Raw genomic sequence first — 72,089 nt, 5'->3', positions numbered from 1 at the left:
CGTATTACGCAACATCCAGTTAAGTCGTTCCAATTACTTATTTAGCTAACAGTGCTAACACGTGACATTTTTTTTACTTTATATTTTTAATTTCTAAATGTATATCATTTGTACTACTTACTAAATACACAATCTATATTATTGAATGTACCGTATAAAATAATCTCTATTTACTAAATTAAAGAAACTATTTATTTTAAATATACTATTGACTTCTATTGTTTATCACAAAGATATTATGGAATATATTTATTGATAGAATACATGTAGAGTACCAGAATAATATACTCATTTGACTTCTTTATACAGTAACGAACAAGATACTTAACAAAAGTTTATTAATAAATTAATTTATGAAATACGTATGCTCCATACTAGAATGTATGTTTATTTAGTTGCTCAAAAAGTATATTTTTTTTAATTTTTCTTAACGTAAAGTTATAACCAAAATAAATATACTAGAGTGTATGTTTGTTCCAAATGGATATGCATGCGTACTACGGGATACATACAGGGGCGTAGTAATTTTTTTTATGCTAATGAATAATTAGGAATTTAAATAATTCAAATTGTGCATTAAAAACCATGAAAACTAGAAATTGGAATATCATTATGGAACGGGTAGAGTATAATATAAGAATTTCAACTAGGTGGGTATGACTATCGAAATAAAGGGTATACGAGAATAACTTTACGTTTGACACGGATGATGAAAGGGAATGGAAATAATTTATCTACGTACCCTTTTTTTGTTTTTTTATTCTTTCAATAAAATAAGATATGGAATGGGGCAATAACGAATTAAATCCATCATTAATTTTAAAGAACGGACAATTTTAAGTTGTTTAAATGTCTTCTAAAGTCCTAACTTTGTATAGGGCTTGTGATTTTAGTGGGAATACATAATTTAATTAGAGGTAAAAATTGAAGGTTGAAAAATACATATAAATTATATTAAATAGTGATTTAATATTGAGTGTTAAGGAGCCCAAGAGGGGGTGGAGTGAAAGATGTTGAATGAATATATGAATTAAATGGTAAATTGATTTTGAATGTGGAAGATGAAGTGGAACAGACGTTATCATGTGTTGTAAAATATAGCAAAAATTTGAAGGAACAATTGAAAAAAAAACAAATTGATGGAGGAAAAGAGAAGATGTCACGTGTCATATATTCATCTACGGTTTTGCTTTTTTAAATACTCGGTATAGATTAGAAGACTATCTAAAGGCTCTATTTTGGTTGATTGTCTACAAATATAGTTTAGAATTCATGAAAGTTTGATATTTATATTGTGAATCGTGTATCGCACGGGTATTACACTAGTAGACAACTAAAACAACGGAGTATCATTTGAATAACACTTCAAATATCAGCATTCTATTCCATCTCACATTAAAACTTATAATTTTATTCAAATTCTAGTGTAACTATTTCGTCCATTTCTTATTACATGATACAATTTGATTTTGACACCATTCCCACAAACTCCTTTGATTTCATTTTGTGATTTATACTTAAGAAAAAACATAGTTATGCGAGGTTTTATTAGATTCGTCTCAATAAATATTTTTAAATATCGACTACTTATAATTTTTTCTTATCCATAAATAAAGAAATTATTGTTTAAAATCATGCATTGACAATGTGGCTAAAGAATTGTGTCATCTAAAAACGATCGCAGGAAGAATACATTAAAAAAAAAAATGAGATTCTTAAGTTTGTGTAAAATATCACATCTTTCTCCATGTTCTGGTTAGCAAGGCAAGAAACTGAGACAATAATAGAGTGACCCTAAGGGTTGGTAACCCTTTCAAAATTAAATTATGATTGGTTACAAATGTATTGAAAATTACCTTACAACACTTTTCTCTCACAAATTAATTACACTTATATATTATTTTATGTTATATGTATATTAAGGGTTGCTAACCCTTAGGGTCACCCAAACATTCCCCACAAGACCACAATTACAAAAAAAAAACCGATAGAATAAAGAAATATCATATCGTTGCACTTGCTCCTCCCTAAAAGCTCATAGCATACACATGAGAAGGGTTGAATTCCATTTCCGTACACACTCCTAGTTCAATGAATCACCAAATAGTAACACAAAAGTATCGAATTTTCCAATTATACAAAACTTTACATATAGAACCAAATTAATAGAAAGAGCCAAAATGTTATAAATAGAACCCACCTAAAAATCTTAAATTTTCGATAGCATCAAAGAAAAAAAAACACATTTTGCTTGAAATATTGTAGATGGTGCAATTACAGATGTGCAAACAAAAAACTAAATCCATGTTTCCTGATCTGCAACTCTTTGAGGCACATCTTTTGTCGGTTTGTTCACCCTCAATGCTCATTTGGAAGTACATCCACATAGCCAAAGGCTCCTTTTGTAGTAATTAAGCAAGCATAATATCTGCTACAACCATTAATTTATCGTATTATTTACAAAGACTAATTTATGTTGTGGAGTGTTTTTGTGGATGAATATTCATTGTGGGTAATGGCTATTTTGAATCCAATACACAAACTCTACCAATTCAAAGTCATTGTCATCGTTTATTTATACATCAGTTACCGGTTCTAATAAATTAATTTGTTGTAAATGGACCAATCAAAGAAGTAATTAGTTTGGGAATTCAATTTATTGAACGAAAGTTACAGAAGGGGAGAAGATTGGGTTTATACAATGAATTTATATTGAATGTAATTAAGGTTGAAAAATAAATTATAGGGATGAAAAACGGGGAAGATGAAGTGAGGTTGGGTTGAAGACATGAAGTATCACATTATCTCTCTTTAAAAAAGAAAAATACACTTATCAGGTTTTGACACATGTCACTTATAGGCTTATGGTTAATTTTGACACATGTCACTAATAGACTTATCGTATTATTTACGATGACTAACTAGTTTTTGAGCCCGTTCTACGGACGGGCCAGGTTAGTCATATTGTGGTTTATTTTGTTCATTTCCTCTTTGATGATCGACAACAAAATACGTGATATTTTCATGTATCAATTGACGTTCGTATTCTTATCCCTATTTGAATAAGAAAATAAAGAAACATTACACTGAATTTGACGTTTGTACTATAGAAGTACATAGGGAAAATCTTTTCTTTGGAGCTTAAATTGTCAATATTTTTTTGTGGTGAAGGAGGGTCAAGCCCATAAAATGAAACTAAATAATAAGCCTCTTTTACTTAGTTTCTTGATCAAGCTTCTTTGTAATTACGTGACGGTTCGGTACTTTTATGCCTAATTATTAAAAAAATGTAAATTTTTTATGCACTCCTACATTTTTTTATTGTCATTGCCATTGCCATTGTCCTGAGCAATTGTATCATCAGGCTTAGGAAGTAAAAAAATCTATCAAGCCAAGTGCCCAGCGAACAACAGTAAACCAATAACGAAGAAGAGACTTAATAGTTGTTCTGAGTTTGAAATGCTCAATGGCAAAAGCAATGTAGATTTGAAATAGCAGTAGGTCAGCAAGTATCTCAGTAAATGGATCTGCTACATAAGTTGTATCATCAACAACCCTACTATATGCCAGAAACGTTGATAAAATATTGCGTGCATACCGTTTGCATCGGGTGCTTTACAAATTGCAAAGGTGCATTTGTTGTAGACTTGTAGGACTGAATATATCTCGCGCGCCTTTGAAAATGGACGTTGAATCTCAACATTAACTTCAGGGGAAATAACTTTTGTGACATGCTTTAGCACTTCCTACAAATCATCATAACACAATAGAGGTAAATAATTGCATATAAATTTTTGTTACAATATCCTCTAATTATCCTCCTCTGTTTGCCAATCACCATCACCATCAAACAACCCTTTAATAGTATACCATCAAACAACCCTTTAATAGTATTCCATGTTAGGTTATGATACATATGATATTACATAAATCATGCGGAAACAACCATTAACCCAGGAATACATATTATTTACACATAATCATATAGCATAATTTAGATGCATACTCTTTGTTGCGTGCCCTCCCTAGCTGCGCCCGAACCGAGCAAGAACAAGTCTTTAGGACTCCAAGTGTCGTCCCTCCGTAGATAGTCCACAGCACGTCCGGATCCGCCTTAAGATTGACCAACTAGAATCGCCCTTAAGGTACTAGAATTTTCGGCACTTTTGAGCAAGATGTGTGATTGAATTTTTCTCTCAAAAACTCACTTTGAATACTTTGAAACTCGTTATAAATTGTGAACCCAGGCCACATATTTATAGGGGTATGGAAAGGGAATTGGAATCCTATTCAGATACAAATTAATTATACCTAGAATCCTACAAGAACTCTAATTAATTAATTTATCAAATAGAATTAGGAATTTAATCATTAACCGAACTCTGCATGTTTTAGGAATCGTGCATGAACACAAACACTTACGCACACACACACGGCAGCCACGATGGGCCGCCCATGCGCGTGCGTGCGAGCAGCAGCCCACGCAGCGAGGCCTACGCGAGCTACAAGCCCACGTAGCTCCTGCGCGCGCTGCGCGCGCTGTGCGCGCTGCCACGGCCTGCTGGGCCTGGCCTTGCGCTGGGCCTGGCGTGGCCTTGGCTGTTCGTGTGGCGCGCTTGGCTTGCTGGGCGATGGCCTGGCTTCGTGCTGGGCCCTCGTCCGGCAGGCCTCGTCCGATGCTTATTCGTACGATACGCTTCCGATTAAATTTCCGATTCCGGAATTCATTTCCGATACGAACAATATTTAATATTTCCGATTCCGGAATTAATTTCCGTTTCGAACAAATATTTAATATTTCCGTTTCCGGAATTATTTTCCGATTCCGATAATATTTCCGATTCTGACAATATTTCCGTTTCCGGCAATATTTCCGATTCTGGCAATATTTCCATTTCCGATAATATTTTCCGATACGTACCATGTTTCCGTTTCCGGCAACATCTACGACTTGGATAATATTTATATTTCCGATACGATCCATATTTCCGTTTCCGGTAATATCATCGTTTCCGGAGTATTCATTTCTTGCCTGTGACGATCTCAGCTCCCACTGAAACCAAGATCCGTCGATTCCGAATATTCATAGATGGAGTATTTAATGCCATTAAATACTTGATCCGTTTACGTACTATTTGTGTGACCCTACGGGTTCAGTCAAGAGTAAACTGTGGATTAATATCATTAATTCCACTTGAACTGAAGCGGCCTCTAGCTAGGCATTCAGCTCACTTGATCTCACTGAATTATTAACTTGTTAATTAATACTGAACCACATTTATTAGACTTAACATAGAATGCATACTTGGACCAAGGGCATTATTTCCTTCAGTCTCCCACTTGTCCTTAGGGACAAGTGTGCATTTCCTAATTCCTTTGTCGCTCGATGCTTGCTCTTGAACATAAGGTAAGAGTTGTCATCCTTATTATGTCCAGAGGTGTTCCTCGGTTTCAGAGTTCAACTGATCAAATAAAAAGATAATCATAGCCTATGATTCATCCGAGCACGGCCATGCATTTCACAGTTTCTAGCTCTCCGAGTGGCCTTGTACAACTTTTAAGCATCTCATCCCGATTTATGGGAGGACAATCCCAATCTTGCGATCTTGAGATTAGACTTCGTTTGATAGGTGATTACCTGAGCGTTGCCTTTATAGCCTCCTTTTACGGTGCGACGGTTGGTCAACGTCAAAGCAACCAGTTCTCAAACAAGTAATCTCAAATCACTCAGGTATTGAGGATTTAGTGTCTAATAATTTAATGAAATTTACTTATGACAGATTTTCATCTCTTACAGTAAAGTTTCATAGGTCTTGTCCGATACTAGTCTTCCCAAAGTAAGTATCTATGCAAATGATTATGACATTGCCATGTCCACATAGTTCAAGAAACAGAACTACTAGTCATCTTGCATTCTAATCGTCTAACGTTTTCTATGCGTCCAATTTTATAGAAAACTCCGACTAGGGACCATTTTCAACCTTTGACATTCAAGTTCACTTGATAGACATTTCTTAGTCACAGGACTGGTCCTGACAGTCTATCTTGAATATATCGTCAAATTGAAGGGACTCATCATTTAATAAACCACAAATTAAATGGAAAAATGAATTTTTTTTCATTTATTGTGAATGATTAACCAATAATGTTTTACAAAGATTTAAACTCTAAAACTTTAAAACATTAAATAGAGACATTAAAGCCATTCTCCAATATGCTTGATTCCCATAGCTGCAGTGTGCGAGTTGTGCTTCGCTTGCGGCAGAGGTTTAGTCAATGGATCTGATATGTTGTCATCAGTTCCAATTTTGCTTATCTCGACTTCTTTTCTTTCAACGAACTCTCGTAGAAGGTGAAATCTACGAAGTACATGCTTGACTCTCTGGTGGTGTCTAGGCTCTTTTGCCTGTGCAATAGCTCCGTTATTGTCACAATACAGGGCTATTGGTCCTTTAATGGAGGGGACTACACCAAGTTCACCTATGAACTTCCTTAGCCATATATCTTCCTTTGCTGCTTCATGTGCAGCAATGTACTCCGCTTCAGTTGTAGAATCCGCAATGGTGCTTTGCTTAGCACTTTTCCAGCTTACTGCTCCTCCGTTGAGGCAGAAGACAAACCCAGACTGTGATCTGAAATCATCTTTGTCGGTTTGGAAACTTGCGTCCGTATAGCCTTTAACAATTAATTCATCATCTCCACCATAGACCAGGAAGTCATCTTTGCGCCTTTTCAGGTACTTCAGAATGTTCTTGGCAGCAGTCCAATGCGCCTCTCCTGGGTCTGACTGGTATCTGCTCGTAGCACTGAGTGCGTACGCAACATCCGGGCGTGTACATATCATAGCATACATTATTGAACCAATCAATGATGCATATGGAATCCCATTCATTCGTCTACGCTCATCAAGTGTTTTTGGGCACTGAGTCTTGCTCAGAGTCATTCCATGAGACATGGGTAGGTAGCCTCGCTTGGAGTCCGCCATCTTGAACCTATCAAGCACCTTATTGATATAAGTGCTTTGACTAAGTCCAATCATCCTTTTAGATCTATCTCTGTAAATCTTGATGCCCAATATGTACTGTGCTTCTCCTAGATCCTTCATCGAAAAACATTTCCCAAGCCAAATCTTGACAGAGTTCAACATAGGAATGTCATTTCCGATAAGTAATATGTCGTCGACATATAATACTAGGAAAGCAATTTTGCTCCCACTGACCTTCTTGTATACACAAGATTCGTCTGCGTTCTTGATGAAACCAAAGTCACTGACTGCTTCATCAAAACGTATATTCCAGCTCCTGGATGCCTGCTTCAATCCGTAGATTGACTTCTTTAGCTTGCATACCTTTTTAGCATTCTTTGGATCCTCAAAACCTTCAGGCTGTGTCATAAACACAGTTTCTGTTAAAACGCCGTTTAAGAAAGCAGTTTTGACATCCATCTGCCATATTTCGTAATATGCAGCGATTGCTAACATTATCCGAATAGACTTTAGCATTGCAACTGGTGAAAAAGTTTCATCGTAATCCACACCGTGGACTTGCCTGTAACCTTTTGCAACCAATCTAGCTTTGAAAACTTCAAGTTTCCCATCCTTGTCCTTTTTCAGTTTGAAAACCCATTTTCTTCCAATGGCTTGGTAGCCATCTGGCAAATCGACCAAATCCCATACTTGGTTTTCAGACATGGAGTCTAATTCAGATTGCATGGCTTCTTGCCACTGCTTGGAGCTAGGGCTCGTCATAGCTTGTTTGTAAGTCGCAGGTTCATCACTTTCAAGTAATAGAACGTCATAGCTCTCGTTCGTCAAAATACCCAAGTACCTTTCCGGTTGAGATCTATATCTTTGCGATCTACGCGGGGTAACATTTCTAGATTGACCATGATTCTCACCAGATTCTTCTAAAGATCTCTGAGTTTCATCCTGAATGTCATCTTGAGCATTCTCTAGAGTTTGTTGTTCGACTCTTCTTCGAGGTCTACTTTTCTCCCACTTGTCATTTTGGAAATGTGATCTTTCTCCAAAAAGACACCATCTCGAGCAACAAATACCTTGTTCTCAGATGTATTGTAGAAGTAATACCCCTTTGTTTCCTTTGGATAGCCCACAAGGATACATTTGTCAGATTTTGGATGAAGTTTGTCTGAAATTAATCGTTTGACGTATACTTCACATCCCCAAATCTTAAGAAAAGACACATTTGGAGGCTTTCCAAACCATAATTCGTATGGAGTCTTTTCGACAGCTTTAGACGGAGCTCTATTTATAGTGAGTGCAGCTCTATTTAGTGCATGTCCCCAAAATTCTAATGGAAGTTCGGCCTGACCCATCATTGACCTGGCCATGTCTAGCAAGGTTCTGTTCCTCCGTTCCGACACACCATTCCATTGTGGTGTTCCAGGAGGAGTCAATTCTGATAGAATTCCACATTCTTTCAGATGGTCATCAAATTCATAGCTCAGATATTCACCGCCTCTATCAGACCGCAGTGCCTTAATCTTCTTGCCTAATTGATTCTCTACTTCACTCTGAAATTCCTTGAATTTGTCAAAGGATTCAGACTTATGCTTCATTAGGTAGACATAACCATACCTACTGAAGTCATCAGTGAAAGTGATAAAGTAGCTGAAACCACCTCTAGCATTTGTACTCATTGGTCCACATACATCTGTATGGATTAAACCCAATAGTTCATTTGCTCTTTCTCCAACTTTAGAGAAAGGTTGCTTTGTCATTTTGCCAAGTAAACATGATTCGCATTTACCATAATCCTCTAAGTCAAATGGTTCTAGAATTCCTTCCTTTTGAAGTCTTTCTAAGCGTTTCAAGTTTATATGGCCTAATCGACAATGCCACAGATAGGTGAGATCTGAATCATCCTTTTTGGCCTTTTTGGTATTTATGTTATATACTTGTTTGTCGTGATCTAATAAATAAAGTCCATTGACTAATCTAGCAGATCCATAAAACATCTCTTTAAAATAAAACGAACAACTATTGTCTTTTATTAAAAAGGAAAATCCCTTAGCATCTAAGCAAGAAACTGAAATGATGTTTTTAGTAAGACTTGGAACATGGAAACATTCTTCCAGTTCCAAAACTAGCCCGGAGGGCAACGACAAATAGTAAGTTCCTACAGCTAATGCAGCAATCCGTGCTCCATTTCCCACTCGTAGGTCGACTTCACCCTTGCTTAACTTTCTACTTCTTCTTAGTCCCTGTGGATTGGAACATAAGTGTGAGCCACAACCTGTATCTAATACCCAAGAAGTTGAATTAGCAAGTATACAGTCTATAACGAAAATACCTGAAGATGGAACGACTGTTCCGTTCTTCTGATCTTCCTTTAGCTTTGGACATTCTCTTTTGTAATGGCCTATTCCATCACAATAAAGACAGCTTGATGTGGACTTGTCCTGCTTTGATCTAGCATTGCCCTTGGACTTTCCACCTTTCTTGAACGGTCTCTTTCTAGCCTTGAGTAAATCTTTGGCTTCACAGTCCAGTATTATTTCAGCCTTTCTGACAAGGTGAACAAATTCTGCAACTGTTTCTTCTCTTGGCTCACTTAGGTATAGTTGCTTGAAGCGACCAAACCCACTGTGTAGTGAATTGAGCAAGACAGAGACTGCCATCCTTTCGCTTATTGGTGTTCCTAGTAGACTTAGGCAATCAAAGTATGAACACATAAGATCCACATGGAACCTCAGTGGGACGCCTACCCTCTGTTTAGTGCGAAGGAGCTGAACATGTGTTTCTTGGACCTCCATCCTATAACACCTGTTGGGAGAACTAACCTTTAGACCAGACATTGATTCAATCAACTCATGGACGTTCAGGTCCCTGTCCTCCGTACTTCCACGACAGATATCCCTCAGATTCTTGATGAGCGTAAAAGGTTCATATGCTACAAACCTTTTAGCCCAATCATCAGGGATATTGTTCAGCATGAGACTCATAACCTTTTTGAGATCCGCATCCCAGGCGTAAAATCTCTCAGGGGTCATGTCTCTGGCATAGTAGCTTGGCATGGGATGTGACAGTACATACTCAAGTCCATTGAGTTTGACTATTTCAACTAGCTTAGCTTCCCATTCAAGAAAATTTGTCAGGTTCAGCTTGACCATAAGCTCAGAACCCATGATGATGTTTTGATTGTTGTTTGCCATATTAAAACTACAATTGAAAAGAATAAACAAATAAATAACCATTCACAGTTTCTCTTAATAAACTTAAATTCTAGCATACATGCATAATTCAATGTTTATTAAGCATTTTATTCAAGTTATGTGTTCCGGCAGGTGTGAATAAAATGATTCCAAGATCCTAAAATCATTGAAGAACTAAGCACAGTTTGTCGACTTAATCCTAGAACATCTTAGGTAAGCAAAAGCCTTTTGCTAATAGTCTAGAAACTATTCTTGGTTGATAGGTACGTCTAAGAACTTATTAGGTAAACCTATCGATTTTGCCACGACATAAAAGGACTCCTTACTTATATCGTTGAGTTTCACCAAAACTAACATGTACTCACAATTATTTGTGTACCTTGCCCCTTTAGGACCAATAAGTAACACCTCGCTGAGCGAAAACTATTACTAGATTGATGTAAAGGATATCCAAGCAAGTGTATATTTTGGCATGGCACCTTTTAACTCAATTTTTAAGTTTGGAACTTAAGGCTCTTACTATGTTGGTTAGATTTTAAGTGAACTAAAATCCTTAATCATGCAACATAATCAAGCTTTTGATCTCATGCATTTTAAGACATATTTAAAAGCAATAAATAACTTAAAACATGCATAAGATAAATGTGATCTAGTATGGCCCAACTTCATCTTGAAGCTTTGACTTCAAAGTCCGTCTTGAAAATCTCCGTGGGAGGCACCATTTTCTTCAAATAGGATAAGCTATAACTAATTACAACTATTTGATGGTTCGCAGACCATATTTGAATTGAAAAATAACTTTGGTACTTTAGACCAATTACATTCAAATTAATGGTACGCAGACCATATTTTCTATCCTATTTGGGCCATACTAGTCACTTCATAACCTGCAAAACAGTACATATACAATATATACTATTCACCCATTCATTATCATGAATGGCCCACATAGCTGGTTAGTAAAACACATTATGCATCACGTAAATATTTGCAGCAATTAATCAAGGGCACCAATAATCTACCAATTATTCAGTCCTTATTAATTCTAATCAAGTTGTTTTAACCTTAAGGATTTGTAGACCTAATCAAGAGTTTATGACTAAAAAGCGCTCCCACTTAAACCAATAAATTCATATGCTTTACTAATTTTAAACATAAAAATGTATTTCTAGTCTAACCGGAAACATACAAATTTAATTAAAATTTAAAGCTCATATAAATTTATAATTGAATCCAAAAAGTTTAATTTAATTTCAGTCCTTATTTAAATTAATTCATGATTTTAATTTTAGTAAAATAATTAGAATAAATAAAATTTATTATAATTACAATATTCAAAATTAAAATCCAAGAAAATAATTTAAATTATTAATTTTAAAATTAATTAAAATTACGTGAACTGAAATTTTCAAATTAAACATTCAAAACGATCTAATCGTAACGCAAACACCCTACGCATTGCACGCCCATGGGCCGCACGCATACAGCCATTGCTGGCCATATGCGCGCAGCCCATGCGCTCGTCGCATAGCTGCTGCTCTACCAATCGCAAGCCATCGCACGCTGTGGTGCTCGCTGCGCGCGCGCCAGCGCTCGTCGCACGCGAGCCATTGCTCGCAGTGCGCGCTCGCCAGCGCTCGCTGTGCGCGAGCCATCGCTCGCTGGGCGCGCGACATCGCTCGTTGGGCGCGCGACATCGCTCGCTGTGCGCGCGAGCAACGCTGGGCGCAGCGCTCGTGGCACGCGAGCTTGCGCTCGCTGCGCGCGAGGCTGCGCGCTCTTGCGCGAGGCAGTGCGCGTTGTGGCGCAGCTCGCTTGCTGCCCACACGCGACTGCCTTGGCTTGCCTTTCTCCCATGCCCATTTGTTCATAGCTCGTGGCCCACGACACAAGGCAGGGCTGCTGCCTTGTGCTCGTGCACTACGCCCTTGCTCATTGCATTCGTGCCGCACGGGCGACGAGCTCCCTTGCTCGTCGTCGCATGCCCGCACTATACAACACCCCTTAAGGGTAACACGAAGCGTCCATTGCTTTGTGCGTGCAAGTTTTATGAACGAATCGCATAAAAATTTAAATTTTATATTTAAAATTAATGACAAATTAATAAATAATATTAATTTCATAATTTTAGGGCGAAAAATCGAAAATTTATTATTCAATTGATTTCCGATTGTTATGGATTCAAGTCTAGGTCATAAAAATTTAAAATTTATCATAAATTTACAATTTTTATGGTGGTTTTTAATCATAGGTTTCTAATTAAATTATAATTAATTATGAAAATCAAATTAATTCTAAATTATTCTAATTTTCAACAAATTAATCATAATTACAAATTAGATTGCATAATTAACAAGACTAGGCATTCAAACTTGTTAAACATATACAGTAGGTCAATCAAAAATTCAAGATTTATCAACAAGAATCGCAAATATTTAATTTAACATCTTAAATTTACGAAATTTTGCATTCGAAAAACTAAAACCTTCGAAAAGTCATAGTTAGGCTTCGAATTTGAGAATTCTGGGTTCGGCAGAAAAATACTATTTTTGTCAAAATTTTAGAATGCCTTTTACATGCGGAATTGACACAAAAATCACTCGATTTGGATGAGTAACAAAGAAACTGCCGAAAAACTGCGTACGTATAATTAAATAAACGCAATTTGCAATTAATTAACAATTACGAAAATTAATCACCCCTTTTAATTCTTGCAAATTTGTAATATTTAACCATATTCATGCAATTTAGATTATGAAAATAATAAGGGGCTCGTGATACCACTGTTTGGTTATGATACATATGATATTACATAAATCATACGGAAACAACCATTAACCCAGGAATACATATTATTTACACATAATCATATAGCATAATTTAGATGCATACTTTTTGTTGCGTGCCCTCCCTAGCTGCGCCCGAACCGAGCAAGAACAAGTCTTTAGGACTCCAAGTGTCGTCCCTCCGTAGATAGTCCACAGCACGTCCGGATCCGCCTTAAGATTGACCAACTAGAATCGCCCTTAAAGTACTAGAATTTTCGGCACTTTTGAGCAAGATGTGTGATTGAATTTTTCTCTCAAAAACTCACTTTGAATACTTTGAAACTCGTTATAAATTGTGAACCCAGGCCACATATTTATAGGGGTATGGAAAGGGAATTGGAATCCTATTCAGATACAAATTAATTATACCTAGAATCCTACAAGAACTCTAATTAATTAATTTATCAAATAGAATTAGGAATTTAATCATTAACCGAACTCTGCATGTTTTAGGAATCGTGCATGAACACAAACACTTACGCACACACACACGGCAGCCACGATGGGCCGCCCATGCGCGTGCGTGTGAGCAGCAGCCCACGCAGCGAGGCCTACGCGAGCTACAAGCCCACGTAGCTCATGCGCGCGCTGCGCGCGCTGTGCGCGCTGCCACGGCCTGCTGGGCCTGGCCTTGCGCTGGGCCTGGCGTAGCTGTTCGTGTGACGCGCTTGGCTTGCTGGGCGATGGCCTGGCTTCGTGCTGGGCCCTCGTCCGGCAGGCCTCGTCCGATGCTTATTCGTACGATACGCTTCCGATTAAATTTCCGATTCCGGAATTCATTTCCGATACGAACAATATTTAATATTTCCGATTCCGGAATTAATTTCCGTTTCGAACAAATATTTAATATTTCCGTTTCCGGAATTATTTTCCGATTCCGATAATATTTCCGATTCTGACAATATTTCCGTTTCCGGCAATATTTCCGATTCTGGAAATATTTCCATTTCCGATAATATTTTCCGATACGTACCATGTTTCCGTTTCCGGCAACATCTACGACTTGGATAATATTTATATTTCCGATACGATCCATATTTCCGTTTCCGGTAATATCATCGTTTCCGGAGTATTCATTTCTTGCCTGTGACGATCTCAGCTCCCACTGAAACCAAGATCCGTCGATTCCGAATATTCATAGATGGAGTATTTAATGCTATTAAATACTTGATCCGTTTACGTACTATTTGTGTGACCCTACGGGTTCAGTCAAGAGTAAGTTGTGGATTAATATCATTAATTCCACTTGAACTGAAGCGGCCTCTAGCTAGGCATTCAGCTCACTTGATCTCACTGAATTATTAACTTGTTAATTAATACTGAACCGCATTTATTAGACTTAACATAGAATGCATACTTGGACCAAGGGCATTATTTCCTTCATTCCAAGCCTTCCTTTGCGAGGTCTTGTGATGAAATTAACTCGTGTCCAGATATCTATCTCGCACCTCAGAAACTCTAGAGCATAGGTACCAATACACCTCATATTTTATTTTGAGTTCAAGTTTTTTAAAATGTCGCTAATGGGACAACTATTCCCGAAATCGCACCAATATGCACTTTCAAATTTTCCTTCATGATTAGATGTAATAGCAAGAGTATACAATTTCTACAAACTCAATAAACAAAGAAGAGAAATGAGGTCATATTTTCCTAGGAGCTTCACAAATCCAACACACCCAAGGACCTATATCCCAAAATAAGTAATTTTAAAAAGTAAAAGTAAAAAAGCATAGAGTAAATTATCCGGAAAAAAGGTAAAAAAAATTCACTATTAGATTCATAAAGAAAAGATGAAGACAAAATGTATTAGCAAAGTTGCGGAAATAATATCACAATTAGACATGCATTTGAATTTATTCACCTTATCAAATACAGTAAGTGGTAGTAGAAATCTCCATTCTTCAACCAATTATTATTGCAGAGCTGCCAAAATTGCTTAAACTTCAACCAACATAAAAATCTCAAATTGCAGAAATCACTTTTGTAAGAAATCAAGAATCGACAATTGACAATATGAAGAAGAAACCCTGATAATTGGTTGATGGAAGAATGAGTAAATGATGAAATGATTAAAGAAGGTATTAAACTTTTTTTGAGGAATTTAATTTGCAAACTAAATAGAAGTTGAATGGAACATTTAATGTGACAATTTAATACAGTGCTTGAAAGTTAGAATGTTGAATTGAACTTTATTAAATTGGAGGAATTAAAGAAATTATGGAGTATGAATCAGTAATGGGAAGATGAAGCGATATTAGGGAAAACAAGGGAGATGAAAGTGTGCTAGGTTTTCATGTTTTTATTTTTTTTTTTAATTTTTTTTAATAATTAAAGGGGAGAGTGTTAAAGTAAGACATGTATCACTTGTGGAGTTGTGGTTATGTGTCAATTATGGAGTTGTGGTTATAGTTTTTAAATACTAGGTATAGATTTATGTTGTGGAGGATTTTTGTGGATGAATATATATTTTGGGTAATGGCTATTTTGAATCCAATACACAAACTCTACCGATTCAAAGTCATTGTCATCGTTTATTTATACATCAGTTACCGGTTCTAATAAATTAATTTGTTGTAAACGGACCAATCAAAGAAGTAATTAGTTTGGGAATTCAATTCATTGAACGAAGGTTACAGAAGGGGAGAAGATTGGGGTTATGCAATGAATTTAAATTGAATGTAATTAAGGTTGAAAAATAAATTATAGGGATGAAAAGCGGGAGAAGATGCATGAAGTGAGGTTGGGTTGAAGTATCACATTATCTCTCTTTAAAAAAGAAAAATACACTTATCAGGTTTTGACACGTGTCACCTATAGGCTTATGGTGGGTTTTGACACATGTCACTAATAGACTTATCGTATTATTTACGATGACTAATTTATGTTGTGGAGGGTTTTTATGGATGAATATATATTGTGTGTAATGGCTATTTTAAATCCAATACACAAACTCTACCGATTCAAAGTCATTGTCATCGTTTATTTATACATCAGTTACCGGTTCTAATTAATTAATTTGTTGTAAACGGACCAATCAAAGAAGTAATTAGTTTGGGAATTCAATTTATTGAACGAAGGTTACAGAAGGGGAGAAGATTGGGGTTATACAATGAATTTATATTGAATGTAATTAAGGTTGAAAAATAAATTATAGGGATGAAAAACGGGGAAGATGAAGTGAGGTTGGGTTGAAGACTAGAAGTATCACATTATCTCTCTTTAAAAAAGAAAAATACACTTATCAGGTTTTGACACATGTCACTTATAGGCTTATGGTTGGTTTTGACACATTTCACTAATAGACTTATGGTTTTTGTTTTTAATACTAGGTATAGATTGTTTTTACCACCTAAAAAAATTGACAAATTATTTTTTACCACCTAAAAAAATAAAAATTATTTTTTACCACCTAAAAATAAAATAAAAATTATCTTTTAACACCTCTTAACTACAAAATGGACGAAAACGTTCTAATGCCCAAACAAGTAGTCACATTATAGGTGAAGAGACTCCATAGTTGCCAAATTATGGGCATGAGGCTGAAGCAAACACGCTGAATCATGTGCTTAATTGTGGGTCTAATGAGGCAGCAATCATGCTCCATCATGTGCCTAATTTTGTGACCCATGTAGCAAGTACCATCCACCACCGGGCAGCATCAAACATGAATATGGCAGCAGCTAACGCAGCTCATCAGGTGCCAAACACAGCCAGACAAGGACCCCATCAAGTGCCCCAGACAACCCCCCTCCATAATGTTGATGCAGCCCACGATCGTGAAGCAATCACAGTCGTATCTGATGAGACAGGTAACCCTGAAAAGGTTGACTATGTGCTGCACCCTGACGGATTATGGTGAGTTGCTTTTTCGATCACTTTTACTTCGAAAAAAGCTTGTAAACTAAGTTGACGTAGCTAGTTGTGCAAATGTGATAATTTTAACATTTTTCAATGAACAGATTTCCTCATCGTGTTGTGGTTGACAAGGTTTCTTAAACATATTATAAGACATATTTTGAGGGACCCTATTGCAATTGGAAGATGACTCAACCGCAAGTTCAACAAATTAAGGTGGTGGAATGCTTTCAAGGTTTGTCTTTTTTTGAGGTTTATGTCTTAGGTGTCCACTTGTGAACATATTTGTATAGTTACGTTGTTTACTATCTCATTTCCAGATAACTTTATGCTGTTACACAACTCAGACAACACAACCGAGAGCCTGCATCAAACTGAGAATACTAAATCAGAGACGGTAAAAACTAGGAACTCAAATAAATATTACATAGTAAGAGCTTAATTATACTTGTGTTTGGGTTTGGTAAAACACCAATCAAGGTATTGTAGGTCTGGCCTAAAACCAGCAAAGAAACAAGCTTTACTAGGTAGATGGCCGAAAATCCGGTGCCCCCGGAGATCTTGAATCACCCATGCCAGTATGATTTGACATTTCAAGGCTTTCCCCCCCACGATAATGATGGGGGAGAAAACATTTAGGGATATGACAAAGAATTATGACCACTAGATGAGGTCGAACCGTCATCTGTGACAATAGTTTGTTGTGTGCTTTGGGTACTGTCAGTTATTTGTCCACTGGGAACTGGAGTTGGGATGAAAAAGTTGAGATTACTAGCAGCAGGTTTTATAGCTGGAATTAGCGTGATGGTGATTGGAATGAGTTTGCTGGAGTTCCTCCACCTTTGTTGAACGTATCCACATACCTAGACGATCGAAACATGTAATCAACATCCAATAAATTCATAAGAAAATAAGAAATCATAAACTTCATCCAGTATTACGCATTAGAGAAATATTTAGGAGTTTTAAAAAGAGGGGAAACTGTTGAAGCGAAATATGACAACGTTGGAAGTTCTAACCACTTGTTTAATCTTTCAAGAGGCTTAAAGGGAATGTAGAAAGAAGAAACAGAAGCTTGAATTAGTTTTGGGACGGAGGTAGTTGCAACTTGCAAGCAAGTGTTTTTCTTTTTCAATTTTTTATAACCATAAATGGCCACATTTTTTGGGTAGTACAAGAGCGGCAATAAATATTAAAAGAAAAACATGTTTGCTATTGGAGATGCTTACAGCTTACCTTGGAGATTCACATTAGACATTCTTGCCAATTTTTTCACAAAATTTGTTTACTATCCCCTTGATATATTGTCCCACACCAAATGAACTGTTAAAAGGGTAAATACATGTGAAGTTTTTAAGTCCAAAACCTACCAAGGGTCTTAGAATTTCCTTGTCCTAGATAGTTGGTCAGGGATGGATAAAAATAGATAGTTGGTCAGGGATGGATAAAAATAGATAGTTGGTCAGGGACGGATAACAGCAAATCTGATAAATTATTAAACAATGGATACGGCTGTGTATGAACGTTGGTTATTAACAATTTTGTAGTAGTGGATAGTTATGTTTGTCATTTAATAAATTAATGCTTCTTCATTATTTGATCCTTGCATATTCAACTTAAGCATGAGTTCTCATGGGATCCGTCAGTAGTTAAGTTGGTTAAGAAGGGATGGAAATCAAAGGGAAGTAGGCTCCTTAGTGGCATGGTGTCAGAGGTGTGTAATCAACATGGCTACAATGCTGAATGGGGTCCTCCTACCGCAAGGGATCGGAAGAAATGATTCAGATTAGGGCAGAAGAGGAGAACCAAAAAAAAAATCAAATCAATGTTCAAAAAATTGGAATGGAAACGGTGACCAAAAGATTCACCATCGACAAGGATCTATATCTACAGAAGAAGTGAGGGTAAAATTGGTAATGATTTCTTTCCAAGAATCATAGTGCATATTTCTTAGTCAAAGTTGTGTTTCTTTCTGGTCATGTTCAATTTCAGTTGTTATTTATGCCTTGCATTTTTCTGTGTTGATGTTTTTTGTACAAAATAAATAGGAAAAGAAGTTGGGACGTCCGGCAACTCCATCAGAGGTTTACTTTGAAACCCATGCGGATAGTTGTGGTCGATTTATTAATGCTAAGGCAGAAGCTGTGTGGGTAAGTATTGTGGAGTACAACTCTCCAAACTACTATATTTATTATCTATTGTAACTTCTAAGTTATGTAGTATGAATATACTATTATTTTAGCCATGGTTTACTATATTTGTTGTCAGAACACCCTGGTGATTATTGAGTATTGAACATTGAATATTGGATTGTTGAATATTGAATTCGTTTGGAAGGTTGGAAATTGAAACATGTTAAAGTTGACGCAATTACCTAAAAGGAATTTTAGGTTGTCCATATTTAAGGGAAATGCTGCCGAAATTTTCAGTCATCATCACCTACTAAAACAATAGAAATTGTAGCTCTTTATGTTGAAACTACTATCACCTAGAAGCCATGGTTTTCCCATCAATATAAAGGCATAAGCTAAAGGAATGAACTAAATCACAAGGTGCCTTTGTCACAAGCGAGTCAATTGTCATAGGAAGTTCCAATCGTAACATAAATATGAATCCAACAGCCTGAACTATAACATGTTAGATTAATATATATTTTTTTGTGTCAAGTATACATAGTATAAATAAAAAGAAGAGAAATTATGCATTATGGAGTCACCAGACACCTAATTACATGACATCATAATACCATACATATATATTTTCCTTGATAAGTAAGTTATGTTTCTTTGTGTTGAAAATATATTAAGTCACCAGACCCCTAATAATGTTCTTTGGTGTATTCTTTTTTGCGGCATGACTATAAAAACAGAAAAGATGCAAATCTACAATGTGAGGTTGAGAATCGAAGAACAGATGATGAGTTGTTCCTTGAGGCTACTGGTGGGTGGAGTGACAAGGGAAGAATATTTTGTTTGGGAGAAGCAACTGACTCTTTCTATGAGAGACCCGAAGATAGGAGGACAAAAAAATCACGATCAGATAATGCAATGGAACAAAAGAAAGAGCTTGCTGAAACCAAGGAGAACCTTGCTCAAACCCAAGAGAATCTTGCTGAAACTCAAAAACAATTGGAGGCTCTTCATGAACAAGTGCGACTTATTGTGCAAGCCAACTATCTTTCGATCACTCCTCCTACTTCTACATCCTCGCCTTGAGCCGCACTTATTTGGTAGATGGATGACTGCAAGCGTAATGGATTGGAGATTTCTTTTTGGATTGAAGATGGATTTTTTGCTCATACATATATGTGAAGTCTCAGGGTATTTCATTAAGCATGTATAGTTATATTTTTCTAAAACATGCCTCAAGTTAGTATATTTTGTAACTAATGGTACAAATATTAACGTAAGTTAGAGGAGCTGCTTTGCATAGTGGTATAAGCTCCTTCCTTGTTAGCCACTTTCTAAGCTTAGTTAGCTAGATGATCTAGTACTTTTGGGCATACTTGGAAAATTATATTACAACAGTTATTATTTTGTAAGTCCCTTTTATTTTACTTTTAATATTCAAAGTTCAGGTACGTTAAAAGCTAATGATTCTTTAAAATGTATTTATCATTAGAACGAAATATTTGTTATTAAAATAATTTGAAGCTCAGCAACATAATACAATAAATACGTAGATGAAATCTGGAAAACAAGATTCTGAAGTTAGAGAGGGAAATTGAAATCTGTAGCTTATACCAGAGACAGAAAAACAAAATCCGTAGCTCAAAACAGGGACGGAAAACCAAAATCCGTAGCAAGACTCAGAGACAGAAAACTAAATCCGTTCCTGAACCCAGCGTGGGATTTGAGCATACCATAAATGGATGCTACAACGATAGTTTCTTTTTCGTTTCTAAAAGCAGCAACGGAATAATATGTTTTGTTTCTAAGTTTTTGCAACGGAATTTTGGAACGGATTTTTTCTGTCGCTAGTTGAGCGACGGTTTTCTTACCATCCGTCAATATATCCAGTTAGCGACAAGGTTTTGCCAACGGAGGCTTTCCGTCTCAGGATCCGTTGCTAACCTTGTTTAGAGACAGATTTCATGATTCCAGAGACGGAATTTTTCTATAGCCATATTGATTTTTTTTTGTAGTGCTCCTTGTTTTATTATTGTCGTAGTTAAATACTCAAACCAAATCATATTCTTGTTTCCCAATAGCCTAGACTTTTATTTTAGTAGTGGAAAGAACATTGTTTCCATGTAGATTCCATCTTGACTTCCCTTGCTACCTGGTTAGTGGAATTAGGTTTATCTTTGATTAGGTGATATGACTTTAGCATGTTAGATCTGCATAAAAAGAGACCCCACATAACGTTTCCGTCCATATTACCATTAAAAGAAGGTAAAAAAATTTAATTCTGTTTTTAGGTGGTAAACTGATGCTACTGTTTTTTTAGGTTGTAAAAAATAAATTTTCAATTTTTATTAATGAATTGGTTCTTTTGGTTAACTTATCTTTACAAAAGAACAAAAAAAATTCAAGGGCTCAAAGCAAATAGAGATGGCAAAATCTTAAAGAGAAAAATTTTATCACTAAAAAAATAGATTACTTTTATATTATAGTGAGGTAACCTTTAAACATTTTGACTTAACTTTTACTACAATGGAAAATATTTATTGTAGATCACCTTTAAATAATAATTTGTATTTTGATAGCTTATGTGGACACCAAACTACTTACGATATGTTTGGTAACGGGTAATAAATGGTAGGGTGGAGAACAAATCCAAGTATTGTTTGGCAAGAAAAATAACATCATAATGTTCATGGTAATTAATGATACCTTATCTCAAACTTTATATTTTTCTTCATAAATTTGTATTCCACTTAGTACCACTCTCAAATGGTAATGGATGATAAATAAAATTAATAAATAAAAAATAGACAGTTTCGAGTGAACTAGCATAGCATAATTAACCATGCATGAGAATGAGTATTGATATTTCTTACAAATTTACATGCAAATTTATTCACATTGACACTATTTATGTCTGTCACCAAACAAACCGCTAAAAGTTGTCTTATATACGGAGTAATAGAGAAGTGATTAATATGTTATGAATACACAATAAGATCGTAACGTGTCACATATGTATGCACTACAAGTCTTCAATCATCGGGCGATAACGAGATTTTGTGAAGGGGAAAAAAATATACTCCGCGTTGGAAACAATGATACCATGATTTTTTTGTTTGGTACAAGAAGGGATAAAATGATCAGTTGATACAGACATACAGTAACATATGGGTCGAGAGCGATGCAAGCAATGTTGTTCAAGCAATAAATGGCATAAGCGATGGTTTTCTTATACATTTAACATACGTTGATATTTGGAATGATAGCCTTAATTTTGATATCCTATTCATGTAATACGGTAGCTCACTTAGTGACAATGTGAGATAATGTGAGAACTCTGAATATGTGTTTCTTCAAAATATTTATACTTACGAAAAGGAGTTAACCTGATAAGGTAATGTTCTATTTACCTGCATTCCACTTATATTATTTTTTTCTTATTAACCTAAATATATCTTATCTTATTGATTCTTATCAAAAATTACAAAAAATGTTTCCTTCCCTTATACTTACTAGCGCACGGTCCCCCAAAGGTATAGAAATTCGTCTTGTAAAAATGTTCAGTAAAACACATACACTTTCAATATTATGGTAAGTTTAAGGAAGATGGTAAATGCTAGAATTGTTATGCTAAAATTAGATTTACATGCATGGAAGTATACAACAAATCTATAAATACACTTATAATTTAGGTGCATTGATAGTTCGAAAGTACAATAACAAATCAGAAGTTGTACGTGTATTTCCTAGGGACATCCAATTGCAAACTCAAAATAATAAGAGTTAATATTACCAATAACAATTTATAACAATTTCTTGGAAGCAATACAACATAACAAAAGTTTGCTAGCAAAAGCCATACACATAGCACTTTACGCATGGAGCTTAGCAATGAACACGGTGGATGAAAGGAGGAAGAAAATGGGGATGTTATCCTCCATGACCACTTGTCTGAAGCACCATTGCAAGAGATTACACTTGGAGAAATATGCCATTGGTCCAACCTCCACCAGGGCATGTTTGGTGCGGACTGCGGAGAAGCTCATGCACGGGCTCGAATAGTTTTGCATCAGCCTGTAATAAAAGGTGATATGTATGTAGTACATAGAACAACATGAACACATTAAGTGAATATCGTTTGCAGCTTGCCACCACTTTGTTTAAGTTTTCAATCTCTATTAATTCTAGTCTGATTAGGATAGAATTTCCCATTTACAATACAACAGCAGAAGCATAGATTTCCATGTTGAAAAAAAACATCACAGGTTAAGCTCTTCTAGTTAATTTGGGACAGAAATCTAGCCTAAGGGGGGTTGTTTTGGTGTGGCCCTGTGACTGGAGAGAATTCTGAATACTGCATCCTTTTTTTCAAAAAATTGAAGCAGCTTCAATGAGACTGACAATTTCTTCCTATAATGGTTTTCTATTTCTCAAAGTAATAGAGGTCTGTGTAAGCACGGCTCTCTGTGGGCTCAGGGCCTTCTCTTTGATACTTTATGGGCAATAAGTAAACATACTCTGTACTTCTAAGGAATCTGATCTGAGGAAATATCATTGAACTTGGAGGTCTATAATACAAGGAAAACTAAGATTTATCAAACAAGAAAAGAAAGAGGAAACCTTGGAGGTTATCCATTTTCCGTGAATCAATCTTGGTGACATCTCAAACCCGTTTATCAACTGTAAAAGCAAATTGCACAATGTACTTCTTTTATTCAGAACTTTGGAGATTTCTATCCACCACCCACCCAACACACATCTATTTCCTCATGACACTTGTACATATTGACCAAGGTGTAGATTACCAGGAGGCAAAGTTCTAACATCAGTAGCATACACTTCTTCTCTTAAAGGATGGTTCTCATCATTAGTTGCAGAGATTCCTTACTCAATTTTTATATCTTTTCATTCTCAAAATTTTCAAGAGGATTGAACTATATGACAACAACAAACTCCTACCTTTGCAGGCGTCTCCTATTAGAAACAGGTAACAAAATCTCAACCAGCCTAAGAATACTTCTTTGGGAAGCAACATTCAGTCAATCACATGGAGAAACTCCTCAATCGACCTTTATCGCAATCAAGTACCCAAAAAAATCCGAGTAGTGATCAACTGATCAAGTACCCAAAAATGAACAAACTAAATGGTTTTGTAACCCAAAGAAATGACATAAACGAATTAATTCGGTCTAGGTGTTCCAAGAAGTTAGTATGCTAGTATGATCCATCTAAATCACCTATTTAAGAGAGTACCAAGAGATTATTTTATTCACCGGTTTACTTATACATATTAAACAAAACAAGAAAATTTGGAATTAAGCATAAAAAATTATCAAATAACAAGAAATAACAAGACATGTGTCTTCGTGGGAATTATTTCGCAAAGCTACAACAAATTCCAATTAAAATATTTTGAGAATGCAAGCACCAATTTTCAGTGACATGGATTAATAATCATAGACAGAGAAACTAAGCCTAATATATTCACCCTTAAATCCTTAATCCTTGTTCAAAAGGCTTAAACATCCAAACTAAAATAAAATTGAGGGAGTTGACTCCAAGAAGAGCACAAACCTTATAGACTGACTGCTTTAGAAAAGAACCTCCTACTCTCTCAAGGGAATGAATGACATCCGTACACCTAGGTTGGCAGAGAAAAGAAGGGGACAATTAATACAAAATGATGCATTATAGCATAACTGAATGTAAAACACCATGTTATGCTTTCTATTTGTTTTAGTTATGAATGAAATTCAATGAATCAAAATGTTATACTAATTTCCCCACCAAGCGAACTACAAAGCATTGTGAGAAGATTATGGCCTTGTTTGGCAAATGGCTTTTTGCTGGCTTTTTGGTTGGCTTTTGGCTGCTTTTTAATCTGGTCAAACAGCCAAAAAATATGTTTGGTAACTGGCTTTTTAGCTTGCTGAAAAGCCAGCTTTTCCGCCAAAAATGAAAAGCTAGTAACACTAGCTTTTTGGAGTTGGCTTTTGGCTTTTCACTATCTAAATTACTTTTTTGTCCTTGTTTTTTACTAATTAACTAATAATTAATAATTAATAATTAATAATCAATAATTAATAATTAATAATTAATAATCAATAATTAATAATCAATAATCAATAATCAATAATCAATAATCAATAATCAATAATCAATAATTAATAATTAATAATTAATAATTAATAATTAATAATCAATAATCAATAATTAATAATTAATAATTAATAATTAATAATTAATAATTAATAATTAATAGTTAATAATTAATAATTAAAAGTTAATAATTAATAATTAATAATTAATAATTAAAAGTTAATAATTACGGAGTATTAATTAATGAATATTAACTAAAAGTGAATAATTAATTAATAATTAATCATTTATTATTAATGATTAATTAATAATTAATAATTATTAATTATTAATAATTTAATTATTATTAATTATTAATTATTAATCATTAATCATTAATCATTGATTATTTATTATTAGTTATTAATTATTACTCCGTAATTATTAATTAAAATAATAATTTATTAATAATATTGCATAAAGTCATTTATGTTTAATTTATATTTTATTTATTTGTAATTACGTTTTATTCCGTACACAATACACAGTATGTATTGAAAAATGAATAAAAGACATTAAATGTCCTTAAATGTCATTTTACATAGCTACAGCCAACAGCCAACAACTGATTTTACCAAACATATTTGTAACCAATCCATAGTCAAACAGCCAACAAAAGCAGCCAACTTGAACAGCCAGTCAAACCAGCCAAGTAAAACAGCCGACAGCCAACAGCCAATTGCCAAACAGGGCCTATAGCTTAGAGAGCTTGTATAACCTCTCCTACTTTAGTGTTGGATGTTGGTTCATTTTCATGTTCATCAATTATTACTCTTTGGTCTGAAACTAAGTAAATGCCACATCTCAGGTAGGTAGATGTGAAAGTGTGAAACTAACTAAATTTTACAAAACAAATCTGATAAACAATTGATGACCTATACAATTGCAACTTGCAACTTCCTCAGTTATGTGACTATTTGAATCATGAGCTAGGCTACATCATAATCACCATGGTAGCGTCTAGTTCTGGTGTAATAGGAATAATAGCACATGTTTTATCTCTTTTAAGCATTCTTCATTGTTTTCTGTCCTTTCAGAGTTTTAGTGCATAAGTTTATTACAACCTCTTCATCACTTTTATTCCCTTTGCATATATGGAAAGAAAGTTCCCACCTTTGTCTACATCATTCATCCCATGTCTATTTCCTTTTGTTTCTAATTTCTATAGGAAACCTACTTTGTAGCATATGAGAGCCAACTATTATGTCCGTTGATTAATTGTCTCAGTTGGTGGCGTATATTTAATTCTATAGGTCATGTAGCATAGTATATGACTATATGTTGTTGGATGCCTTTTTCACCCTAACATGCGCAAGTGAAGTATGAACGAATTAAATTATCTGTAATAAGAACATCAGCTTTATGGATACTACATTTTCTGATGTAGGGCATAAACAGGGATGAATGCATTCTAATCCCAATTTTCATGGGTACGCCTCCCAGGCGCCGTTTCCCGTACCGGGTACGGGTACGGTACGGGTACGGGACGGATTCGCCTGGGATTCGTACCCAGAACGAATCCAAAGGGCGGGTACGTGGGATACTTTTGGGGACGGCTAAGGTAAAAGCGGGGACGGGCTGGGTACGTTTATTTTAGGAGGAAGACGTACCCAACATGTTTTTACTCGCCTGAGTGGTGCAAGAACACCGGTGAGTTCGCCGGAATAAATGGTGTTTGAATGACAAAATGTATCATGTATGTGTATGGTATAAGGAGGGGAGGAGGAGATAGGGAATGAAAACATGTATGAAAACACGAACATATCCCTAATTCTTGCCCTAGCAGTCTAGCACCATGGGCGGCCGATATTCTACTCTTTCTCCTCTCTTTCCATCTTTTCCTCTCTCTACGGCTGTGAGAAGAATTGAAATGGAGCTAGGGTTTTATTAATACTTTGTTTGAAATTTACTTTTTTGCTTCATTTAACCACGTTAGTTTTAACATTCTTTTTTTTTTTTTTTTACCTTTTTGTTTATATTATTTTTATTAAAATAAGTATGCATCATTTACTTTTACAACTGTCAACATAACTCCTCAAGGCCCATTATTCACCCTCCCCAGTCCCCCTCCTCTTTTTCTGGTTATCTTTTCCCACATTACTTTATTAAATATATTAAATAAAGTACAACTCCCAATTCACCCAGCCACTGTTTTTCTTTGTTAATTGTTTTTCTTTATTAATTATTTTTTAGCCGAATCCATGTCGTACCCGTTTTTTGCAATTTTAATTTTGCCGTTTTCCGTCCCCGTACCCGTCCCGGTATCCGTTTCCGTACCCGTTTCCGTGCAACCTAGCTTGGTACACTCCATTAACAATTCAACTCCCTAATTTTATGGCTATTCCAGCTGCCAAATTACTCTGACCATCACCACCTACAGTACGAAACTCTAATCACATAAACCAGGGGTCCTAGTGTATAAAACCAGATGAAAATTGATTTTAACAATAAATTATGAGATTTTTCAACAAATTTAAATAAATAAATCAGCAAAAACTGATTTAGAAAATAGCCCATTGAAAAACGACTCTTTTAGGAAACCCAGTTAAAAAAACAAAATTATGCATAAAAAGCAGGAACTTTTGGAGTAGAAGAAAATTCAAGATAAGGTTAATGTGGGACTAATATGTGTGACGGATGAATGAGCCATTATCCAATTCAGATATGTAAGAGAAAGAAATCAGAGAAAAGTAACAATTCAATTTTTGACACCAAAAACATGAAACGTAGCCTAGATTTATCAACTAACCAAATTTTATAAAATAAAACTCAAATTCATCACAAAATTCAAAATGATTAAAAACTGGTGAAGTTTAATGCGATTATAAAAATTAAACTGAAAAATGGCAATTGGCAAAAGTCAAAATTGTATAAGAAAGTAAATAAGTAATAAAGGGCTACAGATAAGAAATGGAGGTATACCCGGAACATAATGACGGAGATGAAACCACGGAAATCAATAGAGAGGTTAGGGGATCACGAGGAGTTGTTGACATGCTTCGCCACCTACGGTGATGACAGGACAACACCAAAGTATTGCCATTAGAAATATTAATGGCCCAGAAAAGGCAATACTTTAACAAAATATAGTATAGTTACCTGAAGCATGAACCCTATCGGCACTGCATTGCAACTCAGCCACTTCTCTAAGCTCACCTGTTAGAAGTACCCCACAAAATAATTCAATTGCAACCCACCAAAATCATAAAAATAAATTGAAGCTCGTAAAGAACTCTTGAACATATTATTTCCCAAATATATGTCAAATACAACCTTGTATTATTCAATTCCGTTTCAAAATCATTCTCTAAATAAAACAAATTCAGATTCAAAAAATATTGCAAAGCCCTTAGAATATATAAAGAGAAATCTATGTAATATTATATTGACAAATAAATTGATAAAGTATAGTGCAAACAGATACGCGGGATCTCTCTCCTTCTCCTTCCTTCCCAGTTCCCACAACCTTTTATCCAAACAAGAGAACTTGTTCTCCTCACTTTCCCTTCCCCCCTTCCTCTCCAATTCCTCATATACAAACAATATGTTACCTGATAAAACTGCTATCATAATTAACGGATTATCCACAACAAAACAAGCATAGACAGCTGCACAAAATGTCACCTATACACTGAAGTTCGTCTAAACTCATGCATCTAGTAGAGTTTATATAACAATCATAATAACAATCTCAAACCACAATCATCAAATTCAAGAAAAAGTACCCCAAAATGAAGAGATGAATTCGATGTCAATATATTACCATGAACAATTAAAAAAGAGAATCCACTACAGAGTTTAGAGTGGTTAGCAATCTGGTGGGCAAAGTCAGTCGATTACTTCATAAGAGCATGCTTTGGAGTGTTGTTGGCGTTCTTTTTTCATAGAGGATATAATTAAGTTTTGTATGCAGTTTACTATCACATTCATTAAATCAAGCTTCAAAGTGAGAATTTTATAACGATGTCAACAGATCGGTCGAAAAAGAGGATATTACCGATTGAGGCTTCCTTAAAGAAAAAACATATGTTAATAAAGATGACAGTACAGTTAGAAGCTTGGAGCTACCTTCTTCCAGATATGCCCCCTAAACCCATGTAGAACGACATATAATACTCCAAGTACAATGTTTAAATACGCTGCAAGAATTGGTATGAATTGAACAGCTGCAGATTGAAGTTAGTTAACATCTCTCATATTAATGATCAACCAATTTCCTCGAAGGCAGAAGGAATGTGCGCTAGTTATTCAGTATGAACCCACTTAACATTTCTCCGCAATAAAGTTCGTATACCATGTGCAATTCTCAACTTCTGAAAAATATTCAAGAAAAAGTCTTTATTCGCATGTGAGGTTGTAACAAACAAACCCATATATATACCTAGTAACCCAACAATGTAGGGACTTTGTTTAACTATATCAGAAACGCTGTTGGAGTTGTTAATCTTGGATGTTGTTTGTAAGATAAACAAAAATTAATCTAATACAATAATCTCATTACAATGGGGTAAAGAGTAAGTGTCAACTTAACTGATAAAAGCTTAACTAAGTTCTTACACACGAAATAGGCAATAGAAAAATCCATCAGCATAATATGACTACTAAGCTTAGAATACTCGGGGATAAAGCACTCAATAAAACCCCCTCATAGGCCTCCCTTAGACTCTCTCTACATCTTAAAACAACAACCAATCAAATCCATATAAATGAGTGATTATTAGCTTAATTCCTTACCAACCCATCAGCAATTTTGATCAACTCAATCTACCCAGATTTACCAAATTCAAATATAATCGAAATTCACAACTACAAATATTGATTCCAGAACTTAACGCTTTATTGAAAAATAATAAGAATCATTCAAGAATAACTTCGAATTTTTTTTTTTAAAAAAAAAAACCTGTTTTTCTCTTGGGAAGGAGCTTGTTTTCATTGATCTTGTAGCCACCTCTTTTGTTGGTGTTGCTTGCGCTAGCCTTTCACTTTTCTGGAGCTTAATTCTCCTCACCTGCCAATTCAAAAGCGCCACCAAATTATCTAAATGTTAATTCACAATTAAGAAATTCATTAGCAAAAAAATGTGATTTGAATAAGCATAACTAAATGCACATCAATCAAAGAAGTGAAAGTAAAAAATGACCCTAAATAATATTCCCAAATTTCCAAAGTTTACATTCTAGCAAAAAATTATTGAAATCATGAAAGATGTGGTAAGAAGATAATAATAATAATAATTAGAGAAAGGTACCTCTATTTTGCGGGAACGGTGGCAAATTACGAACCCTAAACCCTAGAAATAGGTGGATCGGCTCACCTTCGACAGCAATTGAGACGAATACTTCTTCGTTTGCTTGGTGAATTTTTCGTCTCCGTTGTGTTGCTACTCAAGGTATGCCCTAGCTGCAGTGGATTGAAGTCTCTCATGAAGAGCAGAGAGAAAGAGAGCGTGTGAGGAAGGGGAAAAAGCGCAGCACCCCCAGAGGAAAAGAAGCTCATGATGTAGATGCAGTGAGAGCAGAGTTGAGGGAAGGAGAAAGCATCGAGTAGGAGGAGAGAGAGAAAATCACGAAGAAACCTGGAAGTGAGGAGAGAGAAAGTAGCAAGTTGGACCCTTGGAGGAGACGAAGAAAGACTCGGCATTTCAGGGTTCGTTTCCAGTAAAGGGAGGAAGGGATACTGTTCTTAAGAGATTTTACTGTTCCTAAGGAAAAAAGGGGGTTTCTTGCTTTTTAAAGGGTTAAGATTAACAATTATTTTGTCTTATCTTATTATATACCCTCATGGAAAAGTAACATCCTCCCTAACTCGGCCCCTCCAATCCGTGACTCCATACAAAAGGTCGTGCATACACAAGGTGTACAATAAATAACATAACTTTTAGGCAGTTTTCTCTAACTTTTACCCAATTTTCTTTAACTTTTGATTATTAAAAAAAAGTTGATATATAAACATTTTAAAGGGTTAAATGATTAATTTTATACATTATTAGTGATTTGAAGAAACTTTTTCATTAAAATGAAAAAATTTATTACTAAAAAATAGATAACTTTTACGTATATAAGGTAAATTTTAAGCATTTTAGGTTACACAAATTCTTATTTACACGAGGTGTACGATAAATATTGTACACCGAAGATAAAGTTGACATAAAATGCTTAAATGTTACCCTTGTATATGTAAAAGTTATCTACTTTTTATTAATAAAAAATTTCATTTTAATAAAAAGTATTTCTTCAAAATCACTAATAATATATAAAATTAATCATTTAACACTTTAAAATATTTATCTATTAACTTTTTTTTTAATTAATATAAAAGTTAGAGAAAACTGAGTAAAGTTAGAGAAAATTGGATAAAGTTATATTGATGCACAATAAATTTATTATACACCTTGTACATGCAAGACTTTTTGTTTACGTTAAAGAAATTTTGTGTAACACTACCTTAAAGTTTGGACGTTTTGTGAATTACTACCTTATAAAAAAAGTTTTTATATTTTTCTACCTTATAAGTTTAGGATTAATTGACCAGAATAATCCCAACTTTAGGTGGTTTGCTTTTAATAATCCCAACTATAAGTTTTTTTTTAATAATCCGAACTTTTACACCTATTGACTTTTAACGGGCCTAGCAGGTAAGTTACTTACTGTAGCAGGTAATGTATGGCGTGGCGCTGACATGGCAATAGAGAGTTAGGTTTTTTTTTCTTTAAATGCATTTATTCCCCCTTATTTATTTTCCTTAATAAATCTCCTTATAACCCTTGTTTCTCATTTTGTCATTTTCTTTGATTCTCCACCCAAAATTTTAAATATTTTCAAACCTCATATTTTAATGTGACATTTAATAGCTGAACGAAGTAAACCTCATATGTTAGATCCACCGGGTCATTTTCGGGTTCAAGGGGGTGTATTCCTTTGGGGTTTTTTTTTAAAGGATATAGAGTTCAATTTATTTAAATGGGTTACTACCAGTAACTTACTAGTAGTAACAAGGTTGATGACCTTTGATTTCAGTTATTTGAAAGGGATACAACCATAGCAGAAATGGTGGTTACCAAATGAAGCACGATGAAGATGATGTAGTATGATTTAAGTTTATTTACCTGCCAAATTAAACAAATAACACAAAGTAAAAACAAAAATGTCAAAATGAACCTCCTTTTACAATCAAAAAATTGTCAAATTACAATCTAAGGTTAAACATACGAGCATGGAAGGTGTTTGATTTTTGTTTTTATTTTATTTTACAGCAGATGAAAAACAAAAAGGGTTTAATTTTGGGTGAATGGATATTGAATGAATGACGTGTACCAAATTTTTTAGAGAGAAACTAAAAGCCCAAGTCCAAGTTTGCAAGTGTTTACCATTTTAACAGGTTACCGGTTTTTGGGATTGTTAAAAGTCATTAGGGGTAAAAGTTTGGATTATTAAAAAAAAAACCATAGTTGGGATTAATAAAAGTGAAACGTTCAAAGTTGGGATTTTTCCAGTCAATTATTCCATAAGTTTATTTAGTTTGAGTAACACTACCTTGTAACAGTTTCCGTCAATTTCCTCCGTCTGTTGGCCCCACCTCCAACGATTCCCTCTATTTTTTGAGTTGAATTTACCCCCTTATCCCCCCTTTACTTTCCTCCAACCACTTTCTATCTTCTCCTTTCTATTTCCTCTGTCATTTTCTCAACCTCTGTCCCTCTCATTTATTCGTCTCTTTCATCTCCCTCACTCTCAACTACAAACGCAAGAAGCTTTTACTGATGCTGCTGTACTTCTGAGTTCATCATCAACACAAGATATTCTTCTCTCTCTTACACACAAAAGGGTATTTTGGAAAGATGGCAATGACAGGCAATGGTCCAAAAGTTAAAGGAAAGGGGATAATGACAGCGCAACAACAAGAGGAGTCCAAACCAGGTATTAAACTGTTATAGGTGTGCGCTTTAAGTAGTATAATATGAGATTAATGCTTAATTAGTTGTTTAATTAGAAATCCCTAATTTTTTTATTGTCACTGTGATTTTTTCGATTAAAAAACCTAATTTTTTATTGTCATCAAAATCCAGGAATTCATTGTTTAATGTGGTTGAAAATCCTTATATGACTGTTTAATTGATTGTTTAATGTGAAAATTTGATTAATTCATTGTTTAATTGGAAAACCCCTAAATTTTTAATTTCTAGGGTTTCTGGTTTAGTGTTGTGAAATTGAAGAACAAGAACGAAATTAATGCACTCACCTTTTGGTTACTCGATTCCTCCACTGCACCAAATTGCGAATCTTGATTTGACAAAAAAATTTACCCAGATTTCTTGATTTTTTTCGAATAAATGGTTGAATGTGGTTGATAAAGGTTTTACAAGAAGTTTAAATAAGGGGGAAAGAGAGTTAAAGCAGTTGAATATAGACGTTGGAGGTGGGGCCCACAAACGGAGGAAATTGACGGAAACTGTTATAAGGTAGTGTTACTCAAACTAAACAAACTTATAAGGTAGCACAATATAAAAACTTTTTTATAAAGTAGTAATTCACAAAACGTCCAAACTTTAAGATAGTGTTACACAAAATTTCCTTACGTTAACTTTAACATCGGAGTATAATATTTATCGTACACCCCGTGCAGATTAGAATTTGTGAACTCCGCCCCCCAATTTTACGGGTTATTTAACGGTCATAACAGACGAGAAACTCACCCACCCCCAAACTCTACGCCACCAACCCTTTCTCTCTCCAAACGTCATCTTCTGGTCTAAAATTTCTTGTTCTCCAATCAATCCAATTTTTATCCTATCCAATTTCAGTTCTTATAAATAAAAATACAAATCAAAATCTAAAACCCTAGAATTTCATTTAGGAATTAAGATCATCAAACATGGAGTCGAAGAGTGAGAACAGTCCCAAATCATCGGTAATTGAACCTCCAACAAATCCGATGGTTAATCCGCTTCTTACAGACCTTTATCAGTTAACTATGGCCTATGCTTACTGGAAAGCTGGCAAACACAATGAGCGTGCTGTGTTAGTCTCATTTTCTCTCTTTTTTTTTTGTTCTTTGTTTTAGATTATTCCGAATTAATACTATGATCAATTATCAATTTTGAATTGTTTTTATTGAATTTTTGGTGATTATTAGATAAATCTCTATGCTGTATTTGTTGATGCTGATTTAATTTCTTTAGTTTAAGCTGCATGGAATGGTTGATTAAATGTTGACAACTTTTTTCCTGCATTTTGTTGATGCTGATTTAATTGCTCTAATTTAAGCTGAATGGAATTGTTGAGTAATTTATTTATTTTTTGTTTTCTATGAAATTTAGGTTTGATTTGTTTTATCGAAAAAGTCCGTTTAGTGGTGAGTTTACTGTATTTGCTGGTTTAGAAGAGTGCATAAGATTCATTGCCAATTTCAAGTTTACGGAAGATCATATTGCTTTTATCCGAGAAGCCTTGCCTGGTAAATGCGAGGTCAGTTTTGCAACTTGTTTTGATTCCATTCTCTCTCTAATTCAATGTCAATGTTAGGATAATAGGAGTTGAGTTCATCGGTCGAGTCGAGTAGTGATTTTATTTTTTTTACTATTTAATCGAACTTGATTCCATACAAGTTTTAGTTGAACTCTTACTTCCTTTGCAGAGGTCTGGATAATAACAATCAGGTGAGCTTAAATTCATAGGTTGGCACATTAAGTACTGAGTTTTGGTAGAATAAAACTGCAAAAAGATTACATACATTACAGATATAATATTTAAAATTCTAATCAAAACTGTTCACGGAGGTAAACTAGTCAAGTACTATGGTGTTTGAGTTCAGCTCGTTTATTTGTCAAGTTCTGAAATTTTGTTCATGTTGCTTATTTACTTCACAAACTAGCTGTGGTCATGTTTGTTCTTGGACTTATTAGTTCATTTATAGCCCTATGCATATTGTTTTTGCAGATATGCCCCATGTGCTTATGATAACCCTTTTCTTCATTGGAGTGGTAATATATTTGTAAGAAAATAATGAATTTATGTTGTTCTCGTTTCAGTTAATTTGTGTATACACGGTTGTTATTTTCTTAAAGTTTGGCTGTAGGTTGACCTGTATAGCTACATTTATGTGATTGCTGTTGAGTTTATTTGTACCATCTCAATTCTCCTGAATGAAATTGTCTGTTGAAGTGTAACTAGAAGAGTATTTAGTTCTGATGGGAATGTGATTTGCTGGAACCTTGTCAAGTTAAATCTTACCATTGGTCTAGCGTGGATACTTTAGAAGATTAAAATATTGGTTTAAGATTTAAGACAGATGGTACTTGCCTCATGTTTATCATTTTTTACGAGTTTAGGTCGTGATTCTTGTTGAAAAAGTTTGAGACTGGGGTATTTTTTCTATTAACACCAAGAGTGCAAGAGAGTTATAACTACTCCGTATTAGTTATTGGAAAAAAAGGAATAAATTTCTTGTATGATGTATGAACTTGTTTAGTACTTGGTCAGTTGGTCTGGTTGTTGCTTTCCTGTTCCTTTCATCCTCAATCTTTATAATCCTCCTTCTCATCCTGCCCATTATTATACATATCTAGGTATATGTAGACCATATGCTAACACATTTGCCTTTTGTTTTTGATGCATGAGATTCTTTTGATCTTATCTTGCTTGTTATACGTCTTGTAAGTTTGTCCCTTCTCCTTTGAACCTTCAGGAAGGTTTTTTGGATTATCTTCGACAACTGGATTGCTCTGAAGTTGAAGTCTATGCCATTCCGGAGGGATCAATCGTTTTCCCAAGGGTACCCCTAATAAGAGTGGAAGGACCAGTTGGTGTGAGTTATATAGTCATTCTTTCATTTTCTGTTTGGACTCTACTTTCTGCTTTTAGTGACCTATAATGTACTTGTATCATATTTTCTACGGAGCTTTCTAATTGAGCACAGTGTTTCTAACTAGGTGGCTCAACTGCTAGAAACAACTCTTGTCAACCTTGTCAATTTTGCATCACTGGTAGCTACTAATGCCGCAAGGCACCGGATCGTAGCTGGAAATTCCAAGATACTACTCGAGTTTGGTCTTAGAAGGGCACAGGTCTTTGTTTTGGATATCTTGCTATCAATAACAGCCTCAAATTTTAACTCTGTTGCGTGCCCATCCTAAACCCAAATCATGTCTTTCTACATTATAGGGCCCCGATGGAGGAATAAGTGCATCAAAATACTGCTATATGGGTGGTTTTGACGCAACAAGGTAAGCTCTATAAATTGCAGGTTCTTGACTTCCTATTTTTTCACGTGTCTCAATTGCATTGTATGGGTTCATGACATAGTAAGAGATTTAAGGAAAATGGATTCTGAGTATACGTGAAGCTGCCAAGAAATAAATTTCTGTTGTTTCAGGCTTTCAGCATGCTTTGGAAAATGCAATTGAATTTTGGTAGCAGCAATTGATTGTATTTGAAAAGAAAATATCAGAGTTGATCTGATCAAATAATAAGATACTAGTACTTATTCCAAAAAAAAGGAACAAAGAGTTGGAGGAGAGGATTTCCTGCTTCCTTGATTGGCTTATCTTGGCTTACTTATTCATTGCATGGAAACGAGGCTAATGTCATAACAACTTTTCAAAATATTTTATACTCTTTAGACTATTTCCTCATACTTAAAGTTGCGTACATTGGGCTGTGTCAACTAAACTACTTGTTTTACTCTTTCATACAGCAATGTTGCAGCTGGGAGATTGTTTGGAATCCCACTCAAGGGAACACATTCACATGCTTTTGTCAGCTCATTTATGGTGAGAGAGTACAGTTCTTCATGCTCTATATTTTCATAACTCTATATGCTATGTGGCATAGACTATGTTGTTCAAACTCTTAAATTCCCCTCAAGTACCTATGTTGGACCTTGATACTCCGACGTGTGTATGCACACTTAAAACATACCCTTATCCGACACGAATACCTGAGTCAGGGTAACATAGGATGATTCAAAGTGTATGTACTTTGCTAAGATGGTGTAGGTGCTTTCACGCTAAATTTGATTTACTTCGCTGAGTTATTTGGGAAGCTTAAGAAATGTAAGTCAGAGGGCTTGGAGCCGATCTCTTATAAGTTTGCTATTGAAAAGGAATATGGAAAGACTCACAAAAGTACATGCTGCCTTTAAGTCCGTCATTTAGCACATTGCATATGGGTGTAGAATCTACCTGTACTTCATGTAGCTTCATCTGATTTGGATAGGCGTGTCAGATCAACTAATTTGTTATGGAGGTGAAATGTTAAGGAATTGGCAGTCATCCAATATACTTGTTACTAGCATTTACTAATTACAATATTATTTGATTTCTATGAGAAATCTTACTTATAAAGCAGGCATCTGATTGTTTATGTTTAACTGCTTTCAGAAAGGTTCTGCTTCTGACTAAATAAGTTCTGATATGCAGAGTCCCGACGAAATAGTGGAGAAATCACTCAGAAGCGCTGATGGTTTAACTTCTTGTGAGGACTTTCTCGGTCTGGTTCAGTCATGGTTAAACAAAATTCAGGTGCCTGTGTTCAGCCTTCCTGAATGTTTATATTGTGTTTATTGCCTCATTCTTGATGATCTTTTGACATCCACAGTAAAGGGTAAGAATTTCAGTTGCAAAAGCAAAACCCTACACTGTATTAACAATATGACAATTTCAGGGATAAGATGTGTATGACTATTGCAGCTTGTACCAGCAATCTTCTGCTTAAAATTTGCCTTTTTGTCATATTGTAGTGTCAGAAGAGTTTTAAGATATGTGTTCTTGTGCTTAATTGGTGCTGTTTCCAATGTTGGGCAAATCAATATTTTTGATCTGACATCAAAATAATCGACCGAGGCACTAGTACGATGACAACATATATTCTTTCCCCATTATTACCACCCCAACCAAAACAGGAAAAAAATAGGTCTATATAAAATACACTAATATAGCAAGAGGAATAGATAATGTTGGTGAAGACTGAGTCTTACCTTAAAAAAAATAGAGTATTTTTTGTGGTTACGTGTAGCGTTAGGTATTTGGAAACTTAACTTTCTGAGCTTTACTTACACACATGTATTGCTGAGACATTTTTGTACACTCATGGTTGAATGTGGAAACAAAAGGAAGAACATGACCTTTGTGAACATGAATGTAATATTATTTTTTTTGGTGGTAAATTGTAATGGCTTTTTTTAATTTTTTTCCCTTTTTTTTAAAATCCAAGAATGAAATAAAGTTGCATAATTGGGTAGGGACTATATGATGATATCACTAGTGGAATAACTTTGTGCTGTATAAATGTCCAGATCAAGTGATGGTTGGTTAGATGTATTCTTCTCCAGCTCCGTCTCTGATGACCACTTGTTTCTTATATTGTCAACACGTAATATCAGACACATAATTTTCATTTTTATTATTTCTATGTATGCTTTTTCAGAGAACGAAAGTTTTGTCTGGTGGGTTTGGTGATACAAATTTAAGTGAGTTGGCTGCGTTTACCTCATATGCCTTGGCGTTCCCTGCTAATTTTCTGGCCCTAGTGGACACATATGATGTAAGTACTTTTAATATTATATAATTCTCACTAAGTATGACAGATTCTTTAACATACATCTTAAAATGTATGCATAAAACAGATTGAACGCATAGCATCTTCACGCATGAGCATGTGAGCATTTCAATTCTTGCATACTTTTGTAAAGATGTAGGATTATCTTGCTTTTCGTCTAGGTTTTAATCTAATCAATAATGACAATGAAGGTTGTTATTACTAGTGGGAATAAACTTTGTTGCAAAGTGAGTGGTCATTATCCTCTTGCTAATGCCACCAACCATTATACTCCCTCTGGCCCTTAATACTCGACCTGTTTTGACTGGACACGCTTGCCAATGCACAACTTTGACCACCAATTTCTTTAACTACATATTATAAAAACTTATAAAAATATTAATATTTTGAAAGTATATGTTAAGATGAAACCAACAATATATTATATACTAACATTTGTTTTCATATACTAGAAATAAAATAGGGTCAAAGTGAATTATGTGAATAATGCAAAAAGTCAAAACAGGTCGAGTATTAAGGGACGGAGTAGCTCTAATCATCAAGTTTTTGCCACTTTTCAACGTAGGCTCACCGGTCATATAGTCATATTCAATATGGATTCTTCATCTACTTTCTCAGTCTACCTATTTACATTTATTTTAGCCGGGGAGCTGGCCGTATCCCCCGCATCCAGCTATCTTAATAGCTGAGAGAAAATAATAGACTTCTCGAGGTTTAGTCTTCTCTTCTATTCAAGTGGGTCAGAGTCTTCTATACCAATCTATGTCACAAAGAGTTCCACCTCTCGGAGGTGAAGTAGTTGAATTATTCATTTATTCAACCATCAACTAGTAGTATAGGAGGGGGGGCATGGGCTCATTGAAAACCCTGAAGTATTTCAAAATGTTTAACCAAGAACCCCCATAAGTTAGTACCGCTAGGCCTTGAATCAAGGGAAGGCATCAAGGTATCACGCTAATACTTAATTAGTTGGATCTTCTGTTTCTGATGTAATCATTCCCATGGTATGCAAGGTAAGGGAGACAGCTCAAAATTTTCATTCGACAAAGCGACCGTTAAGGTGCATCCTCGTGGAAGGAATATGCCACTTCTGATCTGAACTTATAGCTTTCGCAGGAGTACTTGCCTTCCCTAAGCTTCTAATAAGCTTAAGCAAGTAAACAACCAAAAACTTCGCTTTAGCGGTTACATACGAAAAGCTTTGCTTAAGCAAGTAAACTAGTTGTACTCTTATTTATGCTTATATACGTGTTGAAGTTCCTTTCAAACCTAGCTCTTGGTACCAGCTTTAGCTGGTCGGTGGTCGTAAATAGCTTTCTTGAGCTTGCATACAAATTTAAGATTCATAGGAGAAGAGTAGGAAAAGCTAGGAAGTCCAAAAGAAGATGGACTTTGGGAGCTAATCATTGCAAGTTTATCGTGTTCGTACAGATTTTCACTGGCAGCTCACGGCTGTATTTAAAGTAGAATGAAAGTCAATTAAGGATAGTGGACTAGCGCTGTGATTGTTTGCGCAAGTACTGGACTACCCCTGGTCTATTGTTATGGAGATGAAACTCGCTCTATGCCATCATTCTTAACAGATAGTAGTTGAGAAAAGTAAAATCATACTATATAATTTTATAAATGGTTAGGGGAAATTTAGGCTGATGGTGTACTATTTACAAAGTGTTGTAGTATTTGAAACCCATTGAAATAGAACTGGGGAAAAAGAAAATGTTAAACATTCATTGAGATTCCCTCTCTACGTTGTTGGTCATTTATGATCCGGCTTTAGTCTTTGAGAAAATTAAATTTGATTAACCTTTAATAGTCACAAAAGGCTAATTTGTCAAAAAGAGCCTTCTGAAACACAAAATTTGTGAGATAACACCTTCAATAAAAAATTGTGCCAAAAGTACCTTATAAAACAACTTTGTATGAAAAACGACACCTTGAATAAAATTTCTATTGCTTTTGATCGTAGGGTAAAAGTGAATTTGCTTTCCCAATTGTTTCCCAAAACTTTTGGTGGAGGATAATCAAGCAAAATCAGGTGCATAAGCAATATAATTACTTTGGAGTATTATTACTCCGTCCGTTTCACAAAGATTGTTACGTTTTCCATTTCAGGCCGTTTCACAAAGATTGTTGTTGTACTTTACTTTTAGGGATACGTGGCCGGCATTTTTTAATTACTTCTTTCTCCACTTTTGCCCCACTTACCTTCTTTTATTATTCTTTTCTTACAACATTCCATTGGCACTACTATACACTAATTTATATTCTTATATAACTTTCACTATATAGATTACTTTATTGTTCATTTCTTACGACATTCTCTTACTTTCAAATCATTTCTTAGTTTATGTGAAACGCTAAGTGTAACAGTCTTTGTGAAACAAAGGGAGTATTGGAAAAGAGGTAATGTTAAGTAGGCAGGAGGGAGAGGAAGAAGATCAGGTGGTAGGAAGATAAGGTAGAGGAGAGAGTGTGGGAGGATTTTTTTAAAATAAATGAATAAACAAAGAGTACTTCATGCGCAAAAGTAAAGAGAAATATTAAATGTCAACAGCCGGAAGTTTGACTTTTTGACCGGGTTCCACCCAGAAAGTGCTGTTTTTAATTAAAAAAAAGCTATCTTATAAGGTACTTTCTCACAGATTTTTTTAATGTATAAAAGGTGTGTTATCTCATAATTTGTGATCTGAAGGTTTGTTTTTTTGACCAATTTTCCCAAAACAAAATTCGCTTCTACTGAAAGTCTTTTTTCAGATGGATTTTTTAATTTATTGCTCTCAACCCTTTGTCATTTCACTCTTTGCAGCCGAATATAACCTGTTTGGAGTTTCTTTTTGTTGATAACAGTTGCTAGTCTGATAGTCAAGTTTTCATATAGCAAAATTTTAAAGGATTGATTTTGTTATACTTTCGTCTACAAGTGATGCCCCGGTTAGGAGGATAGAAGGGTGGCAAAGTGATAGAATTGCAAGGGGTAGGGGAAGACCTAAGAAAACTTGGAGGAAGGTGATTGAACACGATATGAGCTTTCTTGGGATTGAGGAAAATATGGCGTTGGATAGGACAGAGTGGAGGGAGAGAATATACATTGATGACTTCAGTTGATTTATACAGTTTTCATGTTTTTGTTTCTTTCTAGTTTTATTTTATTTTTTATTCTTATTTTTATTTTTATTTTATTTTTAAAATTCTTTTTAATTATTTATTTTATTTTTTAATTTTTTAATTTACATGCTATTTTGAAATATACTTATTTTACTTATTCATTTATTTTAAACTTTACTTATTTTTTATTCTCTCTTACAATATTTCTTCTATAATATATATACATTTTTCTCTTATTTTACTTTCATTAATTCCACTTTTTCTTCCTTGTTTTTCTTATTATTTCTTGCTCCTTTTTGGTTTGATTGGTGACAATGACGATCTCCTACGACGATTCATGTTAGCCGACCCCAAATCATTTTGGGACTAAGGCTTTGTTGTTGTTGTTCGTCTACACTTATTGTCAAAGGCTTGAAAATATGCCGATAATCCTTCCTGTGACTACACTGCTCGACTGTGTTTTCATTTGTGCACTCCTGTTCAGTATTAGTAAGATGGTTTATAGTTTTGATTTCTATTTTATTAGTTTCCAATGTTCTCAGGGCGGGGGCTGGAGGAATCTGTTCTCTTGGCCCTTTATCCTCGGGACTTTAAAGAGTAATCATATAGTTCAAGGATCGCGGGAACAGAACTTGTTCTTGTGTTTCATGCAAAGAGCTCGACAAGTCATGATGCTAAATAAACATTTTGTTAGGGTTCACGTGGTTTCAACTTTCACGTGTTACTTTATTTGGTTCTCAAAGTTGCAATTAGTGCACCCTACTTTTGATATATATTTTTTTAACTAAACATGTTTGTCGTTTTTAGTCACTCATGGAAGTCATTAATTCGTGACACCGCCTTTTTTACAGGTTTTGAGGAGTGGAATTCCAAACTTCTGTGCAGTTGCTTTGGCTCTTAGAGATTTAGGGTATGGAAGATTTATGTCTACATGAATTAGTTAACGACTTAACGGCTAGTTCTAAAATCTGAACATACTTTTCCTTCATTTCATCTCCCATAACATGAGGGCATTTCTTTAGCGTAAACAAAATAATTACATTTTGAGAATGAAGATGACTTGCTTGGTAATTACTAATGATGAAGATATGATACAGTTTGAATTGGTCAACATGACTTGGAGTAATATTGCATCCTTGTATATAGTTTCCAAAGATTGGGATTGTGGCAATAAAAAGGTGCATAGCAGGAATTCCTTTTAATTCTCATAAGACAAATATGAATTATAGTAGGAATAGGTTCACAAAACAACAAAACCATCGGGATTTTCTGAAAAATATTGATTACCAAATACCTATGATGTAGAACACACATACTTCGTTATAAGAGATTAGGAGTGCTCTATCTAATTTCATTTTGGTATATTATGTTGATTTTTAACTAATAATAAAGTCCTTTCCAAGGTACTTTAATTTGTCTCATTCAAAATACTACCTCCATTTTTTTGGTTCTATCACTTACTATTCATGGGTCAAAGTAAAAAATGTTAGATCTTACATTCGTACTTTGTGAGTTGTATTAAAGAAATAAATTATCCCTGGGGTCCTGTTAGATTAGTTTCTATGTGTATTATTTAAATATCAACTTTTATAAATTTTGCTAATTTACAATGAAAAATAATAACGATCGAAGATGTGCATTGGAGAACGTGTAACTTGCAAGTGAGTACAACAAAAAAACGGAGGTAGTATATTTTTAGGTATTCATTTTATTTGTAATAAATGGTACTTTTTTTAACCTTGCCATAACAAATTAAAGACTTAATTATGAATATATTAAGTCTATTCATTACATGAAATATGAATATAATGTTTGAATATATGTCTTTTTTAAGAATACATGTGTTTATTAGGATTATAACTGTTCATAAGAAATCACAAGAACGCGTCTCGTGCACAAACACTTACTAGAAAGGTTAAAGAGCAACTGTACTCTCAGAAATTAGAATCATTTCCTAAAAAGTAGCAAAAAAGAACCTGTACTGTTTGTAGAGATCTTCAGTATCTGTGACATGTTGACAACCTAAGATTTCCCCCAACTTCTTCATCCGTGATATGGTTTTTCAGGTACGAGGCAATGGGCATTAGGTTGGACTCTGGTGACCTGGCATATTTGTCTTGTCAGGCTCGTAAATGTTTTCAGGCTATTGAGAAAGAGTTTGAAGTACCAGGTTTTGGAAAGATGAGTATTACTGCTAGCAACGACCTCAATGAGGAAACCTTGGATCATTTGAACAAACAGGTGATTAAAAATATTACTGTTGTACTCCGTATTATTTATTGGCTGCAACTATTTAGCATTGCTGAAATCTCAAGTACATGTCAAGCTGTGAAGGGTTGTAAAAAACTCATTGAAATGGATGCTTTCTCTTATGGAAACAAGTTTTGAAAATTGGGGTCCTGTTATAATATTATGTCCTTTAGCATCTGTTTTCATCCAGGGTAGAAGAAACAGAAATTTTCGTGAAGTGTGTAAATCACCAATTAGAAATGGAATACAGTAGTAGCAAATACCAAATCTCATTCCAATTCCAAAGGTAGAGAAGGAGAATTTAAAATTGACTAAGTTATTTCTCCCTGGTGTATATAGTTACACAAATCTTTATGGAACATCCAAATAGAAAATATGGACAAATTTAATACGGTAAAATCCTGAAGGCAACTTGCAGCAATGTATACTCCCTCCGTATTTTAAAAAGACATACACTTTCCTTAAACGGCCGTGTTTTAAAAAGATATACACTTTCCTTTTTTGACATGTTTTGGTCCCCACTTCCCATTATATTAATATTTCTCTCTTTCTTGTAGTCTCTACACTTACTCACATCATCTTTTAACTATAATAAATAATTCATCAACTACCCCACTTTCATCTTATTTTAATAAATTCAATTCACTCTCCTAAAACTACGTGTCGGTCAAAGTGTATCTCTTTTTAAAATACGGAGGGAGTATTTTTTTGGTTTTATTCGTGTTTTTACTAAGTGTTCCTTTTGTCTCACTTTCTATAATCCTAACCTGAGGAACAAGTTATGTGATTAAATTTCTCCTGGCCACTGAAATCTTTACTGCTGCAGAAGTAGAATCGAATGCATTTAACTACCTTAGGATGTTGTTTTGATACATTTGTGGTTGTGTCTTTAAATCCTCCCCATCCCTCTCTGCATCTTAAGAGTCAGATCTTTTGGCATTTTCTCTGGGCTTTTGAATACCCTCAATTCTTGATATGAACACTTTGTTTAGATAAGGGAAAATGGAGGGGAACAAGTTCCCTTGTTTGGATGAAAGGTTGGGGGAAGGAAGGGAGGGATTCGTTTTCCCTCCCTATTTAGTAAACACCATCCTTTCAAAACTAGAGAGATTTGGAGGGGAAATGGAGCTCACCTTCCCCTCCCATTCCTCCTATTTCCCTGCCGCCCCCCCCCCCCCCTTTCCCTTCTATCTTGCTATCCAAACACATTGTAATCCTTTCACCTCCCTTCCCCGGAAATAAAGAAACAACATGAACCTTTGTAGTCTTCTTTTCGCCTCCTAAACGTTGTTGGAGTTGTTCATCCACTACAAAGTTTCTGCTTTGTATTGTACTCCCTCCGTCCCGGAATACTCGACCCGGTTTGACCGGCACAGAGTTTAAGGGACTTGAATTGACTTATTTAATTTAATAGGTAGTAGTTGATAGTGGGGTATTATTTTAATGTAGTTAGTGGAAAATGTGTAAAGGGGTGGGGTTGGGGGAGAGTAGGGGTTGAATTTTTAATTATTTTTTGTATGGAGTAGGGGGTAGGTGGGTTAATAGGGGTGGAGTGAGAAATAATATAATATTGTTAGAATATTTCCATTTTTAGAAACAGGTCAAGTATTAAGGGACGGCCCGATAAGGAAAACAGGTCAAGTATTTCGGGACGGAGGGAGTATTTGTGTAGCACTGAAAACAGTGCTAGATTTCACTTTTAAAAAAATAAATAAATAATTGGATCAATTTTGCATAGACAGGGTCATGAAGTTGATGCATTTGGAATAGGAACATATCTCGTTACATGCTTCGCTCAAGCGGCGTTAGGTTGTGTCTTCAAGCTCGTTGAGATTAACAACCAGCCCCGTATGAAGTTATCTGAAGATGTTTCCAAGGTATGTTTGTGCCCAATACTAATTCCAGGGGTGAAGTGCTACTTTTGTGAGGTCGTCTAATTGTTTTTGTCTGTATTTTTAGGTATCTATTCCATGTAAAAAACAGTGTTACAGACTGTACGGGAAAGAAGGATACCCGTTAGTAGATTTGATGATAGGAGAAAATGAACCTGCTCCTAAGGTATCTCTCTCTCCCTCCAGTGTTGATATTGCCAAAGTGTTTAACTGTTTAATCTGTTAATTGCTTTCAGCGTTGGCTCTTTTTTATTTCTAAATAAATGAGTTCACCTAGTAGCTTTACTTTTTAGCGTTCCAAAACACCGGAGGCTGGACACACAACCCACCCCGAAAAACATAAGTATGATGGATATTGGGACTCTTAGTTGATAAACTCATCATATGCATTTTAGATTATACAAAAAATTACAAGGAACTTGAAGCTGATGACCTAACCAGTGTTACCAGATTCGCGGGTACACCCTGCGAATCTCGAACCGGTTCATCCATACTGAATCGGGTTCTCCAACGACCCAATTCCCTGTGGTTCGCGAACCAAATCGTTGGTATTGTCATGCCGAATCCGAAACCCTAGTTATAGCTATTGAAGGTCAGGGAAGACAAGAGAAGAAAATATATGTTGGGGCTTTTATTTGGGAAGGAAATAACTTGTTATCTGAGTATGAATGTATGAGTATTAAAATAAAATCTTGAACAATTTTGTTTTAAAAATCCTGGGAAAAAAGAGTTTCAAACCCCTCTTCCGAACCTAAAACTAGCCAACCTGCGAATCGCGAACCCAAACTCGTACCCCGTACCGAAGCGAACCACGAATCAGGTAACCCTGGACCTAACACTAAAGGGGTTAATGATGCATCACCTTCATGAATCATTATTCTGCTCTGGCAACCCCTAAAGATGGCTGTGGGCCGAGCCGATGGGCCTAAACGGGCTGGGCCCGATCCAGGTCCAATTGACTTCGGGTCAGGCCGGGCTGAGAAGTTCAAAACAGGGGCCAGGCCCACGGGCTTTCGTGCCGGGCCTCCATGCCTATGCCTAATTTTACTAAAGTTAGTGTGCCGGGTCGAGTCATGCTTTTTTCCCAAAAAAACCCAGCGGCCCACAATTTTGTGCTCGTGCAGGGCCGGGCTTTGTTAGTGTCTGGGACGGGCTTTTTTCCGGGTCGGAAGGCCCACGGCCATCTTTAGCAACCCCTGGGTGTGAAATTATACATTCTACTCAATTTTGATTAGCAGGCGTGTATCCATCTTTTTCTGTCTTGCATACCATACCATTACTGAGATGCATAGTCAGCCTCTAAACTTTTCCCTCACTACCAGAGCTTTTTTCTGGAGTGGGGTACTTTTGAAGTATGTTTCCCATGAGTGAGAAAGAGTAATCAAATCTTTTTTTTGACTTAACAGGTAGCAGAGAGGATTCTCTGCCGTCATCCATTCAATGAGTCCAAAAGAGCTTATGTAGTCCCCCAGCGAGTCGAGGAGCTACTGAAATGTTATTGGAGAGGTAGCCCAGGTGAGCTTCCAATCTGTTCTATCATGTGCAGTCATTTCTGGTAACTAAGTGTTCATAGGCATCACAACAATTTTAGAACAGTGAGACTGCAGTTGTATCAATATCAATGAACTGGGTCATCATCTATCCATGGGTCATCTTAAAAAGTATGATTATGATTAGCTTAGGCTCTGTTCTATTCGACCTATTTTGTCTGAATTTATATTATCTGAACTTATTCTGAAAAAAACTTATTTTGTCTGAAATAAAACTTATTTGTGTGTGAAAATATCTGAAAAAACTTTTTTTTTAAAACTTATATTATTTGAACTTATCTAAAACTTCTTTTGTCTGAAATAAATCAAAATATTCTTCAAAAAAAAAAAAAAAAAAAAAAAAAGTCAAAATAAGTTGAACAGAACAGAGTCTTAGTTGCCTGCAAATTTACATATGGTTTTTGTTTCCTGCAGTTGAAATGAGAGAAGATATGCTACCTTTGAAGGACATAAGAGATCGGTGCACAAGGCAGGTGGCGCAAATGCGTCCTGACCACATGAGGAGACTGAATCCTACACCATACAAGGTTGATTTTGACATTCTCTATTTTCTTGTATGATATATGGTATGATAGCTCATTATTGGTGGTTGTAAAATACTGATGTTCATGCTTTTTGGAAACAGGTGAGTGTGAGTGCAAAGTTGTATGACTTCATTCATTTCCTATGGCTCAACGAAGCACCTGTCGGTGAATTACAATGAGGTTGTACCGAGGTTAGGCGAAAGAAGATAGAACTAGTGGTCAGTTAAAAAAGCTGAAAAGATTGCCAAATGCAAGCGAACTCCCATTCATGTGTACATGTTACATAGTTTCCTTTTTTCCCCCTGGTTTTGCCAACTATAAATTATTCTTATTCAGTGAAAAATAACAGTGCTTATTTATAGTTAATTTTTGCTAGCAATTTAGCTGGTAATACATTACCATTTATCAGTAATGTAACCCAAAAAAGAATACATTGATCTATTAGAAGGGTAGTATATTTAAAGATAATACAGAAAATAAAGAACTAGTCGTGATATTTTAAAGTCCTAATAATGTAGGTTATTACGGAGTAGTAGAAATCTGTTCACATCTGCTTAAACCATTCTAAATAACCCAAATTAATCAAGTTCATAATTAGCAAGTTGTACAATTTGGCTGGTTTTGTTCGCTTGATTTTACCAAACTGCAGTGGTTTCGATTGATTAAAGTATTTGTTAACCACAATTGATCTTTAACTTATTTCTGTTGATTGAAATTTGATTCGTACTGATTCACTGGGATATTGTTGTATGAAATTTTAAATAATTTAATGCTTATTTATACTAGTTGAAGCTGATTAATACAACGTTACTAAATTAAAAAATAAATAAACCGGGTTAATTGCTGACATGGATGGTATATTGAGAAATAATTAAAAATACGACGTATTTTGAAAATTTACGGATCTTTCCACATTATTCAAGGAAATCGCTCAATAATTTTAATGCTAAATATATTAGTTGAAGCTGATTAATACAACTTTAGTAAATTAATAAAACTGTTATTTTTTATAATAGATACTTGTATATTTTTTAGGCAAAGAGAACAAGTGTAGCCATCTAACAGCACTATGAGAAGATCTATTAGTAAATGAGATGCTTAAGGATCCCAATTCCCAAATGTTCTTCTGTTTTAAAGAAGCTATGATTTCTAAAATATGAATAGCCTAAAAATAATTACAAACGACTGCTAGATTTTGATTAAAAGAACACCCATTTTAGCCTGTAACTTCAAAGAGTGGCAAAGAGGTCACTTAGTTGAACCCATCCATAAGCACAACGATCTCGCAACTTCTGAGCGACATTAGCCGCTAATTCAACCATAGGCCGGAGTCTAATAAGCTCCTTTTCAAGGGGTAATCTTACAGCATCATCTACCTGCATGTTCCAAATAAAAGTGAGTCAGAGCAATATAAATTATAGATGGGGGGAGTGGAGATTCGAACCTGAGACCTATCATACACAGACCCTCGGTCTTAATCAATAAACTAAGACATCATTGGTGACTTGGTGTAGACTTAGTTTTAGGCTCCGTTTGTCTCACCGGAAAACATTTATATAGGAAAATATCAAGGGAAAATAATTTTCCTTTGTTTGGTTCCTTACACGAAAAACTCTAAAGAAAACACATAGAAACGGAATGAGGGGAGAAAAAAGGAATTGTAGGTAATATGGAGGAAAATGTGTCATTCCTTCTTTTCAAAAGGAAAATTGATTTTCCCCTAGAGAAAGTTGCTTTCCAACTTTGGGAAATTGTTTTCCACTCTTAATAAAAACAAACAAAAGAAAATGGGGAAATCATTTTCCGAAAAGGTGTTTTCCGTCAAAACAATCGGAGCCACAAGGAACTATGAACAAAGGACATTACCTTCTGAATGCAACGAACAGTATCCAGTATGTGGCAGAAATACGTCAGCTGCTTGTATAGATCAACCTCTAAATACTGTTGGTAAAGAAAGTCAATGAATTAGTGAGAATGTCCTGTCTGATACTCTGTTCACAGTACAAGAATGGTGAATACCTTTCTTACAAGACGACCATTACATCGAGGGTAGTTTGGACAGACAGTTCCCCTCTCACAATCACCTATTACCCGCAAATTTAAGCTACGAGTAGTATACTTGCAAGTTTCATCATCACACTACAAGAAACACGAGCTTTAGATATATCACAAACCAATAATACCAAATGAAGAAATAATCTAGAGATGCAGTTACCGACTTACCGTCATTAGCCCCCTGTAATACGTTGAGATGAAACCATCTGCTTGTCTCTTAACCTGGAAATGTCAGAAGACCATTTTAATTAGTTTTGCTATGTTTTGAAAGGGGCTTAGAGGCTCTAACTCTCTAAGATATGTTACTTGGACTCTCTTGACTTCACCTACCTGTGTCGGATCCTCGACACTCAGACATGGTAGGACATTTCAATACTTAAATTTAGGCCAATTCACGGAAAATTTTGACAAAATAGCATAGTAGGGAAATTGGCACGTAATCGTGTCAGACATGAGTACCGAGTCCGAGTAACATAAGAGCCTAAGTGCTACATTTTCAGGCAGGAAGCAGATGGCAGCAGCCCACTTAATGCATAAATGGGTAAGTACTAGAATCAGCACACACTGGGGATCAAGCTAAGTATAAAGCTCAGCCTATAGAGTACTGAACTTTGCATTAAAAATGGCTGTGGGGCGGGCCGGTACGAGACCCCACCCGACCCGGCACGGGCACGAAAAAAGCACGGCCCGACACAAGCACGAAATCGTGGGACGGGCCTGGGCTGCTTTTTTTGAGAAAAGGCACGGCAGTACGGCACAACTCGACCCGGCACGACAAAGCGCACTAAATTTAGTAAAACTAGGCTTAGGCACGACAGGTGGACCCGGCCTGGCACGAAAGCCCGTGGACCTGAGCCACTTTTCAGCCCGGTCCGGTACAGCACGAAATCGAGTGGGCCTGGCTCGGGCCCAGCCCGTTAGGCCCACATCGTGTGGGCTCAGCCTGGAGCCTGCCCCGGCCCACGGCCATCTTACATGCAGCATACATAGTTTGTTTGAACGGTTGAATTACCATCTCCAACTTTGAATACCGGAAACCCCTTAAATTTAGCAAATTCGAAGGAACTGAGGCCAGAAAGTTCGAGTCACCTGATTGGCAATCATCACAGGAGATAATCGACCAACATTCCCTTCCTCTGGACACTTTGGGCAACGCAAACCATGGCTGATTTTGACGGTGGATTCCTCTGGCTGAGCTTTATTAGGCTTCTCTGCGACTGATTTACATAGGGAATTATAGATGATTGGGCAGTCAAAAGTGCAAGAGCAGCTAGGGCAAGACAACATCAAAGGTTCACATCCTTGATATCTGCAACACACATCAATACAAGATCAATTCGTCGACCATCCATCAGATCAGCAATTTATTACTCTAGAATGAAAGTTGATTGAGGATCCCAATAAATAGAACTATAAATCTAACAAAATCAGCAGTGTTTATCACTTCAATTTCAAAGATAATAGTTCAACAGCTTCTACCTTCAATCAACTAATGGAAAGTCTAACAACTACTCAGTATTATTCAGAGAACTAAAAACAGAAACCAAGTGACCACAAACATTTACCTGTCCCCGTCATCAACAGAAGACAATAATGAGCTCGAAGGATCATTGCTGGTGATCTGATTAGATTTACTTTGAAACTGAACACATAAATGGAAGTCAGTAAAAAGGAAGAAATAAGGGCATAGCTGCAGAACTGCACGAGTCAATAAAATGTGGCTTTCACCTTAGATGAATCAAGGCCCAGACAGTCAGCCAGACGCGCAGGGTCTGTACCCTGGATGGATGCACATAAACGTGACACTACAGGATGAATCTGCAAATATAGAATCAAGACTTCAAATTTGATGAAGATTGTAAAAAACATTTATTCTCATCGAGATGGAAATCTAAAAAGAAAACCTGTTGAGATAAGTAATAGTTGATATCAATCATCCATGTCGAGTTGTCTGTATTCAATTCACTAGGATGTCTAGCTCGCTGGGCAATACCACTTGAAGTCCCTGTAGTCTCCTGTTAAATCAGAGATACCAATGCAGTAAGCTGGCATCCATAGCGTATATCACATTATCTAGGCACTTATTGTTCTTCAATTTTGTAAATAACAAATTCAGATTAGACAAACCTGCTCACAGCATATAATATATGGAACTGTATCCCCTGCAGAACAACCCGAAGATAAACCCTTTTGTTTCAATCTCAATGCCACCTATTAAAAGATAAACACTCAGGCTTTGCAATTCAATTCAGTGTGTACTGTACACAGGTATTTAGGTACTAAAGAAAGTATATAAATGAACTATGGATGTCCACAACAATCACCTGAACATGTGGTTGATTTTTGGCATCGGGATAAGCTTCAGGTGGTTTTGTCAATGACTTTGTGATTTCATATTTTTTTAGAGGTACTTCTCCTTTCCTCATCTCTTCTGCCACCTGTTGGGAACCACAAGTGCTTAGTTTTTCACTAAAAAGTCCGAACCATTCACTCATTTCTCTAGTCACTGTCATATTACCAATAATCTAATATGAACTCTAGAACCTAACTTGAATCATTCATTAGTTTCAGAGGATTAGTACTTTTGAGAACACATCGAAATTCTGCTGATGTAATCAACAATGAGAGATTTAAATTATATCGCAGTCAAATTGGATGTTTGATCTCTGGCCGTCTATGATTACATAACTGGCCAACAAAAAAAAGGTAAATTTTTTACCTTCATAAGATAACTATGTATCGACTCCACAACATCCTCACAGGATCTGCAAGCAGGGAAAAGCATAATCTTGGCTGATATCATAAAAGGGGCAGAGAAAAAGAATGCTATTCCTTGTTTTTTTACTAGAAATACTATTCCATTTGCAAAACTTAATAGAATGCAAAATTCAAAAAAGGAATACTTGACGCAAGTTAGAAACACACCCCCCGGAAAGTATCTGACTCAGGCAAAAGTCCCCAACTTGTTTTGATAACAAGCTCCAATCACGACGTACCATATCGAGGCCCTTCCGTTCAATTACCTGAAATAACCATTAGAATTTTCATTATACTTCTTCAGTTCTATTTTAGTTGACGCACGTAAAAGAAAAGGTGACAAAGGACGGTTATAGACAATAACTAGATTAGGTCCCGTGCACGCACGTGTATTTGAAAATTATTGTTTGATCATCTTTTTTGTATAAAATATTTATTTATATATTTTATAACACTAAGATATTTATATAGTTTATAACACTAAGATATTTATCGCTTAAATCCATGTCGTAATATATATTTTATAACACTAAGATATTTATCGCTTAAATCCATGTCGTAATTAACAAATCTCGAAAGTACTCTTTTTATCATATAATGGGATGATTTGACCAAAATATTTGATATTCTTAATATGCTAATTTGCCCAAAATATTAGTAAGAATATTTTCTATTATTGATATAAAGATTTGACTAAAATATTACCGAAATTGTCTAATATAATATCATATTCCATAACCCTATAAATCTTTCCATATATAAACGTTTATACAAAAGGAGAGAAAATAAGAAAAAGAATAAAGTAGATTTTTTTATTTTAGGAAAGGATTTTTGGCGGGAAAATTTCACACCAGAAAGTGACATGTGTCATTCCTGGTGTCTGTTTTAATATAATGTAATAGATACCCTTACTAACACACTAAACATGTACCCACATACCCATGTAAGGGTGAAAATAGGAAATTTACATTACAAAACATACTAAAATAAGAAGTGTGTCCACTAAAAAGAACTTTCCCAAAAAGGAAAGCGTGTCAACTAAAAAAACGGATGAAGTATACTGCAGCAGCCTCACTATATAGTTTCAAGAAGGTTGCTAGAGATACCTCATATGTCGCTCCATCCCTAAATTGTAATTTGACAGCTGCATACTTTTTCTTCTTGAGGAGCAGCATCCTCTTGTACAACCCATCCAGATCAATTTCCAAACACCTGTATTTTTTATTAACCTGAAAGAAAATGAAAGGCATCAGACTCGCAACGAAGCAGAAAGAAAGAGTAAGAAGCAAAAAGGAGGCAGCACTTCGAAGTAACATATATTGCTGGCTTAACAAAGCATCTTAGAAGCACCCTTTAACATGAGCCCCACTAACAGTGTGTTAAGCATTTACATAACAAAGGTCGGGATAAGGGGGTGGGAGGGAAAGATAAGTAAGGGGGTGAAGGGAGGAAAATAAAGAGAGTCGGCTAGCATTTTTCTTTCCAAATCTTCGCAACTTTGGAAGAATTTGGTTTTACTTGAAACGAAAAAGAAAATGGTGTCCTTCTCCTTTCCTATTTTTATATCCAAATAAGTGAAAAATCAATCCCTCTCGCAATCACTATCTCTTTAATTTATCTCATCCAAACACACTATAAATGTGAAAGTTGAATGCGCATCATAGTAACTCTCCCAAGAATAGCACTCCCTTAGGAGAAATATAGCAAACTACCAATACACAAATCCCCCATTCCCCCAAAAATGGATAAAACCAGTAAATGGCTAAACCATTAGATGAATGCTGCAACACTTATTCCAACATTTAACAGATAAATCCTATTCTTTATATGGAATATCAATAAGTAAACCACAAAGTCTTAAGAGAGTTTATGTCACCTCTTGGATGACTTTTCCAGCAATGGCTTTGGCCTTTGCTATATCATCAAGCCCAGTATATATCATGATTGAATCTGTATCACCATAAATAACCTGCCAAATATAACAAATTATCAGATATGATTAGACATACAGTGATTAATTGCTATAACAGTCAACCAAACTAATGGCCTAACCTCTAAGTTCAGCATGTTCTGCACAAGGTCAACAGTACTTTGCAAAATCTCTCTTCCCTGCATATTGATTGTGGCTTTGTCAATGTCTGTTGAGATAAAATATTGAAAACCAGCTTCTGTAATGACATTAAAGAACATCTTACCTGCAGAGTTATAAGTTCTGCAAGGGGCTTCGCATAAAATCTTGAGTTGGAAAAACCCAGGCATCCATACATACTGCACGGGAAATAATGAGGAAAAAGTTAACACGGAAATTAATCAAACCAAATAGAAAAATATCCAGAAAAGCTTTAAGAGTGAAAAGAGAATCAACAAGAAACATCAACCTGTTTGCTGTGAGCTTAAGTGCTTGCTGCTGTATGTCAAACTGTTGGGCCTTGAGACCTGATGCTGTCTTTAGCCAAGACTTCACCATTCTCCTCCTCTCAACCAAATTCTTAAGCAACTATGGCGGAGAAAAATGATATCTGGTGAAGTCAGAGAGGGAAAAGTAGAGACAGACTTTATCTAATAATGAAAATATTCAGGAAAATAAGGCCCAGCTGTAGTTTGAATTTTGTGCATCTGTTGGCGGGGTTCAATATCCTAAAATAAAGGCATGCCACCAAAATTAGGGGCAGATTTGCTCCATTGTCAAATAATGCCATCCTTCAGAGCAGTAAGTTGAAGGAAGTGGAAATCACTCCTAGCCTCCTAGGTAAACAATAAGAAATTATTTTTTCGCACATAGTTTATCTTAATTTGATGCCCAACTTGACAAATATGTCAGCGAGCAAGGCAATGATAAGTCTGATAACAGCTACACTGTCTCTGTTCCCTGTTGGCTTCTTGGTACTTGGGCATAAAATGCTCATTTTTCTCGACTGCATGTAATGAAGATGCTATGGAAACATCAGGCTTTTGTAAGAGAAAACTTTTAGTTGGAAGATAAATTAGCTAAGAAGATAATATATGATCAGAGAAGAACATTTTACATCAGCAAAACCTTCTAAGTCTGTTGGGTAGCTGACAGGCAGACTGAAGATATTTTGTACAAATATTGTAGGCAAAAAGCACAAAAGGAAGCCAAATGAAACCCAAATGGAGAGCCAAATACTTAATACTCTAGGATGCTGCCCCATAAAGTTGCCCCCACGGCCCCACACATAGAAGACCGGGAGACAGACACTATTTGAAGAAGTGAAGAGGAGCATGAAATACAGGAAAATGATAATGAGATGAGATAATTTTAAAAGGGAATGATTGCATGGAAAGGGATTTCAATCCATAAATCCTCTTTGAATAAATTTACCACCAAAACCCATCTTCCATCAACAAGTGGGAAGAAACGAGATCCTCCTCGTGAAAAAGAAACTTCTAAGAACCTGCACAATAAATGTTACTACCTCTAGGTCTTCCACCGCATCCGATCTGGTGTGTCAGAGATTCTATTACTACAAATCACTTTAAGCCAATAAGCTCTGGCACCAACAAAAACTGCCACAATCATTAACTAACCATAGAAACATTTTGACACCATATACATGACGGAACCATCCTCTGCCCAAGGATACTTATCTTTTTCCCACACCAGATTGTCCCAATCAGGTCATGAAATCTATCATTTATCCAGACCATAAAAGAACTGTTCACGGTCTTCGATACCTGCTCTTCGTTAGTGATGTTCTCGAAATGGACAAGATATGAAGCAGGATAGAGGAAGGTGAAGCCTTAATATTGACATTTCAGCTAAGAGGTTTTATTTTTGTTATTTTAGGGTAAGCCACTGTAGAGGTGAGACCTTCCTACAGATCGAGATTATTAAAGGCTCTAAGACAACAGAAGAACTCCTCCTTAACTAATCAAGACAGTACTGGCATCTGCAAATCACAAAGAGCAGTAGAAAGAATTGTGGATTTGTGGTTGGTGTGGGTCCATAACCAGCTCTTCTGAACTTCTTTATGCATCTGCAGACATCCTAACAGAGATGGGTAGGCCACTAGGCCTTTATCTTCAAGCAGCAGCAACCAATCAAAAGGCTTATGTGGTTATACCACACGGAAGGTTGGTTATGAACGTATTCTTTGTCAAGCAGCAACAAACCATAGGAAGCTCGACCAAAGTTTCAGGAAATAGATTTCAAAAAAAACAAGTTTGTCGCATCCCTAATAGTGAACGATCTCCGGGCAAAGTGATTCTGAAGACCTTCTCCAACTAAACTTTGTAATGAGCCTCTGACCAACATCCACTATAGTCCATGTCTCCAAGATTGGTCTTAAAAGTCGATAGGACAAACAGAGATGCACTTACACTAAACTAATTGAAGACAATAAGTAGCACAAATAAACAGCCAAAAAAGACAGAGTCAATCAACACACAAGAAAAGGAGGAAAAAAAATCCAGACCAGTATGAGAAAGTTCTAAAATCAAAAACAAAAGGCGGAGCCAACGGTACAACACTACTATAATCAAAAAAATGAGAAAGACGGAAAAAGAAAGGGGAGAACCTCAATTAATATAGAAGAAAAATTATACCTCAGGTAGCAATCCTGTTTTCTCACAAGATGGTATTCGTGGAACTGATACATCAGGAAATCTCTCAACTGTTGTAAAACATATATTGTACTCCTGACAGAATCCAAAAAAATACCCGTTAGACAATTTGTCACATCAGAAGAGTAACATGAGAAAGTCTAATAGAGAGATTTACAAAACCTGAATGATAGAAGGATAAAGACTGTTGAAGTCCAAAAGTAGCACGTATTTGTCATATAAACCTCTTTTGGGATCTAAAACCAATCCACCTGCATAGGCAGGACCTTTCTTGCCCTTCCCATGATCTTCGTGCTGAACCTCATTCACATTGTTTAAGTTATCCAAATCTATGTCAACGGCATTTTCTATTTTGCGCTTTGTCAATTTATTTTCCTTTCCACGTGATGAATGTTTGTCAGGAACAATATACTTCTTTGCATGAAATGCATGCAACAGAAGATATTCTACCCGTTGCGCTCTAGCTCCCTGAAAATAGATTAACAATGCACATAAATTTCATGCGCAGAAAGGACACCAAAAAATGTACAGTATATGAAGTCATTTGAGCACCGACTTGTAGAGTCTTTCCCCAAAGGTTGCCGCTGATATTAGTCAGTTGACGTGTAAGTGGAAGAATGCTTAAGTGGAACATCAGTTCCATAGACAGCCATGCATCTGTCTCGTTGCATTCAATCTGTAAATACAAATCCGTGTTAGGCATGAACATGATAGAAGACATCAGGTTGGTCGTTGGAGCATAACTAAATTAATAATACGAATACATAATTCAGAACTTCCATGGAAAGTCACATTGAAGTCTATTTCCTAGAGTAGCTTGCACAGTCAAATTCAATTTTCAATACTTAGGCATTCAATTACAAACAACATTCAGAAGTGACCAAGACATTTCCTTAGCAAGATTATCAGAATTCAAAAATGACCATCATAAGATTCAAGATTGGCAAATATGAAAGCAAAGACAGTCTTAACATACAAGATCCATAAGAGATTCAGTTCTTTGGTACATGCTGGAAATATCTTTTGGAGCAATCTCCTTCCGGTCTTTGTTCAGCTGAGTCTTTGCTAGTTCTGTCAATGAATAGCTCACCTACAAAACAAATTCTTAGTTGAAAAGTCAAAACATACTAATAATTTCATGCCCCTAACACGTTGATACCCAAATACAATACCTCCTTTAAGAGGTCTCGGGAGCACAAAAATGTGTCACACAAGAGGCGGCCAGCAATACAAGTCATTATTCCTGGACTTGCTCCTGATCCAAAAACGGTGCTTCCCTTTGTCAGCTTTGGCATTGTAGTTCTTTTGAGACGACCTACTTTAGACCATGTGGTGCTTGGTACTTTGCATGACTGCAAAACTCAGACATAGCAGCAAATCAGGTTACAACATTTTGCAATGCTCTGTTCTGCTTTCAATATAGGTGATAAAGAATACTTTTAAAAGGGACACCAACAAATTGTGAATCCTACACAAAAAGGAAGCTTGCAACAACAACACCAACAAAAAAACCCAAGAGTCCAAGACGCAATCAAATCTCCAGTACCAAAAAGAATATGCAAGCAGCGAACACCTTAATTTATATATAACAAGGAAGGATAAGCCAAAGTATTTAACATCAACTGTACAAGATACTCAAAAAACACACTTGTTTCAAACGATTTTTGCTTAATATTCCAAATTCGCCATGGGGAAACAGCATCAACTTTTTTGAAACGCTACCCACCTTTAGAAAGGATTTTTGCTTAATATTTCATCCATTTCTTTCATTTCAAATACCCCCACCAAATAATTAAATTTTACTCTCCTACCAACAATGACAGGTCCAAGATTCTTCTCCTTCTTAGTACACCACCCAATGTATAAAAAGGCTCAACGCGCACCAAGGCGATTTGGAGTTCCCATAACCTTAGATGCGCCTCGGTACGCCTCATTGAAGTGAGGCTCCCTAATAAAAAGTAAAAAAATTGTGAAAAAATGGTGTGCCTCGAGGGGGTGCGCCTCAAGGTGCGCCTTTTTGCGCCATAGGTGCACCTCATCAAAATCGCCTAGCCCAGACAATAAAAGGCGCTGGCTCCAAACGCCTTGCGCCTAGGCGCGCCTTTTTATTCACTGACAACACCTGATGGTCAACTGAACTAGCTTCCAGATACATGTTTCATTTCAATCAATGCAACTAAGGGAAAAAACCTCCACAATTACTAGCCCTAAATGAAAATGCTGCAGTACAGGTATCTCCTACTCTACCTACCTGAGCTCTATGAAGGAGAACATCTAGATCAAATCCAGAAATATTATGGCCCACAAGAACATCACTGTCCAACTTGAACATCTCTGTCAGCAGACGGGTCAGCAGAGCTCTTTCGCTGTGACATAACAAATTAACAAATCAGAATACACAAATTACTGCGTCGACCTAAAAACACAAGACATGCAAATGAGACATGTTTTGGAGCTTAACATTTCTAGTAAAATGAAACATAGATTCAACAAAAATTATATTTACAAAGAAGAAATGCCTTGTCTCAAAATGAAGTATGGTGCTTCCGGCCTTTGTATTTTTTTCCTCAACTTTTGTTTGGAATTTCACTGGCCATACATCAAGCTTCCTTACAATAGTAAAATGATTAAGCACACCGGGTCTCTTCCACTCTGAAGCCAGCATTGGAGTGTCAATCTGAAGATTGGGAAGGAGTTAGTGAAGCATTCTGATGACTACATACAAATGTGATAGATTTGTCTATATGTGTTTTCAAAAGAAAAGGTTATCCATAAATATTGTATATTGCGAGTTGGAGTAAGATTGAGGCTCAGACAAAGACTTGATTCCTCTTATCCCTTTTCTTCTCTTGTTAGTTGTTGTTAATATTGCAGGAGCATGGAGATATACACAAAATTCATCGTCTTATTAAACTGAGTGGATAGATTTATACGAATACTGAAGCTTCTTGATATCCTTTGTTTCCCCCACGTGGCAGATTATGTTAACTTGTTAAGGGTACTGGTTGAGTTTCTCAACCAAAAATGGAACTGTGGGAGATAAGACTGTCGAGGTGTTATTTCAAATTGTCAAACAACGGACGTGACAAAACTGAAAGAACAAGGAGCTCAATAATCTATTCTGGTTTGGCCAATAGTATTGTCTAGCTTAGCCCAGCAATAGTAGTGGCCAATAGTAGTGTCTATGTAGAGAAACAGAATGGGCGCATGCGCATTAGCCAGCAAAAAAAAGTTAAGATTGGCGGGGCAAAGGATACATAAAGGATAGCGACAACAGTACTATAAAACTCCTTTCCACCCATGCATGGCCCATAGGAAATCATCTGAAGCATACCTTTGCTTTACTACAGGAGATAATGGACGCTGAAACAATTTCGTTGATATTCTGTTTCTCATTGATAATTGTTTTCAAATTGATTGCTGTAACAATGATTGGGGGAATCTCAGCAGTATTCTTGGTAGAGGTCGACACTTGGATGTCCTTTGAACAGTCCACCGTTATCTCAAATTTGCACCAGCTCACCTGCCCAAAAGAACTTCTCAGATATTGAACCACATATATATGTTAAAATCAATATGTATTAGAGTTGCAAATCTAACCCGTAGATGCGAAGGGCAACTAGAGAATTTAGATATTGACAACCAAGATGGTCCTTTTATGTTCCTCTTGACCAGAAAGAGTTCCAGGGCACTGTCAATGAATTACTCAATTCATTATTACTTACATACAATCAAGACCAAAGTAACTCACGTCGTCCTAAAGTAAAAAGGAACCAAATCATCAAAGCAAAGAGAATATGGACAGAGCTACTATAAGAAAACCCGTGTAGCATTATCAACAAGCCTTCGATGACTTGGACACAGCTATTAACGACAAGACTATCAGACAGTAGTAACTAAACCAACAATGACGACAAGTACCAGCAAACAGCAAAAAGATTATAAGCCAAGAGATTCATAAGCTTTTGTCAACTATTACTATGGTAAACCATTGAAGCTATACGTAAAGTATGTGATGACATCAAATGGAACGTATACCTGATCAACCATAGAAATAAAAGGTGAGAGATCACTATTTCCTCAATCTAAAAAGAGCTCAATTCTCACATAATGCAGAGATGACAACTTGCACAGGGTAACAAATGTTAGATATTGAAGAGCCGCAAGACCTTTAACAGTGCATACAGTGAATTTGTCCGTAGCATAAGTGCATGACTAAGCATATTTAGTCAACTTCAGGTAACAGTTAAAGTGGGATACTATCTCCAGTAAAAAAAACATTAAAAATATTATCAAAGACAAAATATAGCATCTTAGATGACCGATGTGTAAGCATTGCAAAGCTAAACAAGTAATAAGTATGAATATGCATATGCATAACAAACTTAGAGCTAAGGAATAGGAACAAGCATTGAACACATGGAAATTCAGTTATCCCAGTCCGCACTAAAATCCCCCTAATGTGGATGAAAACAATTATGAAACAATTCTCATTAAAGATGGCAGTGTTTGGTCAGACACAACACAACGAAGTTTGTCATAAACATCGGGGACTAGTCTACTGCTTGCTACTTGCCTTGAGTGAGTCCCTAACACTGCACAGAAGGTATCTCCCTTTAGATCTGGTTGGAGTGGAGGGTCCTGCAATGAAAAAATCACCATAAATAACTTCCACAGAGGCACAGACCAAAATGTATAAAAATAAAAATAAAGCAAGAATATTTATCAAGAGTATATTCAAAGCTTAAATGGAAAGTATTGTTATATGCGGAGTACTAGTTAACATAACTAAACTAGAACATAAAGTGTAAAACCTAGATAAAATAGGAAAACAGAAAATATTATGCTAACAGAATACTAAACGTGCTATACTAGTAGCCTAGTAGGCAGTAGCTAAAATCAATCTTGAACTTGTTCTTGGGACTTTGACTTGGCATCATCTTCAACAATGGTACTCCATATTAAGAAAAAGATAGGTTTTTTTGAAGTCCAACTTTTACTAACATGTGTTTAGGTCTCCATAAGCATGTTTCAGTCAAAATTTTGGTTAGAAATTTCACATAATGCAAAATACCTTGAATGGATAATTGATCTTAAGCACATAGTTCTCCCCGTGAGGTATGTCAACGCGCTCAAATGCATAATTCCTCTATAGCATATACCAACAAAACAAAAGTAAGCAATTATTTAAGAAAAAAAAACAACCAACACAATTTAATAAACTTGAATCTCTAGAGAGAAAAAAATCAAAAATTAAAAATGTCAGCAAAAGGTTCCAAACCTTAACAGGTGCCATGCTAAACGCTGAAACATTGAGGTTTACCAACTGTCTTGCCATTTCAGTTTTCAATCCTGATGCAACTTCCTAGTAAAGAAATGAAAGTCCAAGACAATCAACATAATAACATAAGAAAGGGTAGGGGGATTAAATTCATTGTACTAGGAGACTCGACTAACATGAAGCTTGTTGCGAAATTCTGCAGCTGAAATCTTCTTATCAGCTAAGTCCTTCTCCAGCTTCAAGACTACCTCGTTATGAAAAACAGAACTACTTGGTATAGCATACAAACACCTCTGCATATTCTTCACAACAATGCAGCAACTATGATATGCATTTCCTGCTTTGACCTAACAAAATTGTACCATATGATATGAATTATCAGCCATCCAATTTGCACAAACAAATCAATAAAGAGGTAAACTAAGAAAACCATACAGTAACTTACTTTACCAAATAGATAGATTGTGCCAGCATTAGCACTATACATCTCTTCATAGGCATCAAGTATATAGAAAGGCAATGATCCATCAGTCTCCAAAACAAACTCCGGCTTCTCATCCGAACCCAAACTCGTCTCAACCGGCTTACCCCCAGCACCGCTTCCTTCCCCTGCATTGTTGATTGCCTGCCACTCAGTAGCTGCACTAAAAGACTTAATATTTTCTTCCTTAATCTTCGCGTTGAATGTAAATTCCTTCTGAGCCTCCTCCTTCAAAGCTGGCTCAATCTTACCTTCAATTGCATTCGCCAATTTCTCACCCTGTTCATCTCCACCTATAATGTCACCCTCAATTAAACTTAAATCATCCAAATTCTCCTCCTCTGCAACTACCTTTTCATCAGTTACCCTAATTACTGGGGCAAAATCTGATGATAGAGGTCTATAATCATCTTCAACCTTCCTCGAAAATTCACTAACAACTGGCTTCTCAACCTTCATTTTATTAATCCCATTCACGCCTAACCCTAACCCTAACCCTAACCCTAAATTCTTCGATTGCCGTCTTCTCCGACGCTCTCTATCCTCATCATCAGGTGCAAACTCAGCAATCACATCATCAACAACACTATCACACGACAACCCTTTCCCTTTCTCCTCATCCCTCTTCTTGAACACCGATGTCGTAAACATGGAAGAAATCCGTTGTTTGCCCATCGAAGCAGCAGCAGCAGAGAGAGCCTTAGTTGTAGCAGAAGGCTTCTTCTCCTTATCCACCTTCTCCTTCTTCTTACGCTTCGATTTCTCTCCATCTTCGCCATCGAACTCCTCATCGGAAGAAAAAGAAACTCCAGCCTTAGTCCAATCCTCTTCCTCGCCATCGTCGATATATCCGTCACCTGCATCCCCAACAACAAAATCACTGAACTCTTCACGGCGTTTAGTGACAATTGTTTGGTACTCGTCTTCGTCGACAGTGTCGTAGATGGGAGCATCCATCTTGATATCGTAAGAAGGGCGGCCTTCGCCGCTGCGCCGTGCTTTCAGGCGTTCTAGGGCTTGCGCTCTGGCAATGTTTTTTTCTCTGCCTCGCCGTCTTCCGGCCACCGTCGACTGATCGTCGTCCTCCATTTCTATCCCTCTTCTTGGAGTTTAGAGTTAGAGCTCTCTAGTGTGAAGTGTGAACTGGGAAAGGTTGCGGGTATGAGTTTCTGATTTTTTTGTATTAAAAATGTACTCCCTCAAAAAAATAAGGGCGGGAATTTACAGAGTTTTTAGCGCCAAATAATTTGTTGGGGTCCAAAACGCTTCGTTTCACTTGCTAGGCTTCTTTTAATTTTCTCACTCCTCGTTTCTTCTCCAGCAATACCTGTAACTTCCAGTTGCGGTGCCTACAACTGCAATTTGAAACAACCTCTTCAAAACCAAGCAATTACATTACCTATAATTACAAATTGAACCTAAGCAAGAACAAAAATTCAGCAATTTCTTCACAATTTCATAAAAATGAAATGAAATTTAAAAACTTTAACCTCTTAATTTCTCATTAATGGCGCCAAAGGAAGAGAAGAAGCACGCCGCCGCCGACGTTAAGAAACATCTGGAGAGAAGAAGCATCTGGTTCCGATTAATGATGATGAAATTTGGGGAACTTTGTTAGCAATTGAAGAATGTTTCAATAAGGAAGTTTGGACTTGAGCTCTCTGGTGTAAAATGGTTGGGCGATTTCTAGAATTCCATGCTTCAATTGGGATTACAATTAGAGTCAAGCATAGATGAGGATATCTCGAAAATTATTGCAGCATTACCTCATAAGCCAAACAACTACAGTAGCACAAGCAAAATGCCCAAATTCACAAATCAACTTCCAATTTGCCAAGATAAGAAAAATATTGGTAGATACTTTAATTAAGCACATACCCAAGTAAATTTAAAGTGGAGTAGTTTAATTGATCAGTCGGCTGGTACAAATGTTATCTTAACACTTATAAAGCTTTAAACTTACCAATTGTTTGTTGGTTCAGGGGTGATTGGGACTGAACGTGATAGGGAGAACCCGTGTTCGATCCCGCGCAACAACAATTGGGAGGGGACTGAAACCTAACCACCCAGAACTCGCCCCGAATCCGGATTATCCCTAAGGAAGAACCGGATGTTAACACCAAAAAAAAAAAAAAACTTTAAACTTGATTTACTATTCACGCAATAGGGAAGTACCCACCCTACCCTCATTTTAGGCTCTGTTTTGATTTTTATCTTATTCTTAATAATAATGAGCGGACCATTTTGCACTTCCACGTTCTCCTTTTCTCTCCCTTTTTCCTGGTTAGTTCCTTTTCTCCTTCTAGACTTTTGCTCTGCGCCCGCACCCCTTCTCCTCTACTCCATGTTTTCCCTTTCGTCACTTTGGGTTTCTTCATCACTTCCCTTCCCGCAACTCTGCTCTCATCGTCCCGTGTAAGTCTTCAATTTTTCATTTAAATTATTATTTTATGTCGTTTATTATTGCTTAACGTTTCAGATGAATGTTTAAGGCAAAATTTCATGTGATTTTGTTGCTATGTTTTTGTTTCTCAAAAATGAATGTTTATGACTAATTTCATTTTTAGGAAGATGAATACTTAGCAAAATTTATGATTTTTTCTCAATATTTTTGGTATAAATTTCTTGTAAATTCTCTGAAACAGGCGGAGGAGGTGGCAAAGAAGAGGAACAAGATGATATGCTCGTACAATCTCCTTTCGAATCTCCTCCTTCCTCCGTCTTCCTCTAAAATATTTTTTAATTTTGATCTGGATTTTTATTTATTTTTGGTAAAAGGGGAAAGAAGGGAAGAAAGTAGCTATATTTTTTGTTCCGAGTATTGGGAGTTAGTTTATTTGGAGGGTTTTCGGTGGGGTTTTGTACCAGACATGGCTCTGGGAAAGATCATCTTCTCATTGGTGCAGGTTTCTCTCTTCTCCCTCTTCTCTGTTAATTATGAATGTTGTGAGTTTGTATTGATTTTTGTGTGGTTTGGTTGAATTTAGTTGCTAATTGAAGAGGGTTTTTGTTATTATTGCAATTGGATGAGGATTGGTGATATGGGTAGAGGTTGAATTATTTAATGGGGTAGTGAATTGGGCATTGGACTTTTGTCGAATACCTTGTGGGCATTGTTGTTATTGCCCTAGAAAATCCCTTCTCCATTTTTCTGTTTTTGGGTTGTTTTTGCATGAGTCATTTGCTAACTATACCTCAAGTTCAGTCAATTGGATTGCGATTGATTGGTTGGATGGTGGTGGGGTTCAGTCGAGTCTTATTTTGTACACAAACTTTTCAAAAAGATCGATCTACGATAATATATTGTGTGGCGGCCTAAAAGAGGAAGGTTATCCGCACCTGTTCTGTTCTTTTGGTTACCCTTATTGATGTTATAATTTTCTTTATTGTAGTTATAAGTTACCTTATTTTCAAGGCTATTAGCTCAAATGGTAGAGCAATGTATAATATTGTACACGGTGTGGGGTCAAACTCTACGTAGCCTACTACTTATATTACACTTGTGTTTTGGTGTAAAATTTCATTGTTGGTGTTGTATTGGTCATAGTTATAACTTGTAACAAGCATATCACTCTTGATCAGGGCACTTCATTGTTTATTGCTAAAGCCGCATTTTTTCAATGGTTAGGGTCACATTTATCCTTGAGTAAGGTAAATTTAGTCCTCAAATAAGGTCACTTATATCTTTGGTCTGGTTCACTTTTATATTTGGATCTACAGGTCTGGTTCACTTTTATATTTGGATCTACAGTAAAATACCGTAGATCGGGGGCACACAAAAGTTTTTGTATTTTGTAAGAGTTTTACCGAGCTGATGATATCTATGGTACTGGAACTTAATGTTAATTTTGTTGACCCTAGATATTGTGCTACCGGAAAGGGGTTTCCTTACAAATTTGCGTTGTTAATAGTTCAAATTTGAGGATTTTGTACTGTTGTCTTTATTTTATTTGTGAAAATGTACTTGCTTAAATTAAATTGATCATGGTGTTTTCTTATATTGCATGTCCGGTGAATTTGTTGACATCCTCGAAAGAAAGAGATCCGGTCAGGAATTTGCTAAGGTAATTGATGATTTTTTTTTTTGTTAAATTGATTGAATTATCCTGATATTTGATTGTATTAATTTCTATAATGTTTGAAATTGTGGATGTTATAATTATTTGGAATTTAACTTAGTCAAAAGCAAGCACGTGGTGATTTGATTAAAAATATGGCTTTACATGTATATTTTTATTACACTTTACTTTATTGAGCTATATGATTGTTAGATCAGCTAGATTACCCTTTTGTTACTGCCTCTTAATGAATCAGATTGCCTCACATATTCTGTATTGTTATTTCTAGATAGTAATGTCCATTTGATGTGGCACCGTGCAAATGACAGTTATCCAAGAAGGAAATCGGTGAGCATTACATATTTTTTTTCTTTTATGATGTGATATCTTGGTCTGATATCTTTCTCTTTTTCCCTGTAAACATCATGTGATCACAAGCGATCAGGGTAACAATGTGATTTTAAAATAGCCAGGGAAAACTACTGAAAATCTAACTGATTTCCTGAATCTAAAATCTAACTGACTTTCTAAAATCTACCACTAATCTGATATTCCCTGACATAATGCCTATGCATGTGATTTCCCGTTCCTTATTGGATCATACTAATGGCCCCTTTATATGGACAATACATGCTATAATGTTGTTTGTATTCCTGTTTTCTACAGCATATGCTTGAGTTAGGTATCAATCCTGTTAGGTTATGATACATATAAACGAATATAAATCATGCGGAAATAACCATAAATGCCAGGATTCAAAATTAATTGCCACATAACAATTAACATAATTTAGATGCATACACTTTGTAGCGTGTCCTCCCTTGCTGCGCCCGAACCAAACAAGAACAAGTCTTTAGGACTCCAAGTGTCGTCCCTCCGTAGAAAGTCCATAGCACGTCCGGATCCGCCTTAAGATTGACCAACTAGAATCGCCCTTAAGGTACTAGTAATATTCGGTTATTATGGGGCAAGTGTTTGACTGGATTTTTGCTTAAATTCTTACCTTTGAATACTTGAAACTCTTTTTTAAATTATGAGCCCTTAACTCATATTTATAGGCCATGGAATAAGTAATCGAATCCTAGTAGGATACGAATTAATTAAATTAGAATCCTAATAGAACTCTTATTTAATTAATTTATCTTTTAGGATTAGGAATTTAATCTTTAAACGAATCTTATACGCTTTAGGTTTCGTATGTGAACACGAACTCTACACGAGCATGACCCGTAAGCGTGCAGGCCATGCCTGCGCACAGCCCACACGGCCACTCGGCCCACGCGAGCAGCAGCATTGCTCGCAGCCCATTGCACGCAGCTGCGCGCGCAGCCACGGCCTGCTGGGCCTGGCCTTGCGTTGGGCCTGGCGTGGCCTTGGCTGTTCGTGTGGCGCGCTGGCTTGCTGGACGCGGGCCTGGCTTCGTGCTGGGCCTTCGTCTAGCAAGCTCGTCCGATGCTAATTCGTACGACGCGCTTCCGATTAATTTCCCGATTCCGGAATTCATTTCCGATACGAACAATATTTAACATTTCCGATTCCGGAATTAATTTCCGTCTCGAACAAATATTTAATATTTCCGTTTCCGGAATTATTTTCCGTTTCCGATAATATTTCCGATTCTGACAATATTTCCGTTTCCGGAGTAAGCTGTGGATTAATATCATTAATCCACTTGAACTGAAGCGGCCTCTAGCTAGGCATTCAGTTCACTTGATCTCACTGAATTATTAACTTGTATAACTAATACTGAACCGCATTTATTAGACTTATCATTAAATGCATACTTGGACCAAGGGCATTATTTCCTCCAGTCTCCCACTTGTCCTTAGGGACAAGTGTGCATTTCCTAATTCCTTTGTCACTCGATGCTTGCTCTTGAACATAAGGTAAGAGTTGTCATCCTTATTATGTCCGGAGGTGTTTCTCGGTTTCAGAGTTCAACTGATCAAATAAACAGATAATCATAGCCTATGATTCATCTGAGCACGGCCATGCATTTTACAGTTTCTAGCTCTCCGAGTGGCCTTGTACAACTTTCAGCATCTCATCCCGATTTATGGGAGGACAATCCCAATCTTGCGATCTTGAGATTAGACTTCGTTTGATAGGTGATTACCTGAGCGTTGCCTTTATAGCCTCCTTTTACGGTGCGATGGTTGACAACATCAAAGTAAGCAGTTCTCAAACAAGTAATCTCAAATCACTCAGGTATTGAGGATTAGTGTCTAATAATTTTAATGAAATTTACTTATGACAGATTTTCATCTCTTACAGTAAAGTTTCATAGGTCTGTCCGATACTAGTCTTCCCAAAGTAAGTATCTACGCAAATGATTACGACATTGCCATGTCCACATAGTTCAAGAAACAGAACTACTAGTCATCTTGCATTCTAGTCGTCTAACGTTTTCTATGCGTCCATCTTTATAGAAAACTCCGACCAGGGACCATTTTCAACTTTTGACATTCAAGTTCACTTGATAGACATTTCTTAGTCACAGGACTGGTCCTGACAGTCTATCTAGAATATATCGTCAAATTGAAGGGACTCATCATTTAATACTAAACCAAGATTAAATGGAATATGAAAATTCATTTCATACATGATAAATTTTCAACCCCAATGTTTTACAACCATGGGCTCTAACCCATCTTTAAAAGAGTTCATGGAATTCAAAGTTATGCTTGATTTTCAGTGCTACAATGTGAGTGTTGCTTCTCACTTGTTGCATAGGTTTAGTTATCATTCTTTGTCAATCTTAATATCCCTTTCATCGAATGTCTTTCGAGATAGGATGATAAGATCTTTTGAATATGTTTATTTTGTAATCTAGTCTTTCTTGCTACATTAGTGGTTCTACGCATTTTGCAATGAAGAACCATTAAGTCAACAGACATGTGATCTACCCAAATTCAGTGAAGAACTCTTTAACATAAACAACCCTATTTTATTGCTTCTTAGGCAATAAGTACTTTTACTTCAACTGTTTAGGTTGCTAGTGATGCTTTGTTTGGATTTACTTATCCAAGCAGTTCACAGATTTGTGGAAGACTTTCCAGCTATATCTTAGAACATAGAAATTAATTTTTAATTTCCCACGCAACAACTCATGGTCTCCAATCCATGTTGCCATTTTAAAACACGATGCGTATAGCTCGTTCTTGCCAATGGTTAACTCCAAAGGAATCTTGCTTGATCCTTTGCCAATGTTTATGCGTGTAGCATCAATATTTAACATATCTTTATTTCCTTGAATCAATAACTATTCTTATGTACCTTTTCAAGTACCATAAGTTTTTCTTGATCTCAATCTAGTTGATCTTCACTTAGATCAATTAGAGATTGGTATATGTTCGTCATGCCTAAAGCCATACGATACATTTTTGGCGATCCTCATATTATATCATACATGATAAATTCTTTTGCAGATTAATTCCCAATTGAATTCCATTCATGTAACTTTAGCTCATCTAGTTTCAGTAGATACTAATTCCAGCTAAATTCTTTAACATATAATATAGGTTAAGAATCTCATTTAGACTCTTTGATGTTTTAACTTAGTAAATGCTTATACATAGTTCAAACATCCTTTACTTAGATTTATCGGTTTTTTCATGAAATGCCCCTGAGGTTTGCAAAAACGCACCAAATACCCTCGCGTCTTTTGAATCACATAATATACCCCTATTTTTTCCCAAGTTTGCACCAAATACCCCTAAACCGACTTTCTGTTAGTCATCCGTTAAGTCGTGTTCATAATTCATAAAATACACCTATTTTGAAACTAAGTTGCACCAAATACCCAAACTGCTTTTAAACTGCAGAATTTGATTTCCACAAATCGTTCACCTAAATCAATTTAATCAACCTAAAAGTTAAACCTAAAACAGAAATATAAGTAATAATCAAATAAAATTGTGGAATAACAAGATTTATATAGAGTTTAAGAGTGCTTTATTACATCCCCTGTTAGGAGCCTTTGAAAATCTTTATTCACTCTGCGTATTGCCCTACCTGGAAGCCTGGATGCACTTGGCGTGAATGCAAGGAAAAGAAACAAAAGAAAAAGAGGAGACATTGCTGCTGCTAGCAATGTAGCATCACTATGGGGATTGGAAAGTCAGCTTGTATGCCAGTGAGAAATGTAATTAAAAGAGGAGATAAAAGAGAAGTAGATCCATTCAGAAATCATGTTTTAGCAGCTTTGTTGTTGGGATAGTCTAGTCTCTCGAATGCAAGCTGGTTTCATTGGTTGGTTATCAATACGATTTCCCATTAATTTCTCTTCTGCAGTCTTATTTTTCTCCATTCCAGACCTTTCTTCTCTAATCTAAACCCATTCTTGCAGCAGGTGCGGCACTGCAACACACAAAAAAGAACCAACAAAACAAGAGATAAGAAATACAATTTAGGTAGCTTGTAATCTTAACGTGCATTAACTTGTTGCTGAGCCCTTTTATATTGAGGATTGCCGGTTGCTTACCCATATTTGTGGTATTCTTTACTCTTTACAATTAAAATCATAATATGTTCTCATAAGTCATAACCCGTGCTTTGTTCTCCTCTACAAGAAAGATTAACGTGTTCTCATAAGTCAAGCCCCAGTAATTCAGTATCTTAGTTCTTGTTTTGTCAAAGCCCCAAATTTTAATGGGCACAATTTAACCTGCAACATTAATATACAAATCCAATCAACAACCCTTTCTTTGTTAATTACTATCCAAATCGACAATGATATCCCCAAATTACCAACACTCAATTACCGAAAAAGCCTCAGTCGAGAACCCTAGTTTTCGAAAAACCCCCAATAAAACAACCCTACTTTAACCAATCCTCCAATCGAAGAACCCTAATTTTTAAAACCCCCAATAAG

The 72,089-nt window shown here is 36.0% G+C and overlaps 2 protein-coding genes and 2 long non-coding RNA genes across 7 annotated transcripts; 2 read left to right on the top strand and 2 right to left on the bottom strand.

Annotated features, from left to right (window-relative positions):
• Positions 1-22,635: 22,635 nt before the first annotated feature.
• LOC110775279 (uncharacterized) lies at positions 22,636-30,835 on the bottom strand. Of its 3 annotated transcripts, XR_008931198.1 has the most exons (7): positions 30,375-30,832; positions 30,027-30,134; positions 28,226-28,282; positions 28,049-28,132; positions 24,563-24,629; positions 23,609-23,668; positions 22,636-23,062 (listed from the first exon to the last, which is right to left on the bottom strand). It is a non-coding gene; the product is annotated as an uncharacterized lncRNA (long non-coding RNA). The 3 variants fall into 3 exon arrangements; XR_008931196.1 differs by having other exon boundaries at positions 23,609-24,629; positions 30,375-30,835; XR_008931197.1 differs by lacking the exon at positions 23,609-23,668 and having other exon boundaries at positions 30,375-30,829.
• Positions 30,836-33,805: 2,970 nt separating this feature from the next.
• On the top strand, positions 33,806-48,399 carry LOC110775277 (nicotinate phosphoribosyltransferase 2). 2 transcript variants are annotated; one of them, XM_021979881.2, is made up of 15 exons: positions 33,806-34,143; positions 34,443-34,590; positions 35,810-35,929; positions 36,054-36,188; positions 36,286-36,347; positions 36,818-36,893; positions 37,542-37,643; positions 38,548-38,664; positions 42,636-42,694; positions 43,851-44,025; positions 45,777-45,911; positions 45,994-46,092; positions 47,333-47,441; positions 47,891-48,003; positions 48,102-48,399. In XM_021979881.2, the coding sequence occupies exons 1-15, from the start codon at positions 33,998-34,000 to the stop codon at positions 48,177-48,179; spliced, it is 1,674 nt and encodes a 557-aa protein (XP_021835573.1). In that variant the 5' UTR covers positions 33,806-33,997; the 3' UTR covers positions 48,180-48,399. The 2 variants fall into 2 exon arrangements, with proteins under 2 accessions (XP_021835573.1, XP_056696851.1); XM_056840873.1 differs by lacking the exon at positions 33,806-34,143 and adding an exon at positions 35,062-35,105 and having other exon boundaries at positions 34,475-34,590.
• Positions 48,400-48,927: 528 nt separating this feature from the next.
• LOC110775283 (DNA polymerase alpha catalytic subunit) lies at positions 48,928-64,996 on the bottom strand. Its single transcript, XM_021979886.2, has 33 exons — positions 64,649-64,996; positions 64,384-64,513; positions 63,123-64,301; positions 62,854-63,024; positions 62,678-62,761; positions 62,471-62,545; positions 61,973-62,037; positions 60,997-61,087; positions 60,731-60,919; positions 59,916-60,073; positions 59,648-59,762; positions 58,569-58,748; positions 58,373-58,486; positions 57,953-58,072; positions 57,559-57,864; positions 57,379-57,471; positions 55,191-55,309; positions 55,008-55,080; positions 54,865-54,921; positions 54,689-54,781; positions 53,919-54,041; positions 52,981-53,078; positions 52,775-52,820; positions 52,380-52,493; positions 52,183-52,266; positions 51,960-52,070; positions 51,784-51,873; positions 51,621-51,697; positions 51,145-51,364; positions 50,224-50,277; positions 50,020-50,139; positions 49,867-49,941; positions 48,928-49,376 (listed from the first exon to the last, which is right to left on the bottom strand). The coding sequence occupies exons 3-33, from the start codon at positions 64,245-64,247 to the stop codon at positions 49,230-49,232; spliced, it is 4,587 nt and encodes a 1,528-aa protein (XP_021835578.1). The 5' UTR covers positions 64,248-64,301; positions 64,384-64,513; positions 64,649-64,996; the 3' UTR covers positions 48,928-49,229.
• On the top strand, positions 64,899-67,565 carry LOC130470555 (uncharacterized). Its single transcript, XR_008931195.1, has 5 exons — positions 64,899-65,011; positions 65,141-65,573; positions 65,804-66,064; positions 67,195-67,222; positions 67,506-67,565. It is a non-coding gene; the product is annotated as an uncharacterized lncRNA (long non-coding RNA).
• The last annotated feature ends 4,524 nt before the right edge of the window (positions 67,566-72,089 follow it).

Source organism: Spinacia oleracea, chromosome 3 (assembly GCF_020520425.1).
Source record: "Spinacia oleracea cultivar Varoflay chromosome 3, BTI_SOV_V1, whole genome shotgun sequence".
NCBI lineage: Eukaryota > Viridiplantae > Streptophyta > Magnoliopsida > Caryophyllales > Amaranthaceae > Spinacia > Spinacia oleracea.
This window is presented reverse-complemented; position numbering and strand designations above follow the sequence as displayed.

Coding starts and splice junctions, on each gene's coding strand:
- LOC110775277 (XM_021979881.2), top strand. CDS start 33,998: ATGGAGTCGAAGAGTGAGAACAGTCCCAAATCATCGGTAATTGAACCT. Junction 36,189..36,285: donor TTGGTCTTAGAAGGGCACAG/GTCTTTGTTTTG, acceptor TCTACATTATAG/GGCCCCGATGGAGGAATAAG. Junction 47,442..47,890: donor TTATTGGAGAGGTAGCCCAG/GTGAGCTTCCAA, acceptor TGTTTCCTGCAG/TTGAAATGAGAGAAGATATG.
- LOC110775283 (XM_021979886.2), bottom strand. CDS start 64,247: ATGGAGGACGACGATCAGTCGACGGTGGCCGGAAGACGGCGAGGCAGA. Junction 62,546..62,677: donor TTAGCATGGCACCTGTTAAG/GTTTGGAACCTT, acceptor TATATGCTATAG/AGGAATTATGCATTTGAGCG. Junction 51,874..51,959: donor ACTATTACTTATCTCAACAG/GTTTTCTTTTTA, acceptor CTATATTTGCAG/ATTCATCCTGTAGTGTCACG.